A 72,089-nucleotide genomic window follows, 5' to 3' on the forward strand; every position below is an offset into this window, starting at 1 on the left:
AAAAGTTTCACCGTCGTTACATCTGCGTCGTCGGCTGCCATAAACAAGAAGGCCTGAATCCCAACATCAGATTCTACCGTTTTCCTTCTAGGCCTCACGAAGCGGAGCGTCAGGCGCGCTGGTTAGCTGCAGTTCGTCGCGCTGGGTAAGCGAAACTTCGTGCCATGCTGACTGCTTCGCCTGTCTTGAACCTTGCTTATTTGCGTTCTAAAATTCAGTCTTTTGCACCTACAGTCCCGACGGCAGACCGACATAGCAGCAGGCATGGCTGGTGATTCACGATTCGAGACCCGGCCACAGTGACAATTAACAATTCGACCCGTGCGAAGTGGTGCGTGCAAATGAGCACAGATGGTCGGGCTGATTCGGTGACAATTCACTACCCCACTACGAGCAGCACAGGTTAGAGAGTTAAATGTGCTTATCCTTGACTTCAAGCCAGCACGTTGAGGCAGCACAGCAAGGTAGTATTGATTGCAGCACATCGATGTTCGAGCGCTGTCATTAAAAGCTACATCATGCGAGCAGCGCACGAGCTCGCGCGATTCGCACGTACGTTACTGCGAGCTCATAGCATTGCATCAGTTATTTATCAATTGCTAAAGGGACAGATGGCCGCTACTACAATGCTGCAGGCATGACTACTTGCCTAGTGGCATGCAGTCAACAAATATTGCAGGAGGCCCGCCGTTTCGCGGGATGTCGAAAGACCGCTGCCGTCGCGGCGCGTATACGATCGTGCGCTCGAGCAGTTCGTACATCGCGGCATGCTGAAGACCGCTGCCGTCGCCGCGCGTACCGTCGTGCGCTCGAGCAGTTCCGTACACATGATGCCGGGTTATCGTCGCTGTGAATTCATTTATAGCAAGCATTTCCTTGCGTTTGTGCGCCTGAATCTAGCAGCATGCAAACCTTACCTGAAGTTCAACTTCGTACGTGACTCGCTTCACTTGCGATTGACACCGCGCTAAAACTTCGCCGCTTATTTCTTGAACGGCGTACACGTATTCGGCGTTGCATAAGTTACTGCCTTTACGCAGCGTGCCACCCCTGAAAAAGATCTTCGGCGCCCGATTTTTGCTGCAAGCCGCGGTACAAAAAACCGAAAGTGGCGGGTCCATATTGTAAACGTGCTTTCCGAAGCAGACGACCGAGCTTGGTACTAACCAGTTGAGGACAGAGGGCGCTTTTTAGCACCATTTACGGTGCTAAAAATATTACGGTGCTATTTAATAGGGAAACGACGGAGCATATTTTATTAGAATGTGAAGACGTCTACCCAGCGGTCGATTTAGACACCACTGGCCTCCTTGAAGCCCTTGGGTTCAGCGGGAGCAGTGGTAAAGCAAACAGGTCCGCAATAGACATTAGTAAGAGGCGATTGGAGGATTGGTGGAAGAAAAGTAGGGAAACGACAAAAGACGGAGACGTACAAAAGCACAATTCGCAATAGGGGATCAGAAAGCTTGGACGCGGTAGTTCATAGTGTTTTTTTTTCTTTTTTCATTGGTTAACCTAGGTAGGATATTAGGCAGCATAGTAGCAAGAGTTTGGTGGCGCAACCCACCGCCCCGTTTCAAAGGGGACGCTCATAACATCCATCCATCCATCCATACGCAGCGCTGCTTCCTGATAATAAAGGTTCTTTGGTTGTTGCTTGTCGAAGGCGAAAGACGCACACTTCTTTGCGTCCGTTCGCGACGCAAAGATGGTCTCAGAAGTGGCGCCCGCCGATCTGAGGTACCACGGCTCTCGGACGTCAGACTAGCCCTGAAACAAGGACGCCGCGGGCCCACTAAACAGTGCCAGACGCCGGACACGCCAATAAGTACCTTACAAGGAAAGACCGAGTAAGATGGTTTTGTTTCAAATTGCTCCACCCGAGCCCTTCAGCTTCGCAACACCCAACGACTGGCCCCCCTGGAAACAACGATTTCTTCGCTTCCGAACTGCGTCTGGACTAGACGGGAAGCCAGAAAAGAGTCAAGTAGATGTTGGTGTAGCAAAGCGCCGGCTTCAGGGACCTGATGGTAAATCCCCTGCCATATCTGGTATGGCTGCCATGAATATGACGTTTGCGGAAACGAGCAGCCGCGAGGACGTGTACGTACTTCAAGGCCTCCGAACCCCTCTTCTTGGGAAACCAGCGATAGAAAGGCTCTGCGTACCACAAATCAACGTAGTGAAGAAATTGGACCCCGAATCTGATTTTCCACAAGTGTTCCAGGGACTGGGGACCTTCAAAGAAGAGTATGACCTCAAGTTGAATCCAGAAGCAAAGCCTTTCGCGCTGTCGTCCCCACGTAGAGTCCCCCTGCCTTTGTTCGAAAAAACAAGACAAGAGCTCGAGCGGATGCAAGCACTAGGCGTCATTTCTCCTGTCACCGAGCCTACTACATGGTGCGCACCTATGGTTGTCGTTCTTAAACCCTCGGGTGCTGTTCGAATCTGTGTTGACTTCACGGAACTCAACAGATACGTTCAACGAGAATGGAATCCCATCCCGGCCGTCGAGTACACCATCGGAATGCTACGGCGAGCCAGCACGTTTTCGAAACTTGACGCGAACTCGGGTTTCTGGCAGATACCGCTGAGTGAAGGGAGCAAAGAATACACAACTTTTATCACGCCGTTCGGACGATTTTATTTCAACCGACTTCCGTTCGGAATTTCCTCGGCCCCCGAACATTTTCAAAGACGAATGCGACAGGTTCTTTCAGGACAGGAGGGAGTCGTCTGCCACATGGACGATGTGCTTATTTGGGGTGCCACGCAGGTGCAGTATGACGAACGGCTTCGGGTACTGATGGACCGCCTCCGCACAGCGCGCATTACCTAGAACAGAGATAAGTGCGAATTCATTGTCACGCAGATTTCATTTTTGGGACATACAATAGGGAACAACGCAGTGCGTCCCGACAAGCAAAAGCTTGACGCGGTGACAGAAATGCCACATCCGACGTCCAAAACAGAGTTACGGCTCGTGATGGGCATGGCTAATTATCTGGCCCGCTTTGTGCCCCGCATGGCGGAAGTCCTTCAGCCTCTTTCGTCCATGATGAGCTCAAGACAGGATTTTGTGTAGGTTCCCGCGCAGGAAGCCCCCTTCAAGAAGTGAGACTCTTCTTTCATCGGACACTGTACTGGGAATCTGATTCAAACAGGGAAACAGTGGTCACAGGAGACGCCGCATCATACGGTCTTGGAACTGTCCTGCGCCAAAGGCAAAAAGACGGTCAATTCAAAGCAATGTCTTATGCTTCCAGAACTCTTACAACCACCGAGCGGCGATGCGCCCAAATTGAAAAAGGACTTGCTCTTGTGTGGGCTAGTGAAAAGTTCCATGATTATCTCGTAGGAAAGCGCTTTAGCCTCGAGACAGATCACAAACCACTCGTATCTTTGTTTTGGTCAAAAGCAATTAACAAACTAACACCGAGGCTACAAAGAATGCGCATGCGTCTGATGCGCTATACGTATGACATTGTGTATGTTCCAGGCCGGGACTTGACGGTGGTGGACGCGCTTTCTCGGTCGCCTCTTCCACAAACGGAATCCTTGGAAGTGGAGGACGAGATCCAGGGCTATCTGCGATTGGCGACTTCGTCAGTCCCGGTAACAGTACCGAGTTTACAGCTTATCGCCCAGGAGCAAGAGCAAGACCCGGTATGTCAAGCTCTTATCAACCTTTGTACAAAAGGCTGGCCAAGCCATCGAGACGTTGGGTTTGACCTGAAGCCTTACTGGAATGTGAGGCAAGGCATTGCCCTTGTTGAAAACCTGCTCATGTGCGGCTCTCGTATAGTGATCCCATCGACACTACGGCAGCACGTCCTTAAAATAATTCACGAGGGACACTTCGGCATTGAGAAGTGCCGGGCACGTTCCAAGAGCTCAGTTTGGTGGCCAAGTATCCACGCGGACATTGAACGACTTGTTAAGAACTGCAACAGCTGCCTCAAGCACAGCACGAACCGAAAGATGCCTCTGCAACAGACTGTTTCCAGATAGGTCATGGCAGCGCATTGCGATGGATTTATTCTTTCTTGAGGGGAAATGGTGGCTGATCATAAGGGATTAGTTTTCACGATGCCCGGAGCTCGTACCGCTGAATAACCTGACTTCATCAGCAGTAATAAACTCAAATCCTTTTTCACCAGACACGGGATTCCGGAAGTAGTTGTTTCTGATAATGGGCCACAATTCTCAAGAGCCTTCGGCGCTGAATTTTCGAAGTTTGCATCAGAGTACAACTTTCAACACGTGATGTCTAGCCCTCATTATCATCAGAGCAACGGAATGGCAGAGTCCGCCGTGAAAATTATCAAGGGCTCCTTAAAGAAAACTGCTGACGCTTATAACACTCTTCTGGCCTACAGGACAAGCCCACTGAAAAACGGATACAGCCCCGCCGAGCTGCTCATGGGGAGACGACTGCGCACGGCCCTGCCCACGTCCAGCGAAAGCCTCCAGCCTCGGACACCAGACTTCCAAGAACTGGCAGCTTTCGAGAGGTCGCAACGTCAGCGCCAGAAGAGAGACTACGACCGACGCCACGGAGTGCGCGATCTGCCCGAACTGTCCGAAGGAACAGACGTATGGATCGTATGCCTTCAGAGAGGAGTCGTTCGAGGAAGCACCGACGAGCCCAGATCGTACTGGGTCGACTCCGGGGAAACTTCTCTACACATAAATCGCACTCATCTCGTCCCACTGTCTCCGACTTGTTTAGAAGACAGCCGAGGAACAACGCAGCTGACAGCGGAATCACCAGAAATAGGCAATGATGAAGGAAGTAGCACGCAACAGTGTAACGATCCCTGTCACAATCACACACGATGCGGAAGGTGTGTGGTTTCAAGCTTCGCAACAAAAGTGGCTTCATTCAAAATAAATAAATAAATAAGAGAGGATGATGTCTGATAAGATAGCTCGCCGGCCTAGGCAGCGTCAGCAGTTACAGCGCCGCTGTGGCACTCGCGATGCGGTCTATAAAAGCCGCTGGTTCCTGATAATGAAGGTTCTTTGGTCGTTGCTTGTCGAAGGTGAAAGACGCACACTTCTTTGCGTCTGTTCGCGACGCAAACAGTAAGATTCTTTGAGTGGAAGTGTTGTGCCACGGTGAGGTCGCGCTGCGTGTACGTAGATCATGAAACACTAGGTATATGCTTGAGCTTACTTGAAAATATGCCTGCCTTACTTTGTTGTTGCAGTATACGTTTCATTCACTGGTTACAGATAAGTTTCGTTCAGAGTGCAGATAAATCTTCAGCACCGCTATAAGTACGAACGACGATAGCAGCGTAGGAATGCGCCGTTAACGATACATTGCTCTAGGAGTTATGGATCAGCTCTGCTGTCGTGTCTTGAGCGGTGCGGCGACTTATTCGAAAAAGCAGTACGGACCTGTTCGCACTTATCGTCATATGTGCGAGTTTCACAGGCAATGTGGCCTTAACAGGCGTAATAGGGCATGTTACACCAAGTTCGTTTAAACGTATCAACCACAACGTCTTTCCTCTTTAAAATAAAATGGATGCGTTTATTACCACTGTACCTTGCGTGCAATTACATGGATACTGCACACCTAATCTGCGCTTGGAGGCTATATATTCAGTATTCACTAACTGTCATCTTTTGAACTGAGATAAGTCTTGAACCATAGAGAAAAACTGCCAGTGCATGTCTCACAGCGAAAGCACCTTTGTGTTTCCTTAGCGACACTGCTTTCAATGAGATGCTTTAGTCGAGCTTGAAGTGTTGTTTTTTGCAGGTCGTGTATCTTCCTTGCCAACCTCGCAGACCATTTCATTTTCGTTTTACCCATCTGGAGTAGCACGCTAGGCATGCCACGAAGCAAACTTTTCCAGTATTCGTTAAATCTTTCTTTCTCTCCGTTAATGAGCACTAAACATACGCTGCCTAGTGCTTACTAACTGCATGCGTTCAATTCACGGCACCAGGTTCATAAGTCATACTTCGTGCAAAAGTAATTTTCAGTCAATGAAATGTAAGCACCCCGTCACGTCAGCGGTCCCCCGTCGCAGTTATCGCATCGTTACAGTAGCAGTTTGTCACCGCGAGTTTTAAATGCGGGAGCCTTTTTATTTTTTGGCTACACAGTCCCATCGCTTCGCCCTCTCTATGTGAACTTGATAAGATGCCCAAGTAGAAAAAAATGCTGGCTCTCCCGTAATTGAGAATATATGGAAGCACGAAGTGGCCACCGGCAAAGTAGATTGGTTGGAGATGATACTAGCCACAATTGTAAAATGTGTGTAGTGCATGGTCGCAACGGCACACTCCACCGCACCGCGCCATACTATGAACTGGTACACATGGATGCAATTGTTTTCTGTCAAAGACAGTGAATGGAAACGATTGCGTCCATATAGGTTCTTTTGCTGCCTGCCGTGCCGCCGCCTTCAATCGCTTTTCTCTGTCACTACGAAGTGTTCGGCTGCGAGTGTGTGGCCTCAGGCCCGGGGCCTTCGTGAACGCCCGCATAATCCTGGCGTTGTCGGCACAGTCGAGCAGTATTATGCTCTGGCGTATAACTCGCTAAGCGGTCGGTTTACGGAAAACGCTTCCTACCTATGATTTCATTTTGCTGCATTGATCGGTTGAACATTTGTGACGGCGACCTCATTAAAATGAAGAACGATTAAGAGACATATGCGGCCATGGCGCGACACAGGCCTGAAAGCTAACTGAGCCGAAATGAACCTTTTTAACTGAACCTCATCGCAAATCTCCTCTAGGCCAAACAGTCATCAGCGGCGTGCCGGACGCTGGTGCTGGTAGCAACCTTATTGTAGCAGGAAGGAAAAGAGGGGGCCGGGCCGCAGGTAGGGCAAGGTCGGGCCCATGGGGCCGCAACTTTCGCCACTCTGCCAGCCTGGCTTGGAGTAGATGGTTTGAAGTTCTGAGCACGCCCTCCCGGGCCTCCCCAGAGGGGGCCGATCACATGAAATCACCCGTGGGTGAGTTACGGGTGCACCCCACGTTTTGTGCTCTTTCCCTGCCGCCATCAAGCCGCAATGCGTGCATCCGGACGCGCTGTCATCTTTGAAAATGGCCGCCATCCTGCGGGGGTTCAGAACACTGTGTGTCTGAACGCTCCGAATAGAGACCGCTTGGTATCGTTCCAGAGTTACGTGGAGATGGATACGCGAATCGCTTCTGGCGCTGTTGCCTACGCCTAGTCTCATAGCTCATTGAGGCCTCTTCTCGAGCGTCCGGGCGAGCTGCCCCTACCCCCCGGTTCGTATGTCCGCGGGAGGCTAGGTGAGTGGCTTCATTGCCCGAGTTGCCTTCGTGGCCTGGAACCCAGAGAAGTCTGATGATCTCTTGCTCTCGTAGTTTTCTAGGCTATTTTTAATGGCCGTCATTGAATCCGATACTATATAGCATGTGCCAGCGATTTTGGTGCCTTGAGCGATGGCAACCTCTTCCGCTTCGCGTATGGTTTGCGCTCTGATGGTCTCTGTGTGGAGGATTGCGCCCTGACCATCAGCCCTTGCTATGCATGCATACCACAGTCTGTGGGTGCTCCATCCACGAATGCGACTGGCTTGCCTGTCAGGGTGGGTCAAAGAGATTCTGCGCGTGCTTGACGCCTGTCCTTGTTTTATTCACCCATATTCGTGGGGAGTGGTTGTATAACAATATTGTCTCTGATTTCGAGTGCTATTCTGGCCCGGGGAGGGATACCACTGCTTGGTGGAAAGTTTAGCACCTTAAGGACGTCGTGTCCATGCTATGTTCCTGAATGCCTCCACCACTGTGTTGAACGCTGAGCATGAATGATTTCGACAACAGTATTTTGTGTAGCCCCACGATGAGTAACTTGTTATTACTGGCCCACGTGTGGAATCCGGCTGCTATTCTATAAACGGAGCGAATCATCCTGTTGATTTTGTTAAGGTGCGCTCTGCGCAGTTGCAGAAAAGGGCAGGCGTAGGCTATTCGACCGATGAAAAATGCATGGATGAGCCTGCGTGTCTCCCTTTGCTTTATTCTGTACTTCTTATCCGTGATTCGCCTGAGTAGGTCCTGGATTTGTCGGGCTGTGTGCTCGAGGCGGCCTTCTCTGTCTAAACATACGACAAGGATAATTTCAGGGACCTTTGAAATCAAAAGGAAAACATCATCTTCATGCAGAGCGTGTCCAAATTAAATACAACACAATAGACAAACGTACTTCAGCAAGTCATGTACATAATTATGACGGCTTCATGAATAAAACCAGGTAAGGAAAGAATTTCTTTAAAAACCCATATAGTCAAGTAAACAACGGTGAAACATAGTAAATAAAACACGCGGCTCCGACCAAAGTGAAGTATATTCAAGCAAAAGACGTTACGGCTCTTGTACGTGAGCCTCGTTAGCAATGAGTGCAAACTGTGCAGTGCACTCATTCAAGTATTGAAGTACGTGTAAATATGTACTGCAGGCATCGTGCATATACGGGTGGGTATGTGCTGCCAGTATCAGTAGCTTTGATGCCTGCAGCACGTGATAACACGGGCTCAAATGAGTGTACTTTGAAGTTACCTATCATTGTGAACAAGGCTCCCGTACTGGAGCCCAAGCGACGTTTGCTTTATTTTATCTTTGTCGCCGTCATGTGTTTCCTTGACAATGATCTTCGCTGACCAGACGGGATTCCGCCAGATCTTGGATTCTAAACAGTGGACCAGGTGCACAATGCATTGAAGAACCCTAAGCCGGAAATGAAATAGTACTTTCAATAAAGGCTGGGTTTAATTTAATCAGAAAGAGTCATGGAAGCATGCAGCTGCGGTTTAGATTGCATAAAAGAATTGGTTCGAATACCTAACAGCTAATTTATTCCTATATAATATCCGACAGTCATTCGCGCAGCAGTGACAGTTGAATCATTGGGATCACACGTAGTTCTGCCGAGCAAGCTTAACATTTCTTGGGGATATTAACCCTGTATGCTAAACAGTGCCTTCCGTTGAAGGCCCGTGTGCAGACGTGTCAGCTCGGCTGCCTGACGCATTTGCTGACGCAATCCTCTTCGGTGGGGAACAGTGCAGCCGGGTCGACACAACGATGACCAGTGAGCGTGGACATGTCGGCACGGTAGCAGTCGCCGGTTGAGCCAAGTAGCTCGCTGTAGAAGTACGCATGCTTCATGAGGTCGGCCGAGCACGCCATCAACTCCGAGGGCCGCTCGCACTGAGGTTTATGGCCTACGCTCGCGGTTGTGCACTCTCTTTCGCAGTCCGTCTGCAAGTTAAAAAATTAAGTGTCTGTAACGCTGTTTCCTCATACCCGTATGCACTATCAGCAATGCTAGCAACAGTGCCACGATTGTACAGATTTTATTTAAGCATAATTATCGAATGTGTCTAATTTTCTGCTTAAAGCGCTTTACGTTTCAAATATGGGAGCTAAATGCCGTGTGAATTTGTTTGCATGAACATATACCGAAAGAATGCCAGTGAAAAATAGTCTCGTTAGAACATGGAACGCCCACCTTCCTCATTGCTAGCAAGATATACGTGAAATGTTAAAGAAGAAGACAGTTTTAATGGCCTTCAAATTGTGCGGAGCTACCGAAGTTGAAAACATTTCAGAGAGGTAAGATGGTGCGTCACCTGAGAGTAGTTTTTGTTATCTTTCGGTCGATTACTAATTTTAGAGCGTAGCTCTGAGACGCCCATTCCCGCGGCGAACGTCAGCGTCAGCGTAACTGAGCGAACTAACAGAACAGCAAAGCACGAAAGAGCGAATGCGGAGCGGGATATGAAAGAAGTGAGCCGCGAACGGCGGATACCAATGAGAGCGGCCCCTTCAGTGACTTGCGCGCTGGAAACTGATATCATGCGGTCCCACCCGACCCCTCGACACGTGCTCGTATCTTCGCTGAGCCGGACCACTCGTTTCGTAACCGCTCGCGTCAGCTCTCGCTCAAGCTTGTCTGTGTCGCTCGGTTTGGTCTCGTTCACGCTTGTTTCTATTATCATGGTTTGACAATGATTAGTCTAAACCGAGACGTCTTGATGGAAAGGTTTTTGGATACAGTGCGATATATCCGATTCTGTACGACAAGACGGACTCTGAATACAAGGACGCGGAGGCGACACCCTGTACCCCATTCTCTTTGACATTAGAACGCGGCGACGCCGCTACAGATGGGAGCATACCAACATGATTTGGTGCTGTTTCAAGTGCGTAAACAACTTTATATATCATTGTGTTGCTACGCTTCATTGCCCTGCAATCGATGTTGCTATTTGCTAATATTTTTACGGTTCGTGCCTTTTTTCTTGTCATTTTTCTGCCTTTACAAATATTACTCTTCTTTGTTGCTAGGTGTATGATATTGTTATATATAGTAACATTTGTACGCGTTGCTTGGATATATTTTTATGTACTTTTGCCCTTCCTGCTTGGGCCCTCTATCGGGCCTGCAGTATTCTGTAAATAAATAAATCAGTGGCGACAACGTCGTCACCTTCATAAGACAAGACTTACATAAAGAAGGAAGGACAAAGATCTTAAACGGCGGCGCCGACCTTTCAGTAGACAGTAGAAAAAGCAAGCGTCATCTCGCACCCACAGAGAGGTGGCGACATTTTCATGCTGTCACACAACTGCAGCAGCGGCTCGCCGCCAGTTGGCATGGCGGCTCTGCCGCAGCTGCATTTTATCGCCGGTGGCGTACCGTGCGCGTTTTGCCGCTAGTGTGAATGGGGATTTTTGTGGCGACTAGAGTGTACTACACAACAGTCCAGTGGATCCGACGGCGCTATCCCGCTGAGGCACCGCGTATGGAAAAATTTTGCGAGGGCGCTGCGAGTGGACTGGACTGGGGCGGAGGTGCGCTTCACGGCATAGTCACGTAATTTTGCTGCGGACGCTGACAGCGATTGCGCGCGTGCTCTCTTATAATGGCACTTTATTTTTACTGCAAATTTATATTGACACCTTTTTACTACGTATACATAGTTGAGCCATGGGTTATGCAGCATGACGTCTTCAAGTTTGCTGTGCGTCGTCTGATAGCGAGCGCGTGTTCGTTCAGCGGACGCCCAATTTTTCTCGCAGAAGGTCTCTGCAGTACAATTTTTTATGGCGTTACTTGCTGTGCCCGCGACCCTTGTAGGTGGGTACCAAGTGTACTTATAGTCAGGTGAACTGCTTTTTTTTAACACCGTTTTCTGAATGTAACACGTAACTTTTGCCAATGAAGCCGTCTATCCGCAACGTTAGGCTACGTAAGAACATTTGAGTGATGTCGTGTCATTTTCCACGCGTTTCTTGCTGATAAAATATCAATCAGGGACAATGATCAAAGAAAAAAAATTAAATTATGGGGCTTTACGTGCCAAAACCACATTCTGATTACGAGGCACGCCGTAGTAGGGGACTCCTGATATTTAGACCACTTGGAGTTCTTTAACGTGCACCTAAATCTAAGTGCATGGGTGTTTTCGCATTTCGCCCCCATCGAAATGCGGCCGCCGTAGCCGGGATTTGATCCCGCGACCTCGTGCTCAGCAGCCGAACACCATAGCCACTGAGCAACTACGGCGGGTGCGATGAAAGAAAACAAAAAGAATAAATTAGGGGGTTTCGCGCCCCAGCACCACGATCTCATTATGATAGACGCCGTAGTGGGGGGCTCCCGAAATTTCGATCACCTGGTGTTCTTAACGTGCACCTAAATCGGAACGTTGGCTCCCACGTTTACCATGTTCTCGTCTTGCTCATCGTCTTGAATTTCCATCTCCCACCTTCCCCTTCTTGTCTCTGGATTTCTGGATTGCTTCATTATCGTCAGTATTATAGTGTACAGCATAACTGAAAGCAGTCGTTTATAATGTTGGCGGCTAGGACTTACGGAGTCGCCATCTGTCGGAAACGCCGCGCTTACGAACTACGAGTGATAACGCGGCCCGCTCCTCATAGGTTTGGCTGTCGGAGCGCAATAATAACACCACGCGAGAGCCCTCCTGGACATTTCTGTAAGTACTTTCGAAACGAAGGAAGTTCTTTGCTGTCAAAATAATAACCTTGGGCCAAGAGAAAGCACGGAATGGTTTACAGATGCTCTCTTTAGTCCCCCGAACCGGTTTGGCGCGTGAAAGGTAGGCAGGAAATGGCAGAAAGAAAAATATATTTTTATTGTGCCCTGCCTGTATAGCCAAATGTAGCATAACAGAATGAAGCCTCAATGTAGCGATGGTAGGGTTTCGCAGTGACCAAGTTCGCGTCCGCATGCACGTCCACGCACAATGGTTCGCTTTCGCTGCGAGCGCGTTTTCACACCGTGCCGTGAGCTTCAGGCGGGAGAATATGAGCATTTTACAGCCATTACCGCATGGACGCTATCAGAAGTGGTCAAAAATAATTTCGTTACAACTAGGCACTTCGATGCCACCGGCGACTTCTGATGTGCCGTCGCGACGATTCAATCTTCCTTTTTGTTGTAAATTTTTGGACGTTTCAGTATCAGTATTTCTCAAGTTGCATACCAATGTATGCTTATCGGCTTATTCAGCGAGCAATTTCCTGCTGCTTCTTTTTCTTCATCCAGTACATTCTTTGTTTGGGGCTAACACAAACAAAAGCCATGCCTTTTTTTTAATGTGCTTCTTACCGTTCCCTTTCCATTACAGTTTTCGTAAATATTGAGCGCGAGCAAAATAAATCGTTTATTTGCTGTTCTTTCGTCAGGATATTTTGGAAATTTTCAGAAAAAGTGCCGCGCCAGTAACAATAGCCTATATTTATTTTTACAGCAATAAATAACATTTGCTCTTAAATACAGGTGATCATTACGCAGAGAACGCAAAGGCAGTGGAATGAACACCTTTTCTCTTCCATGCGAGATTTCTCATCTGATAAATGAGGAAGAGGTCGCTCAGTTTCGAGTCACTCTCACTGGAAATCCTCGTCCTCGAACACGTTTACTTGTGAGCCTGTTAAGAAGCTCGCCTCGACCATTTCCAAACAAAAACCAGCTTCGTTCACAAGTGGCGGATGGCGCAGGTAAGTGCAGCAAACTAGGCGCCACGGGCGTTCGTGGCTGAGCTAGTTCAAAGGTTTTACCGCCAGGCTGACGGTTACACGTGCTTCGCGGAGCCCCAAACGCCAGTGCCTGACCAAAACCCGGAAGGCGTCCCATATTGCGCGGCGTTTGAAAGCCAGGCGACGTTTCCACAATGACAGTGAAGGCATAAATGAGTTCAAATGAAGAACTTTCGTCATCGTTCTTGTCTTCGCTTCGAGAATTGTATGCTGCGCAGGCAGAGGATCGCAAGTGTAACTGTATGTAGAAATTTTAATGGGTGTTTTATTTCAAAGCGATAGCGTCAGAGAGCCCGTACCACAGAAAATCCAGTATCGGCTTCGGCGTTCCGCGTACGGCGTGGCACGTCGTTACGGCAAAAATATTTTCGAACCACGCATCCCCAGGCCTTCCAAGTGAGGCAGGGAATTTACTAAACTAATTGAACTTCTCAATCTAAAATACGTGGAAAAATTGTACACTCCGACTTACACACAATCTACAGACATGATAGCTCTCGGATTGTAATTTGAATATACGAGAAAACATAATTCTATTACGCGAAAAAAAAACGCTTTTCCTGCGTTTCTAGAATGCATAGACTGTGGACGGCGTCCGCCATTTGCGCACGCCGGTGCGTAAATAGCTCAGAGACCATGGAGCGGCGCGCCCGCTTCCTTGAAACACTTCCAGATGGCGCTCGCCTGCGCCACGTCGGTTGGTCTGTGCTAGATATTGTGGCGAATGGACGTGTTTTTCCAGAGCTCCGTGGCGGCGACAAATCAAGTTTTTTGTGCACGCTTTGAGCTTGGTTCTGTTTTTGATTTGCAGATTTTTCAGGCTTAAAATAATAACTGGGCAGCTTTCTTTATTTCTCTCTTTTTTGTGTGCGCGGGTGTGTTTCGTGTATATTTGGTTTTGCAAGATAGTCAGAGCGTCCTTTCGCGCCTCATGCTTCAACACGTGCAACCATGTGGGATGTCAAGTCTTTATAGCCTTTAAATAGTAGCTTGGAAGTGGCGAAACCGATAGCTATTAGTGGTTTCACTGTGTGTGCTTTGGTAGGAAAGTGAGAGCATGGCCGCAAGGTTGAGCACGTGCGAACACGTGTCATACCATAAGTCTGTGCTGCATGGATTGCTTTTAAAACATTGGTAAAAATTACATTGCGGCATATAAAAATTTAGATTCTGTGCGCATCGGTTTTTGCAGAAGGCACGTGCTCTGAAACCTTCGCTATTTGCATTAGAATAAGCCGTGCAATACTTGGCAAGAAAGCCGGGAAAGCGTGCAGTGTGCGGAGGGTCCCTCAAGGCAGACGAGGGGACGGATGAAAACGGAGAGGGAATCGAGTCAACCGACCCACACTGTGATGTCGATGCTAGGCTGAAAAAATAGAGGCTTTGCACGATGAGCTTATCAAATAAGTCGCAGAGTTCAAAAATGAGCTTAATATAGAGCGCCATGCACAGAAGGTATGGGGAAAACGAGTTCAAGCAGCCCAAAAAACTTTGAAGAGCGCCGCCATCGGGATCGAGAATGGTTGTGACAATGATGGTCGACAATGGGAGAATGGTCGTAACAATGGGAATGGTCCCGACGTGAGAGGAGATGGAGTGTCAGCAAAGCACATGGAATGCGTGAATCGTGGGTAGGGGGTGGCGGAGTGCAGGAGTGAATGCGCTTTGTCAAGCCCGAATCACGCGGGAAAGGACAAAGGGAAGCAGAGAGACGTAGGAGAGAGTGAAATGGTGATTATCGCTGGTGACTGAAGCATGAAAACGTGCTCAGAAGCAATTGTGGAGAGGCGGAAAGGCGATAAAAGAGTGCGGTAGGAATATTTCCAAGGCGGACACTGGGTTCTGTCATGGAGCGAGCAAAAGCAAAGCTCGCGCAAAATGCCCACGTGTGCAACCTTAGCAGGTGCGCTAAATGACGTCCTAAGCAGGAAAGTGGCAGGACTAGCCCAGCACTTGGCGAAGGGGTTAGACCACTTGCGCGAGCTGTCCCTTCAGGTGCAGATCGTGGTATTCACGGTGCTGGGGGTGCCTGTACGTGACACTCACTCACAAAGGGCCGTAGTGGCTGCTAATGAGGCGATATGGAAAATAAGCCGAGAAAAAGATTTCGAGGTTGTCGAAGTAAACAGGGAAGTGAGAAGGTGTGGTGGTGTTGAACGAGACTGCATCCACTTCAATTATAGGCTTGGAAGACAAGTGGGCTTGCGACATGCTGGTTCCACTGTTGCTTCTTTATGGGGGCCCACGGGCGCTCAGGAGGCCAAATTGGGCGAATTAGGTCCCCTAGGGAAACCTCAGAATAGCAACGCCGTCAATAACAGAAAAAGGAGGAAAAGAAGAAAGAGAGCTTGCCATGCAATACATGCAATGCAATATGCACTAGCAATGCAATATGCAATAGGCTACATAAACGTGCAGGGCGGCAGAAGAAGGGAAAAGTGAGCATAGATCAAGGAGCAGTTAAATAGAGAACAAATAGGGGTGTATGCGGTTACAGAAACGCACCTTAGACACTCAGAAGAGCTGCCAGTAACTGAGAAATTGTGGTTGGGAAGAGTGCAACAGAACTAAGTCGGAAAGAATGGGAGGGGGAGTCGGAATGCTCATCCATCAGGGAGCCAAATAGAAAAGAGTAAATTCAATATGTCAAGAGCATCTTTCGTTATCATGCACAATGAGTGGAAACAAAACTTCGCTGCGCATAACATATTTCTGGACCAGAAATAATTGCACAGAGAAGAATCAAGAGTTAGGGGAATGGCTAAGTGCTGATATTAAGGGTTTCTGGAATGATGCCAAAATTATCCTATTAGGTGACATGACTGCCCACATACAGTATCTAGACGGCTATACCGACAGCAAGGGGACGTCAATGATAGATCTTTGTGAGCAACGTAATCTCGTTTTCGTGAATACAGGGCCTATGTGTGAAGGGCAGATCACGTGGGTAGTGGGAAACCGGCAATCGACAATTGATTACTGTCTGATGACAGAAGGAATTCATGATAAGTTGAGAGAAATGGTCAGGAAGGGTATCACAGCCTAGGGATTGACCATAAACGCATGATTTTGAAGATGGGATATCTAGTTGGGAAACAGAGCAAGGAGGGCAAAATGGCCAGTCAAAATTTGACCACTGAACAAAGAACATAGTCACAAGAGTCGAAGAACTTTGCAAATGGCCAAGTAGAGAGTGGGAATATAGTGAGCTTTTAAGTGTAATAACGACATAAATACGGGAAAAGAACTAAGATGTTCGTTGGAAAGGAGAAAAAAAAAACTGAAAAGCTGGTGGAACAGGTAGCTACGAGAAGCGATCGCCGAACGACAGAAAGAATCCCGAGAGCACAGGCAGGGAAAGAATGCACAGTTGCCGCAGGATGAATAGCCAGTAAATGGGAAATCTACCAGGAGAAAAAATGCATGGTTCAAATACTAGTGCAAGCAAAGATAAAAGGTGAAAGTGAACGTTCGTTGTCAGTAATACGGGAGAAAAAGAAGGCTACATCTAGAATATTTTGGAACCACATAAGATTATTAGGCAGGACGTCAACTACAACACATCCTAGACGAAGATAACATATCCTAGACAAACCGGAATGGCAAGCGGCATGAAATTACATCCGAAAAATAACAGCCGAATCTTTCCAAGGCAATGACGAGGTTGTTTTCGAAGAAAAAAGAGCATGAAAGAGAACAAGATGAAAACTGGTTTTGGCACGTAAAACCCCATATATTATTAATTAACAAGATGAAAACAGCTGGTGCTGAAAAATTTCAACTGGAAGAAAGCGGAAGCGCATAACCACATGGCTAGACAAGGTTTCCGTTAGGCTGATTAATGAACTAGGACAAAAACATAAGGGAGCTCTGGTGAAAGAAGTGCAAAAACTTTAAAATATACATGAATGCCAGACCGTTGGCGACAAAGTAGAGTGAATTAAATTTATAAAGGTAAGGGGCAGAAAGATAGAATTCACTGGTATACACCGTTGACCATTACATCGATAATATACAGGTTAGGAGGGCAGACAATCAAATTATTGTTGCAAGCATGGGCAGAGAATATTGGCATTTTGGGAAAACTGCAGAATGGCTTCAGAATAGGTAGGTATTTGGATGATAACTTATTTATTCTTACACAGTGTATTCAAATATCAAGAGTGGGAAGCAGGCTGTTATATGTGGCCTTTTTAGACATTACAGGAGCGTATGACAAAGTCGACCGCTACACTTTGTGGGATATTCTTGAAAGGGAAGCCTTAGGCGACGATTGTATACAGCGTTTGAGAGAGATTTACTTAGAAAATACCGTTTGCGGTGGATGGGAAGTGTCACGATCCACCCGGGTTCGTGAACAACGGAGGGCTCGAGGCACCCTCCCATAGACGGACGCTCCGCAGCGTGGTGGTGCTGAACGATGACTGGCCGCCGAGCAGCCGTGTTCGTCGGTGTTTCAAGCGGTGCGGTGACCAAGGTTGCCTGCCGAGCTTGGCAGGCCACCGAGCCTGGCGGCGAACAAAAATTATGCCTGAGGGGGCATCACATGCTTGCTACACCCCCTTACCTTCAGTTTGTTAAATAAAGAACAAACGTTCATGTTCAAAATACGAGGCCGTGCCTCCACCCTAGCTGGGTCGACGGTGCCTGCTATCCAGGCGAGTAACGGTCTGGTGGCCTCCGCCGTCGAGTACTCCGCCTGGGCACCGGTGTTGATGGGTGTGGTGTGGCAACGCCGGGTGCTGCCTGAGCCAGCCTCGCTCCATCCGGAGGGTCTGTAGTGGTCGGCCTTGCGAGTGGTGCCGGGCTCGATATTGGTCCAATGGGTGCCGCACCACTGGCAACGGTTGCCGCCTCCGAGGTGGGTGGTGCTCCGCTGGAAGCAACTGGGGCTGCCGCTAGTCCTCCTGCGCGCTGGAACTCCGAAGTGGCAGTCGAGTGTGCTGACCAGGTCCCGAGGCGAGGCCTGACACGGTTGGCGTGTCTGTGCCACATGGCCCTGTCTGGCATGCGGACGAGCAGCGATGAGGCGCTGGCAGGAGAGACCACCTGTCCGGCAGACCAGGGTGGGCCAGGACGGAAGTTCCTGGCGAGAACTGGAGCTCCCGACTCTGGCAAAGGCCCGGGACGGCACCCTTGGCCAGCAGCCAGCTTCTGTTTCAGCTGCTTCAAGAGCACTGTGGATCGGAGGTCCGGATGCAAGACGTCCAAGGGTGTCTTGACCATCCGACCCAGCAGGAGTTCACAGGGGACACGGCAAGTGACATCGTGGGGCGTGGTCCGGTACTGAAATAGTATCCGGGCAATCTGAGTCCGGAAATCCCCAGTCTGGCTCTTCTTGAGCTTGTCTTTGATGGTTTGCACTACCCGCTCGGCTGCACCATTCGAAGCAGGGTGATACGGCGGAACCATCATCCGGTGGATTCCCTTCTTCGAGAGCCAGGCCAGGTACTTTGTGCTGGCGAAAACAGGACCATCGTCGGGCACGATGACATCCGGCAACCCCTGGGAGGCGAAGACCTATCGTAGCACTGCAGTGATCACGCCTGCTGATGGAGTGGAGACAGGTAGAACCTCCACCCACCTTTAAAAGGCGTCCACAACCACCAGGAAGTAATGGCCCTTGAAGTGTACCCCAACATCCACATGTAGGCGGGACCAGGGTCTCTGGGGGAACGGCCAGGGTGTTCTTTCCACATGACGCGAGGCTCGCTGATGCTCCTGACAGATTTGGCAGCTCTGCACCACATGCAGGCTGGCTTCCGGGTACTCTGGCAGACGAATGCCCAGTGCATGAATCCAGTTTCGGCCCAGCAGCGTCGGCGACGACCCCTTCGTTAAGTAAAGGGGAAGGGTTGCCTCCCTGTCGCCAAAACGAAAGATGACCTGTGCCTGACCCTGGACCTGGGAGATTTGCCCGGAGGAGCTGCGCAGCATCACGCCCGAAGCCTCGACGGACACGTCGGGGAAAGTACGCTTCAAGAGTTTCCCGGCCATTGCTGACACGCTGGCCCCTGTGTCCAGCTCCATGGAAATGGGGTGCTCGCAGATTTCAACGATCAGCATGTACAGCGGCACAGACGACGGTACAAAGCCTGTGTGCCACATGTCGAAAATCGGCGGGTTCTCGGCCACGACGTGGAGCCTGGCCGCGGACGAACTTGAGCCTGCTGCCGCACGTCCCCGCTGCATACCCTTGCGACGGCTACCGACGGCTTGATTCAAGCTGCTGCTGTTTGCTGTTTGGTCCTCCCCCTTCGGCATACAAGTGCGAGGTGCCCAGTTCTTTCGCACGTAAAGCACTGTGCTTGAGAGAACTGGCACTGTGTGAGGGGGAGTGGGCACCACCACAGCGATCACAGGTACTGCCCTCTGTCGCCAACTTGACCGCAGCTTCCGCCGACGGTGAGCCAGTCGCACGGGAAATCTCGCCGGCGTCCTTGGCGGCAGCTTCCATTGCCAGCGCTGCCTTCACGGTGTCATCCAGCGAGGGGTCGGGAAGCTCCAGGAGTCGCGTCTGCATGGTGGGGTTGTTGATTCCGCAGACGAAACGGTCCCGGAGCAGCGAGTCCAGTTGGTCCCCGAAGGCGCAGGCACTCGCTAACTCTCGTAGCGCAGGCACGAACTGCCCGAGGGTCTCTCCTTCCCGGCAGCTCCGGTTGTTGAAGAGGAAACGCTCCATTAGTGTGCACGGTGCTGGGTTAAAATGCGAGCGCAGTATGGCGAGCAGCTCACCCAGCGTCTTAACATGCTGCTTGGCTGGCTTGAGAAGGTCGAGCAAGAGGCTGAAGACGCGGGTCCCGCAGCTGGCCAGGTAAATGTCCCGCTGTTTGGCCTCGGGTGTGTCGTTTGCCCGGAAGAACACGTGGACTTGCTCCTCGTAAATTTGCCAGGCGGACCCATCTCCCTCGAACGGCTCGAGCCTTCCGTACAGCGGCATGGCGGCAGCAACGGGGGGCGGTGTTTCGCCGCTCGCAGCGGAGTGGGACGATCCGCGGGTACTCGTCGCCATCCTCGTTGCCAGTGTCACGAGGATCCCATCCTCGTCGCCAGTGTCACGATCCACCCGGGTTCGTGAATAAGGGAGGGCTCGAGGCACCCTCCCATAGACGGACGCTCCGCAGCGTGGTGGTGCTGAACGATGACTGACCGCCGAGCAGCCGCGCTAGTCGGTGTTTATTGTGGTGCGGTGACCAATGTTGCCTGCCGAGCTTGGCAGGCCACCGAGCCTGGCGGCGAACGAACATTATGCCTGAGGGGGCATCACATGCTTGCTACAGGAAGGGATGAGGAGCGAGATGAAAGTTGATACCAACAAGGGGCTGAGGTAGGGATGTGCTTTATCCCTACTGCTGTTTATGATGTACATGTTGAGGATAGAGAGGGCGCTAAAAGGAAGTAATATCGGGTTTATTGTCTCATACAAACAGGCGGGTACAGTAGTAGAGCAGCAGCTTCCAGGTTTATTTTATGCGCACGACATTGTGTTACTAGCTAACAATCAAAGTCATTTGCAACACCTGGCTAATATCTGTGGACAGGAAGGCGAGAATTTAGGTTTGAAATGTAGCGTTAGAAAATCAGGTGTTATGGTATTCAAGGAAAACAGTAAATAGACAGCGGCAATACAGGGCCGGGAAATACCTGGGTTAAGAGAATATAGATACCTTGGTATACGGATAAACGAAGGGTAATAGATACATGAAAACGCAGAAAAAAACAAAAACAGTAAAGGGAAAGAGAAATGCAGCCATAATGAAACAGAGCGCTATAGGGATATAATAGATATGAGGTGCTACTGGGGATGTGGAAAGGTTTTGTGGTTCCAGGATCTATATTTCGAAATTCGGTTGTTTGCTTGAAATAATTGGTAAAATCAGGACTTCATGGCAACCAAAGGTCAGACAGACGCCTCGCATTGCGCGCTCACGGGAAGACTACAAATGAAGCTGTGCAGGGTGATATGGGCTAGAGAAGTTTTGAAGTGAGGGAAGCTCACAGTGAAATTCATTATGTAGAACGACTGAGGTATATGGAAGAAAGTAAATAGGCCGGGGAGCTTTGAGGTATTTGTAGAGGGAAAACATTTCTTCACATGGAGGAAAAGAACTAGGAAACTAACCAGCAAGTATGCCGCCTGTAGGATGAGCAACACAGCGGAAAAGAAAGTCAAGTGGAAAGTCAGAGAGGCCGAAATAATCTCATGGGTGGCGGCAATGGAAACGAAACCTGCCATCAGTAACTATTTAGGAGGAAAAAACGAAATCAGGAAAGAAACAATTTATGATAACTCAAAGGGATTACTTTTTGAAGCAAGATCAAGATGCCTTAGAACACGCGCCTATAAAGCGAGATATAAGAAGAAGCATGTGCTTGCTGCGGTAAAGCTAGAGAAATGACTGAGCACGTCTTATTAGAACGTGATGATATCTGCCCACCTGTCGATTGAGGCACCACTGCCATTCTTGAGGCCCTTGGATTCAGCAAGAGCAGCGGGAAAGTAAACATGTCCGCAGTAGGGGACATTAGTATACGGCGATTGGATGATTGGTGGAAGAAAAGTAGAGAAACAAATAAAACTTAAACGTACAAAAACCAAGTTCACATTAGGGGGTCAGAATATTTGCTTATGAAAATTCATCGTGGGGATTTTTTTTTCGTTTCTTCTTTCACCTGGATAGCACATTAGGCAGTATATTAGCAAGAGCTTGGTAGCGTAACCCACCACCCCGTTTCAAAGGAGACGCTCATAACATCCATCCATCCATTCATCGCGGCCCATGCAAGAGATACGAGAGAGTCCACCAGCGCGCATGGCGTTCACCTTGAGCGCTTGCCGTTAACATTACGGTTACATACGCTGCAGTTGCCGGGATGCGTGAGAAGCAGTCAGGTATTTTTGAAAGCTATCGCGTTCCACTGCTTAAGGCGAAGCTTAAGCGTCTTCCATACTGTTGCCCTTCTCTGCTGAGAAGCGTGAAAGAGAAGCGTTTGTCTTTTTTTGCCAAATGTCTGCACGTTTCTTTGCCGGCCCTTGCATCTCTAGACACTTACTGCGTTAGCATAGCGATGGCGACAGTCGAACGCCGACGGACGAGCTTCGAGGTACAACGGTAGCAGCGGACAGAGGATACACAGCAGGAATCATCACGTGGGCAGTACTTCAGGCGCTGTATGCTCGTAATATTTCGAATGAAAGCGGCAGGTAAGTTTTCATCTACGATTATCGTAACAACAAATAGCGTTTATAAAATCACGAAAATTGCTGTCACCTCCGGCAGCGCCAGCTGGCAATACTGTCCGATACATTATTCGCGTGAAATACAGCAATAAGAATTTGCTCAACCAATTTTAGATAAATAACCAACACACTGCGGCGGCTAGTCGTAAATCTAGTGTCCCCGCGCTCAATGTACGGATAGCGAAGAAAGCACCCTCGTGATCGCTCCAATAGTTTTTTTTTCTTCTTCTATTTCTCCTTGCATGAAAATAGGTAGGCCAATATACATTTTTTTTTGTTCTGCGCAAGCCTAACCACATCCCACAATGCTGCGCATTGGATGTTGCAACCGACAGGCTGTTACTTACTGATGCTACTCACCTTGGTATTGTAGCCCGATCCTGCAGTCACATTGGGGCAGGCACCTTCGGGGTAGTCCCACTCGACGCAGCATCCGGAGGTCGCGTTCAAGAAGTACCAAGTGCGGGACAGGTCTTTGCTCGAACAGGGACGTAGCGTCGTCTGAAATCCAGCGCAGTTCTTCTTCTGGAAGAGGAAGCACCGGGATCGACACTCGCTTTCGGTGGCGAGCTGGCCGACGAACTTGGGGCATACTGCGTAGTCATCGTGCGCCGTTGAGCGGCACGTCTGGTCCCTGTAGTACCACCCGTGCACCGCCCTACGGCAAAAGAAAACATCAGTGTTCAGCTGGCACGCAGGTTCCTCTGTCGTGGTCATCTCAGTCGTCATCGCAGTGGTTAGGATCGCTGGTTGTGTCTCGCCGAAGACCGGATTCCTGCGCGATCGGCGACTTAGCTGAGCCGGCGTCAACGTCGTCTCGACGCTAACGAAGACGTTGTGCGAGAGCTCGTCGTGACGGAAGACGGCCTCGATGTTGTCCAGACGCGGAGATGATTTCTTCGTGGCCTCGCGCGTGGACCACACCATGGTCGCGCCCAGAAGAAGGAGCGTCAGGCCGAGCATGGACAGCGTGCCGACACAGCGATATGCCAGGGTCAGCCACGGTGATCCGACGCGTGGCGGCGCCCTTTCGCGTTGTGCGGGAACAACGCTGACCGTCACGTCGGCGCCATCTGAGTGCCGGCTGTCTTGAATATCTGCACGAGTGACCTCGTCCGACCTTGTTTGCGAAGCCACTGTTGGCGTTCTCGGGATCGCTCTTGTGAGCGTTCGCGTCTCGTCATCCATTCCCGGCATTTTTGTTCTTGTCTCCCGAACAATGACACTTGCCCACTACGGCGGATCAGCCAGAATGCCAGTGGTTTAAAATGTGTTTCAGTGAGTAATATGGCAACCAAAATAAACTTTATAATCATAAACCATGGGTTTGCATAGTTGTTAGACAGACATGAAAAATATTCAGCAGGCAGCATCAAGACTGTGCGTCTGTACTTCTTTCCTCCAGATAATCTAGCAACTATGTAGACCAAAGCGGTCATATCACGTGCTGTTTTGTTTATTTCGCTGGGGTCCGCAGTAAGCTGAAAAACACTTATACGTAATAGATAGAGAGAAACAGTTTATTCGGGCGTTTTACAAACCGCTCTGCAACTTTCTAGTTGGATTTTTTTTTCCTAGCTTCGTTGCTTCAGAAGTTGCTTAATTATTCTTGAGTAATTATCTAATTAGGCCAAATACAAAAAATACCATGACACACTACATAGAAAAGTGAGCAACATGCATTTGGTAGCGTCGTCTTAGAGTGCATCGGCATATTTTTAAGCTTTGGCTAAAATTAGCTTTGGCTAAACACCCGGCATATACGCCAGCGTATGCTCAACATTGCAAACAGCTTCAAACGCGCAGCACCCCAATCGCAGCCGGTTCTCAAATAATCTAGCAATGTTGATTTACAGGTAGCGCTTACCCTCTACTATGGATTAGCCAATACTCAGGCAATTTCAAAATTTATTCCAAGATTAATACTAGGGACTCGTAAATTAATCATCACAGAACTAGGAACATTAAAATATGTGGGGCCCGGATATGGCAAATAAATTATCTTAGCAAAAGAAAGTAGGAGGAACCTTTGAAAACTTCACATGGTATTCATTTGACGTCTCAGATAAAGATATAAATGTCAATACAAGCATTCATACAGCACTGTGTCCCATCGAAAATGCCTCGAGGAAGAGAATGACTAGCAGAGATAGGGTAAGCGCAAGCTTGTGAAACGGAATTTCGAAACAACTCGTTTCTTTAGTTTGAAGATCGGCAATTGAAATTACAAATTGCTAATCAGAATCAGAATCATCGGAATAGCAGGATAGACGGAGAATATGGTTCCAGAACAGACTATACCTGCAGTTAGCTGCCGTTCTGTTGTATTTAGGTGCTACTCCAATCCAATAAAAATGCAGTGGCTCGCTTGACGATGTAAACCACACTCCAAGTGTGCGGCTGCCAGTGACTCAGTTTAAATTGATAGAGATGACAATTCATAGGGTCTTTCCTATATATCGATATTTTTATATTATATACTTCTGTGATGTTTAGAAAAGGGGCTGAATTCTTGCTTACAAGTAAAAATATCTATGCAACAAATATCGACAGTCTCAGACAGAAATGAACGACATCTTGCTTCAAAAGAATTATCACCGGAATATCGTAGGCTGGAACACCGTACGATGAAACTTTGCAATTTAAGAAAAAATTACTATCTCCGCAATCCTGATCGATTGTTGTTTTGGAGGAATGGCGTGCTCGGGCCCAGAAAAGCGAAGTCGCACTCGATCAGCACCTATACAATCTACCACTAACTTCTAGGCTTTACATCTACATCTACAGCAACAATGATGGAGACCGCCCTTTTCCCAGAGAAGGATTTGTGCCCTCTGGGCTTCGTCTCTACAGTGGTGACATCAAATGGCCGAATACAACAATTGCCACCAAAGCCCGCGTTCCCCGCATCACCCCCGCGGCCGTTAAGCAACCATCGATCATCTTGCCCCTTTCTAGGACGCAACACCATGGTTCGTACCGGCTGAATAATTGTTCCATGTGCAGTACATCACCTCTGTACATGCTCGCTTTGCTGACATCCAGCCTTTACTTTCTCCAGACGTCAGGCTATAAGTATGCGATGCACAGTCCAATTGTCATGTATGAAGACTAATGTGTGCATGTCTCGGGCGGTAGCCGGCCAGTGACTCTAAAGGAAGAGAAACAATAGTGGGATTCGGCGCGAGCTCGCAGGACGCGGCACCTCGGCCAACAGCCAATCAGGAAGACACACGAGTTCGGTAAGAGGGAGGAGAAGAAGAGAAGAAAGAAAAGGGCAGGTTTTTTTTCTGTCTGGAAGAAGCCCGGTGTGGGGCGTAGAAGAAGCGAGGCTGTCGGGCTGTGGGTCCGAACCTCAAGACTTCAAGAGCGCGGAGCTGAGGAAGCGAGACTGTCGGGTTGGAGGTCCGAACCCGAAGACGTCAGGAGCGCCGGGCCGAGAAGCGAAGCTGGCGGGCTGCTGGCCCGAGCTTCAAGACATCAGCGATGGTCCGACCTCGGTCGTACTTCCAACCTGTAGTGTTCGCGGGTCCTGGTGAGATGGTGCAGAAGGCAAGAATTTCCTACCACTCCCCTCCTGTGATTCCTTGTCCGAACTGCGGCTGATCCTAATGAAGCAAGCAGCGACTGATGCTCAGGCGACCGACGCCCTGCAGCTGCATCACAACGCATACGACAAGTAATTGTGACTGGTAACGGACCCTAATGTTTTAAATAATTGTTTAGTTGTGTGAGAACATGTAGAGCTCCATGAACGTTTTCGTTAGCCTTGGCATCTTGTTTAGTTGGTTCGTGTGTGTGACGGCTTGTTTTATTTGTATACATATTTCGTTATACACTCGGCATCCTTGTTTCTCTTCCCCACTGTAGATTCGCCTCAGTGGTGGCCAGAACAATTTGAGTCATGCAAGTGTGAATACACTACCGAGAAAACAACGCCACATTAAGCTACGACGAACGAGTAATCTAACTTAGCATGCTGTCTTTGCATAAGCGTTTGCAACAGCTCATCAATAGATCTTCACAATACCAAGCAATATACCATGTGGACGTGAATGCCGATGACCATTTCGCTAGCATCTTCGTTCTGGATCCTGACCACTAACTCGCAGGTGCTCTTACAGAAAACATATCCGCCCACCGGAACACAGCAGAAATAAAACTACAAGGAATTGCTCAAGCGCTGCGGTATCACAACCAACATACCCAGCAAAATTACCCGTATCCTTCTCACCGAGCCCATATTCACCGGCCCTTAGGAGGCATGCCGATAGATCAAGTTCAACAAGTTAGACAAGGACACAGGGAAAATACCAAATTCAAACTGCAATCAGAAGAACAATATCAATGAACCCAGGGTACGCTGCAACAGCTGAGCTAGTGAACGAGCTACCGTGCTCGTCCAAGCAGAATTTGCAGGGCGCGTGACCGATAGGAAGACGAAGGGGAAGACGACGCTGTTCTATCTGTTGTCACCTCAGCTCTGTAATTTTTGCATAGGTTTTCCTATCCACTAAGTAAGTTATTTATATCCTTGGAAGACGGCCGCATCGTTAAGGCGGTACTGTCCCTATGGGAAGGGTACGGCTGCTCCGGCGCCGGCGTCTTTGAAGGGACAGCGGCATCCGAAGGAAGCCAGCGTGGTGGAGGCGGCCATGGCCTCGCAAGGCGTGGAGCTGCCAGTCATCAGGGACGATCAGCAGTCCAGTGCGTCATCATCGCTCAGTGTGGACGACTCAACTATCTTCGGCCCTGACGAGAAAGTTGCTGATATGGCGGAAGTGGACAGCGACGACTTCAAGGTGGCGAGTCATCGGAAGCAAAGAACGATCGGAATCCCAGTGGTAGTTTTACCAACGGAGAAAGGTTCTGATTTGAGAAAGCGGAACCCTATCAGGCTCTTCGAAGCCATTAAAGTACTGCTGGGATCTGCTCCGATTCGCAGTCGCTTCACAACGCAAGGTGCTCTTCATCTAGATATCGCAACGGAAGAGCAAGTTGACATTCTTCTCCGATGCTCTCAGATTGGTGACATAAGAGTTAAAGCTCGGTTGCCCCACTCCTACATGACTAACGCATCTGTTATTAGGGGAGTACCAGTGTGGCAATCGGAAAGCGACCTTCTTGACTACTTGAAACTGCAAGGTGAAACGCATGATGCGCCGGGTGGAGACTCAAGAAAAAGAATGGGCAGCGAAACCTACTAACTATTGTGCTAACGTTTGCTCCCAACACTGAGCGCCCAGAAAAAATTGACCTCGGTTTTACCAAGCATGCAGTCAAAGAATTCGTTCATCAACGTTGCAAACGATGTGGTGGCGCCCACGATTGCAATGCCTGCAAGGCAGATTTTGCTTGCGCTAATTGTGGCGGTGACCATCCAGAGACTTTTTGTGGCTGCCCCTTCCGTTTAAGCGCCTTACACCGTCAAGTGTCCTTCATTAGTGATCCCAAAGCACAACCTACTGAGAAGCCGATACCTGGAAGAAACAAGTTCCCTGCGTTAGAGTCGGATGTTCGTGGCGTGGTAACAAGCAACGTCAGTGAGCGACCTGACCCTAGCAAGACGGCAAAGTCCTCTGTCGGTGAGTCGGTTGCTCGATCTGCTTCAGCCAAAAGTGTCCAAGTTCCTCAGCGACCGGATGAAAGCCAGACTCGAAGACAAGGAGGACATTCCCCTGCGTCAACAGAGACGAAGAAACCAACTGCAGTGGCCAAGAGTGGGTTCCAGTCCGCATCTTTCGTTGAAGTTGTGAGGCAGTGCGCGCAGCAAAATAAGGAGCTCAAAAATCGGGATCTCTCCGACCTTCGGCGAGTTTTGTTTGAAGTCCTTCTTTCATATGTTCAAGCGATGCCGACTAGCACCCTGAAGAACTTTCTACAGCTCATTCTTTTCTTTGAGTCTATGATTACCGCCTTCGCAGCGAACTTTACCTTATAATATGGCTAGTTTTCTTCAACCTCGTGCAACTAAAAATTACCGAAAAGTGCCGTTTATTATGCAATGGAACTGTGCTGGGATTATAAGTCGATTAGCGGAACTTAAATTATTTTTGAAAGAAACTTGTGTTCCAGTATTGGCCCTCTCGGAGGCTGGCCTACCAAGGGGGAGATCTTTGACTGGATATGTCGCACACAAGAATTGCAGTATCAGTCATTTCCAGTAGGAAGTGCCGCCCTTTACATACGAAGAGAGATTCCTCATGTGGCTTTGAACGTCACCGATCTTTGCACCGACATTATTGAGGTAGCGGCTGTGAGGTTACGGCTCGGCTTCCGAACTCTTTCTGTTGCATCCGTATACGTGCCTCTGCGGAAGAAGGTAGCAATGGATTTGTTTCTCCAGCAGCTTTGTAACCGTTGCCCAGCGCCCCGAATTATCTGCGGCGATTTCAACGCCGATCACTCTGTCTGGGGTGACAGGAACACGGACTCCCGCGGACGCAAACTTGTAGAAGTTGTCGACAGTTTGGACCTGTGCGTGGCCAATGATGGAAGTCCCACTGTCTTCCGGCCTCCAGCCTCAGCCACATATATAGAACTAACCTTGCATTCACCTGACGTCCGTGTGAAGTGGTCAACTGCACCTGACAGCATGGGAAGTGATCACTATCCAATTTTAGTGTTTACTGGCGACTTCCATATGCGCGCTAAAAGTTGCAAGTGAGCAATGGGGAAATCACCCTTCTTCAATGATCAGGCTGCACGATGCACTAGTCACGAACCGAATAATGTACCAGCTCCCTTTAGTTTCCCTCTCGCTATCACAGCTGGAACCACTTGAGGTTCTGCACAGAAAGGGCCTAAGGAGGGCTCTTGGCGTTCTGCAGACTGCTCCTAAAAATGCAGCACTTTATGAGTCTCTATCGAGACCTCTTAGCGTAGTCGCTTCACAAAAGTTATTGATGCAAATTGGCCGCCTCAAACAGACGATAGCCGGGCGAGCCCCTGTACAGATACTTCGAAAGAGATTTGAGTCCCTAGAATACTTGGCCCTTAATACTCTTGGTAACCTGGGTCTTGACGCTAGAGGTCGAACTAAGAGGTTGAAACCACCTTGGTCTTTCGCGAGCCTCGATTGTTCGTTGACAATTCCTCAAGTTCGCGCTAAGCGAAGTTCTCCTTTGGCGGCAACGCGTTCGCTCGTACTGGAACATCTTGAGACTGAATATGCACGTCATCTTCAAATTTTTACTGATGGTTCTGTGGACAAGGTCAAAGGATCTAGTGCAGCTGCTTTTCAGATTCCCTCTTTGAAGTATGATTGGTCGGTACGCTTCACTGCAGTCGTGTCCTCCACAACGGCCGGAAGCGTTGCCATTGAGGCAGCTCTAAAGAAGCTACGGTTGTGTACGCCTCAACATGTTGTCATTCTTACAGATTCAAAATCCGCCCTTCAAAGGTTAGAGCACGGGTTCCCTAGTGATGCCTTATGTCTAAGCTCCCTACGCTCAGTGCACAATCTCCATATCAAAGGCTTCTCCATACGTTTCCAATGGGTGCCCTCGCACATAGGTATCATAGGCAACGAGATGGCGGACAGCCTCGCCCATAGAGCGCTGTCTGGAAATCCTTTGAAAAAAGTGCCTCAAGAGGACAAGAGACTCTTCAGAGAAGCGGTGTCGTGCCACTTCAGCTCTTTGTGGAGCTCACCTCACAAGCCATGTGTGACTAAGGGTCTCAAAAGAAACCAAGCCACTTTACTGCTCCGCATTCGCACGGGCTCTGCTCGTACCCCTTCATGGATGTATAAGACTCGCCTGACGTTGTCTCCATTATGTTCAACGTGTGGTGTGTGCGGCGACATAGAACATTACCTTATGTGCTCTACTCTGTATAACGCGGAAAGGAGTGTGTTATTCGGATCCCTCAAGAAGGCAGGAATTCCTCACAGTTCTCTTCGGGACATTGTTTTCCCGCGCGGGAACCAGTTAGATAGGAAGGAGGTTTCTCGCCTTCTTTTAAATTACCTGCAGGACACGGATTTGGACTCCACATGGTCACCTTAGGAGTGACTATGTGTAGTTGTGAGGTCCGTGTCAGATTTATATGATTTATGTATATTAAGTGTCGCGACAGTGGAGCAATTGCCGGCAGCAACTGCAAGGCTAATACCACCAGTAGCCTACACCCACTCAAATCAACTCAACTCAACTCAACTCAACTCAACTCAAGCTGAATTTATCCTGGTGTCAGATATGCCACATGGGCATAGTACTTCAAAGCATCCCGAGAACATACTTGAACAGCTAAGCCTTGCCTGCTCTGGGTTCCCTCCAACACAACCCTGGCTTCCACGCGGGCATGCCGTCCTGATGAGGGAAGCTTAGATGGGCATTCTTTTAGCCCCTGCAGGCACCCAGCCCATCTACCGCTCTGCTAACCCGCCCTTACCTGCATTCACTGTGCGGGGTGTCCAATGAACCGCACGCCCGTTAGAAATGTCCCGCCATCCGGCCCCACCTCAGCCAACTACCCCAATCACGGACAGGCCCTCCCAAGCGACATCTGCAGAAGCAGATGTCTCGTAGCACACATTCAACGAATTCTTAGTCTGAGCCAGGAAAACGCCCTGGAGTAACAGCGTTCTGTCCCGAGCAATAAAGTTTTTGTCATTGTCATCGAGGAGCGATTCTTGATAATTTTTTGAATTAACACGGCAAGCTGGGCGAGTTAAGCTGATACCATTTCATTCTTGTAAGCGTCAATTTCGACGTTTTACATTTTCTGTATATTTTAGTCCATTGTTTGAAAAAATAAAGCAGTTGTTAGTCTGCGCTCGCTTTGCGTACTTCCTCTCGTCTTTCGTCCGGGTTGCGCTGCCCACCCATAGAAACACGTTGATAATTTTCACAGATCACGCACTTCTTACTACCGCTTTCACATCGACTCGTGCTACTGACAGCCCACGTGCAATACGTTATCTGGCCCTCCCACCTGAGTTCACAACAAATATTCAGCAAGTGAAAGGCCCAGACAAAGTCTCTGCTGGCACCCTCAGCTGCATCTGCAAGCTCGGCCACTCTAGCTTCACGCTCCATTAGCCTGCAGATTCACAAAAACAAGACACAAACTTTCGTCATCGATTCTTCATCTCTCCATCTTGAGAAAGTGTACTTTCCAGACGCCATCATTCGCATTGTCTGCGTGGTAAATGTGGCTTCCGGCCATTAATGTCCTCCAGTATATCCACCCTTGAACCGACTTGTTTTATAGCAATTTTGCTCTCTTTCCCATCCCAGCATCGGTGTAATGCGACGCTTTCTCGCGGACCATTTGGTTTGCCAGATACGAGCAGTGACGTTTACACTTGGGCGCGCTAAAGTCTGGCTTACCAACAATGCAAAGTATCACGACACACTCCAAACCTGTCGTTGAAGTTCATTGTTCCCGATACGCGTCTTGCCACCATCCCAAGGTGGCCATTATATTATGACCTTCATACATATATTCACCCGATGACCTTAGGCGACCCTGTTACAAGACATAGCTGCAGAATCAATCAATTAGACCATCGGTTTCACACGGATTCCTCGTTTTGGCATTCTCACCTGTATAGTTGCCGACAGTGGCCGTGAATTTGAGTGTTAGCTCTTCTGCCACCTCACGAGTCGTCGCGAAGCCTGCCATGTGAAGACCAAGGCCTAGAATTCTCAAAGCAACTGCTTGTTAGAGCGTTTAAGAAACAGCGCGACGGTGGACAACGTGACGGACCATCGCCCCTACGTTTACTGAAGGCGAAGGCGAAGCGGAAGAGTGGTGGCTGCTGAGGCGAGCCTGAGCGAAACGACAGCGCGTCTCAGATCCAACTTTTCTGAGCATTGACGTTTAGTTCCCGTGGGTAGCGCGATGTGCCGCAGGACCTTCATGTTTTCGAATTTTGCGCGATGTTTGAGGTTACATCACCAACCAAAAAATTAATAATTATAAAAGCGATAAATGCTGCTTCTGAGCGAAGTGTTTCGCGACGAATCGGAGTTCGCTGGGAATCATCGCCATTTTTGATAGAAGACTGGTGCCCCGGCGCTTGAAAATGACCCTTCGTTTCCGATTCTTTTGCACGGATACGACTAACACACTGAGAAACGATGAGCTTTATACGAAAATTCCGGAAACCAGTCCAACGTACTTTACCTATTTCTCTTTTATTTTTCTACAGCGAAGCTGTTAAGGGCTACTTTCTCCACTATCGTGTCCGCGTGTAGAAAAAAATCCTGAAGACAGTGCAATGCCGGGCCGACCCGCGGCGGATGTGACGCAGACGTTAGGCACTCCCCATACGTGGGCCGCTCCCGAAGATAATGCAATACCAGGCCGACCCGGGGCGGAAGTGAAGCAGGCGTTCACGTGAGGCGAACCCGACGATTGCGCAATGCCGGGCCGACCCATGGCGGCTGTGAACAAGGCGTTAAGCAATCCCCATACGTGGACCGGTACCGAAGATAGCGCAATGCCAGACCAAGCCGCGGTGGGGGTGCAGTTTGCCATTGACGGACCCACATACACAGCTTCGCAGAGTGGATGGGCACTGAGTTTTTTGTTTTTGTTCTATGTCACAACGTCGAAAGGGTCTGCCTTACATTCGGCAGCCTTATTGTAGTATTTCCTAGCTTCGGTCTAAGCTTCCGCGGCTGGAGTGAACGAATGGTCTTCAGTGCAACTTTGTATTGTTTATTTTATGCGTCGAGAATTGCGCACAAGAAGCCTTCTCATTTGGTGCACCGTAAAAAAAGCTCAAAAAGAGCATCGTGAACAAAATACATATAACTTAGCAGAATAATTCAATAAGATTCTTTAACAAAAAGCCGAGGTATAATTTATGAATTTATGACACTATTATTACTATTATTGTTACTCGTGTGGTTAATGAAGTATTGCGAATAAATTATGGGACACAGATTAGGGATTTCGATAACCCTCTATACACATGATTTCGCCGACAATGGCTTCGCAATGTGAGCTCCGCTTACTCGTGCATACTAAGCATCTTATCCTACATGCGTACTATAGGACACGTTTTTGAAAGAACAACTGCTTTCATAGGCACTGCGCGAGCAATCGCACAATTAGGGGTTACTATTTTCGGGCAAATATTGGTTTCGTGAAAGAAAGGGACAATGCGGCGAATTTATTTTAAAGGCGCTTAGGGGGATACTGAGGGGGTGATGTGCTGGAAAATTATGAAGCGTGCGGGCTGATTGGCAGCAAAGGAAAATTACTAAACCATCAGTTTTTACTTGATTGGAAGCGTTATTGAAGAGCTTGCAATGTTTCCCGTTTCAGTGACAGAACTAAAAGGGAAGCGAAATATATTTGCAGAGACGTGGAGACAAATTATTGGTGACAAGTGCCAAAAGTTTATAAAAGTGTGTAGGGTAGTGATGTACTTGGAAAATATTTACTCAATACTCGCTTTCTTTCTAATTTTGAAGCAGAACACGAGGCCCGTTAGTGGTTTTCTCGTATGCTCGGTAGGCCATAGATAAACATATTTCAATCTATCGCTTAATGTATGAAACATTCAAAAAGCACAGAAAGTCAAATGCAAGGAATCCCGTAATAACGTTTAAATGGATACCAGGCGACTGCAATGTTCGCAAATTTCCCAGAGTGCTACGAGAACTATATGTGACACCGAGTTAAAATTCGGTGTAAAATGTGTCATGAAAAGCCAACAAACAAAGACACCAAGGAAAACATAAGGTAAATTACATAATTGGTTGAATAAATGATTAAATAATTGTTAAATAATTATTCAGTAATTTCCCCTAAGGTTTGCTTGGTGTCTTTGTTTGTTGGCTTCTCATGACATGAATAATAAAAATCCAGCCCCTCGGTTAACCCCCTTTCTTCTCAGTGGAAAATGTGGTCACTTTAGTGTAATTCGCGCAGAAAGTTTAGCGATCCTGGCTTATTCATGATCGTCGCAAATATAAATCGAATTCAGCGAACTCCTTTTCTCAAGCCCTTTATCTACGTGCATTTCGTAATTGGAGTATGGCGCAATGCTTACGCGACAGTGAAAGTATCAAGGAATAAACATAGACATCAAGCTACAAATTAATGTTTTGTTTTGTCAATTAGTTGTGCTAGCCAAACCCCTAAAACGCAAAACATTCGACATAGGTGGTTGTGCAAGCTTTTCCCATGCAGAAATTGTACGCGACATCAAGTTTCCATTCGGTGTAAATGCGGGCGATGTTGTGAGATGTGTGTGTCGGGAAATTTCAAAAGTCTGTGAATTAATTATGATCTTTGCAGATATTTCTTCGATTTATTCTGCTTACTTTCATGCTTCCTGAGATGCTGGTAACAGGTTTTCACTATGCCCTCGATGAATTATAGTAGGACAGTGGTGTGCAGGTAAGGCTTAAATTGTGTGGCACCTTTATGATTTCGATAGCGAATAACGTATTCGCGCCCTGAGTAGCGGTTATGTGCGTTTTACAAAGGTCACTGAAGTTAGGTCAATGTACAAGCAGAACTAAAACAGCCACGGAGGTTAACTTAGTGAAAACGCATAAGGGTATTAATATGGTAAATGTGCCTCTGAAAGTAAATGTATGGGCATGAATGAAAACGTCACTCGACTGGCGCTATGATGATTTATACGGCTATTATTCGCCATGTTTGGCATATAAAGTATTAAATTAAATTACGGGGTTTTACGTGCCCAAATCACTTTCTGATTATGAGGCACGCCGTAGTGAAGGACTCCAGAAATTTCGACCACCTGGGGTTCTTTAACGTGCACCTAAATCTAAGTACACGGGTGTTTTCGCATTTCGCCCCCATCGAAATGCGGCCGCCGTGGCCGGGATTCGATCCCGCGACCTTGTGCTCAGTAGCCTAACACCACAGTGACTGAGCAACCACGGCGGGCGGCATATAAACTATAATGTGTGGCGAAAGGTCAGCGTTTCTGGCTTAATTATGTACCTTTCGGATAATTTCTCAACCCTTGTTTCTTTCGTGTTCTTAAGCATAATTAGAGGTTCGTAGCATGTTTCCTCTGTGTCCTCTGTTCAAAGTTCAATGTATGTGAATTAAGTAGGTCCTTTTTTATTAAATCATGTATTGAAGAGTTGTGGAGCGTTATAACTGTGCTTTACCAGGGTCGCAGCCTTCAGCCGCTGTCCGGAGATAAATATAGTTACCACTGAGATGAAATTTTATTGAAATGTGAGGAAGAATATGGCTGACGCGCATACAAAGCCATAGGTGAGTAGGGGAAGTAAAATAATAGTGAAAAGTTCATTAACTGCGCCAATCCAAAGCACCATTCCTCATCAATAAACAATGCGCCTTGTTGGCTCTTATTTCTGGCCACGAAGAGTATATTCGTAAGAAAGAGAAAAATAAAGCATGGAGAGGAAGTACACCGAGTTAAACCATACCAGCGTCCGATTTGTTACCCTTCACTCACAGTAAAAGAAAAGGGGAATATACCGAGGAAAACAGAAAAGAGCGAGCACTGAATGTATAAGCGGTGATGCAAAAAAGTAATATAAGTGACCTCTTAAAACGGTGAACTTCGAGTACTGCACAAATACACGAGTGGCTTTTTCTTCTACTGACAGATGTGGCCATGGTCAGAGTATCTTTGACTCATTGAACGGTCTCGAGTTTAGTCGGTTTAAGGCTGTCCAGAAAGAGAGAGGCTTTGGAAGTCGCAGCGATGACAGTTGCACAATAGGGGCTGGATGGCTTCCTCGCACCCACAGGTGTCGTACGTCGGTCTATACGCCATTCTCATATGGTAGGAGTAAGCGTTTGTAAATGCCACTCCAAGCCACAATCTGCAATGCGACCTTGTTTCAGCCGCGGGAAAGGTCAGACCTGTAGCGAGGGGCTCAACTTACGCAGCTGGCAATTCGACACACTTGGATAACTCCTGAAACCTTTTGTGGCCAATAAGACAAAGTTACCTGGCAGCGTTTGTCCTCGCCAAATGTGTTGGAACCGCCTAGGTGTCTTCGTGGGTAAGCCGGGTGGCCCTGTCAGCAAAGCTGTTGCCAGTGATGCTACAGTAAGTCGGAAGCCACTGAAATATTATGCTGCGTCCTGTTTCCAGAGCATGATGGTTAATTTTCGTAATGCTGAGTGCCATCTCTTCGTGCGTGCTGTGACGTAAAGCAGACTTGAGACCATGACTAGCTGCAGAAAAATATCAGCAATTTCTGAGCCACTTGATCGGTGACGTAGTTCACAGCGGCAGGCGCGGACAATTGTAAGTTCGGCTGCCGTAGACGTAGTAACGTTTACACTTTTAATTTAACTGTGAACTGCTTCGCTGGAACGACGAAAGCAGCTGCTGTGCTGCTAGGCGAGGTCGAAATATCGGTACGTATATGTATGCGGTCTTCGTATGTCTGGTGCAGTAATAGCCGTGTCAGTTGCTTAAGAGCCAGGGCCTGAAGATGGTGATCATGATCATGTGCTGTTTACTGGCGCAAGGGCACCACATTGCAAAAGACCCCCAAGGGACGGCTCACTGGTTTTTGAAATTCCGGGATACCTAGGTACCACACGAATACCTAGGTACCACACGTACGAGAGGGCACGGAGGCACCGACAGAATGACAGGCTCACACTTGTCTTTTTTCACTCTGCAGTTACTCGCTGCCTTCATCCCGGGTTTCCGGTGCGCTGTTCCACTGGATTCGTGTGGCGAGCCTATCGTCCATGCTTCAGTGGCCGGCAAATTCGGTGAACCTGTTCCCACCACACATTGCCCGGAACAAAGCCGTCATCAAATCTACATCTGAAACAACACCCCATCGGTATCTTCGACTCACCACTGCGCAAGCACGACAGCTTCGACAGTGCCAGCAGCGGGACCCTTAAAGCCAAGCAATACGCTCTGGGCAGTCAGAGGGCATGGAGGCACCGGCAGGATGACAGGCTCACACTTGTCTTTTTTCACCCTGCAGTTACTCGCTGCCTTGATCCCTGGTTTCCGGTGCGCTGTTCCACTGGATTCGCGTGGCGAGCCTATCGTCCATGCTTCAGTGGCCGGCAAATTCGGTGAACCTGTGCCCGTCACACGTTGGCCGGATCAAAGCCATCACCAAATCTACATCTGGAACGACACCCCATCGGTATCTTCGACTCACCACTGCGCAACCGCGACAGCTTCGACAGTGCCAGCAGCGGGACGCTTAAAGCCAAGCAACACGCTTTGGGCAGTCAGAGAGCACGGAGGCACCGACAGGATGACAGGCTCACACTTGTCTTTTTTCACCCTGCAGGTCAATTACATTTCCAAACTGCCACTTCTTTGCTTTAAGTCCAGTAATCGCTTCATTGTCGCGCTTCCGTGCTCAGAAGCCTAGAGTGACCCGTTCTGTGCCTTGTTTCTTTCACTGTGTGGTGACGTGGAAAGAAATCCTGGCCCATCCAAGGACGATGTCCTTGCTGAAGTACTTAAAACCGTGAGGGACCTTAATGAAAAATCTATTAGAATGGAATCTGTACAAAATTCTACGTCGGAGACAATTCATGAGCTGAAACAACAGCAAAAGACCGTTTCAGATGCAATATCTGACATCGATCAGAGACTGCAGCACGTGGAAAGCCAGACGGCCATCCTTGATGGATGGAAACAGGATGTCAGCTTATTGCGCGACAAGATTGAGGGTGTAGTAACCGATACGAACACGCTTTGTGCGCGATTTGATGATGCGGAAGATCGCTCACGTCGCGACAATCTGGTTTTTTTTAGTATACCGGGTTCTCCTACAGAAAATTCAATACAATCAGAGGACAAGGCCCTAGATTTGATAAATACCACATTAAAAATCAGTTTAACTTGCGAAGACATAGTGCGCGCACATAGGATTGGTCGCTACACTCAACAAAAATCGCGGCCGATAATAGTTAAGTTTTCCTCTTATAAAACCAAAGAACAAGTTTTGTCTAAGCGTTCTGTTCTAAAAGGAAACAGCCTGACTGTGAGCGAAGACTTCTGTGAGGCAACGCGAAATATAAGAAAGAAATTAACTGAATATGGTAAGGGACTAAATACACCCTACAGGCTTCGGTACAAAAGACTATTCGTGGGAGAAAACTGTTACGGCTACGCCCTAGATAACGATGTTGTTTACGAAATAACGCCACGAAACAGAAATTCCAATCCTCGAATTCTGCGCTCAGGTCGTGTCTTACATAACTCGCGATAGCAAAACGCGAGGGGAGATGCTTGCACTTCATCGAAACATGTTATCTCTGTTGTATTCACTAATATTCGCAGTATATTTAATAAAACGGACGAATTGTGTTCTCTGGTTGATGACACTGATGCCGACATAATAGCGATAACTGAAACTTGGTTGACTAGCAAAATAACAAACGAAGAATTGTTTCATTGCCGTAAAAGATACGTTGTGTATCGGAATGACCGTACTGACAGAATAGGGGGCGGTGTATTGCTTGCTGTTAGTAAAGACGTTGAGTGCTTTAATGTACCGATAATCACTGAAATTGAATCTATCTGGTGTTGCTTAACCATTCATTTTCAAAAAATTATCTTAGGCGTCTGCTACCGGCCACCCTGGAACAGTTCGTTTTGTGATCACCTGCATGACTGTCTAAATCAATTAACAGTAAGGTTCCCCGGAGCAAAGATAATTCTTATGGGTCACTTTAACTTTCCTAACATAAATTGGTCGAGCACATGTTCTGACTTTACCTTAGTACAAATGGTCGTTTCCAACACGTGTAACAGGCACTACGTCATCATTACTTGATCTCGTGCTGACATCATCAGCTGATATTATATCCCCGATAGCGCACTTACCTGGCCTTAGCGACCACGATACATTACATTTTACAATCACGATATCGCTACCACTGAAACGTAAACGATTTAAGGAAATAAAAGATTATAAAAAGGCAAACTTCTCGGCAATAAACAATGAACTTGCTTCGTTTCTGGGCACGTTTCTACTCCGCCATCTTGATCGTTCTGTCGAGACAGATTGGCGCCTTTTTAAAGAAAAAGTATCTGATCTAATAAATCATTATATTCCAGTCCACCGTATATATTCAAATAGTAACGCACCGTGGTATAACAGACACCTTAGCAGACTAAGTAACAAAAAGAAACGCCTATTTCGTATCGCTAAACGGTCACTAAATACTGAACACTGGTTCTCATACAAATCCGCTGCCGCCGCGTACTTTTCAAATTTACGGTCTGCGAAGTTTTCCTGCTACAACGTTACCCTTCCCAAGCTACTGAAAACTAACAGTAAAGCATTCTGGAGCTATTGAAAGGAGATAGCACTAGAAAGGTTACTTTAACTTCACTTACTGGGAAAGCAATCGCCGACCACACATGCGCTGACGTGCTAAATGACATGTTCGTACAAGCCTTTTCGCCGTCTTTCGCATGCTACTCCTCCCGAAATGCGACCTAAAGAATACCCCCTCATGGATCCTATAGCAATTAATAGTAACGGTATTAAATCCATTATAAATAAATTAGAATTAAAATCGTCGTGTGGTGTTGATGGAATTAACATTAAATTTTACACAGTACTAGTCAGTATTGTTCAATCATATTACAATTACTTTTTTCTCAGTCGCTTCACAACGGCACATTGCCTTTAGATTGGAAAACGGCTAAGATTATTCCGATTGATAAATCTGGTGATAAGCATAACCCTTCTTATTATAGGCCCATTAGTTTGACTTCAGTGCCCTGTAAGATAATGGAGCACGTAATTTATTCTCAGGTAATCAATCATCTTGAATCTAACAACTTCTTTACATCTAGCCAACATGGTTTTCGTAAAACGTTCTCCTGTGATACCCAGCTTCTTTGCTTTACTAACGACTTGCATTCCAACTTGGACGCAGGCTTTCTTACGGACTGCATATTTCTTGATTTTGCTAAAGCTTTTGACAAAGTACACTACATAGTACTGCTATGTAAATTGAGAGCACTAAACATTCATACTAATGTAAATAATTGGATACAAGCATTTCTAACACACCGCATGCAATTTCTAAGCGCCAGTGAAGTTAATTCAACACTAAAACCCGTCAAATCTGGCGTTCCACAAGGGTCTGTGCTTGGACCGCTGTTGTTTTTGATCTACATTAACGATTTACCTGATGACATTTCGTCCAAAATTTGTCTTTTCGCAGATGACTGCGTAATATATCGTAAAATTACTAATGACGCTAATATTTCATCTCTTCAGGACGATTTAAACAAATTGCATAATTGGACTATAAAATGGTGCATGCAGCTTAACGTGAAGAAATGTAAATCGATGCGAAGATCCCGTACTAATGAAGCTTGTCCGGCCTATTTACTTGATAATATTCCTTTAGAGAGCGTAAAAAACTAGAAATATCTGGGCGTCCATATAACCTATACCTTATCCTGGAAGAACCATATCGATTTTATAACAAGCAAAGCTAATCGCACACATGGATATCTTCGCGGAAACTCCTCGCTCGCACCATTATTACTCAAACATTTGTTATACACGATATATCTCCGTCCACAGTTGGAATATGCATCATCAGTATGGGACCCACATCATGCCATATCAATTAACTGCCTTGAAAGTGTCCAGAATCGCTCCGCTCGGTTTATACTAGCTAATTACCATCGTACGGCAAGCGTAACGCAAATGAAGTCTACACTTAACCTACCTTCGCTGTTAACCCGCACGAAACAATCACGCTTATGCTTATTTGATAAGATTTACTACCAGAACGCAGCGCTTCGGTCAGCATGGATTAATCCAGCACCATTCATCTCCTCACGTAGAGATCATGCGCATAAGGTACATGTGCTTCGCTCTAACACACTAACACATTCGCAATCATTTTTACCCAAAACATGCAACGAATGGAACGGTCTGCCAGCATCCTTTGTTAGTATAAGTAATCATGTTCAATTTAGAAACGCTTTAGTTACCTCGATTTAAAGCACGAAACTTGTGTTCAATATATCATGTCTTTTCCTTGTATAAATACCATATTTGCAACTTAACTATTTATGTATTGACATATCATTGCCAATTTGTTTTATTGAAAAGTGTATCAAGAGATTTCTATGGTGAACTGCCGCTATGATTTTTTGTCTATAATGTGTATATCAGTGAGCGAGCATAATTTATCATTGTTACTTATACTGCGCCTTTTCTGTACATCATTTTTACCTTCTTTATGTTGCCTCTCCCCTCTATAACGTATACTTACTCTGAGGGTACTGTAAATAAATAAATAAACTCTTGAGGCTCTCGCAAGCACCACAGAGGAGATGAAGCCTTCAGCGCAGATGCAGTGTGTGCGCCAGCTAACAATAGCAAAGCTGTTCACAAAAAAATATTAAAAATATATCGTGCAAAATGCGATCGTAGGATCTACGGTATTCGGTCGTCACAGCTGTCGAGCGAACACCGTAGGTTGTATGATCGTACCTTGCGCCATGTTTTCTAAACTTTTTTTTTTCATTCAACCACTTGCCTTACGTTAACCTGAACACCCTATATAATGTGACGGTATACGCTCTTGATGAGCGCTAATCACTCGCGAAAATGTCGCTTGACATATCTCTTCAGCAGGGAAGTAATTCGTATAAAGAACGGCTATACTACCTAGGTGAAAAAAAATGTGTAATAAGGTATTTAGTCGTTTTATGCGTACAGTATGCCCGTGGAGGTGAAAGATTACGGTATTCTTGCTCCAATTCTACGTTTCATTGGTGTTCAAAAATATTCGAAAAATATTAGCCGTTATGAATAGTGACTATTCCATTCGAAGACCGAATCGAATTTGACATTATTAAATTTGTTATTCGGAAGTTTCGAGCACTAGCACACTCCTAAATTATATATAACCCCTAAATTGGAGAGACATACTTCCTAAAAAACTGATCCTCAAGGGGTCAAACAAGAGCAATTGGAAAGTCCATTCATAATTAAGATAAATTAAGACGCATAGGCTACCTAGCGATGGTCTATGATAACCTTGTAAACTGCGAAGTGTTCATTTGAAGTAAGGGATCAGGAGAAACTTCCAATAAATTCAGAATGGGAGCTGTGGACATGTCCCGTGGTCTATAAGAAGCTTTAGACAGTGGGGAAATATAATATTTATAATATATGATAGTATAAATATTTGTACATGTGGGGAAAACCCGCATAAATATTTTTTTTTGCCATATCTTACAACAAAAACTGATAACGTGCAGGCGAATAAATAGGTTACGTGCTTAGAATGAATAAGCGTTTCCTAAACATATTGTTGACAGTGATATTGACAACTCTGTCCCTACTATTGCTTTGATTAAAATACCAAACAAAAATGTCACACAACTGAAAAGCTACTGTCTCGCATCACGTGAACCTCCTTTAAGACAGTAGCCACTTCAATTTAATGTCGCCTGTTAAAATTGGATAAACTACTTTGTTTTGCGTTACAGAACCTGGAGGACCATTTTAATTGCTCAAATTCGGTGCAAGTGCCGTCCCTCGAGTTAAACAGTAACTGCACTTGAGCATAGTTTCTCCCCAATTCCTGTATTATAATAACAATTTCAGGCAACTTAAGCATGTCCTTCATGCGACTAGATTGGTAGCGTGATTTACAGACAACTATTCATTACAATGACAGCCAAGTAGCACTTGTAATGCACCTCATTTTGTCTTGTGGAGCCTCGAATGAACTTCTGGCAGCGAAGGCAACTTTTAAAGCTTAGATGCATCTGAGTGCGAAGGTGTTACGCACTTAATATGAACAGTCTTTCCAAACGGTAGGCTATTGTAGCACACAGTTGCAGACACAGGCTACTTTAAAGTAGTTTGTTATGTTAATGGCAAGTTGCTAATTTAAGATATAAAATGTGAATTCAAAAATTCTACAGGTAAGCATGTACAGTACTTGCCTATAACAGCATTCACCTCGATGGTGTCAACAACCTCTTTTTGCCCCTTGGTGTGGTTATTTCCAAAGGGTAAATGGCTCATGAGCTCCTCCTCTGAGAACATAGGGTGAAGCAAGGCCCTTGTAAGCTTTCCTGATCTACCATGGCAGGCCATAACAAGTTGTGCCAGGATAACCTCCTGAGTGCGCACTCCTCCAACCTGCGTGAACCTGCAAGTTTAATTAAATGTTACCAAGGCAGTTTTAAGCCTTTTAAGCACATCTACAGAACAGCCGTAACGCAAATAAATCACAACACTAGAGCCTGCGGCAAATCTAGAATGGTGATCTTACTTGACTAGTTTCATAGCTTCTTGTGCTGATTGGATCCCACGTGCTTCATAAAAACAAGAATTTATCCAGCAGGAACAGGAAAAATAATAAATAAACTAACATATCAAAAACATCCAGGAATATTTATTGCGGTTAGCATTCACATACTTTCTGGTGTCTAACCATTTTCCCGCCTATTTGCGTCACTGCATAGTGCATGCTATAATGGATAGTGTATCGGGTTGCTATATTAAGGGAAGCGGGTTTATAATGCACCGTCCGACCAGCTTGGGTCACTGAGCACGTGACCATGAGTATGTGCCACTCAATGAACCTCGTTCACGCCATCTTGCGCAAGTGCTGCTGCTTGTGTTGGCAAGCAGCGGTAGGAGCTCGAAGAGGAAGACGACTGTCGATGTTAATAAGATTACCACTGCACATCAGATTCGCTTGCTGTGTTCTAGAAGTAATTTTCGAGATTACACTCTGCTGTATGAAGTGTACATAAGCCACAAAGACAGCGTACGCCGCCCACCACCTCATCGATTAAATTAATTGACTCGCAAAGCCCAGGCTGCAAAAGATCATAGAGCAGACTCAGAAGTATGTGGACAAGCACAAGTTTGTGCAGCACATAACCCTTGCCGCCATCAACCTGCAGTCAGTCGATGTCCACGCCAGGGACCTCGAAGGAGACTCAGCCATCTCCTCGACGCGCGTCATTCTGCCCTGTATCACAATTCTCTCTGTCTCGTCAGTTCCACCATAATAACAATGCTCATAACGTATCACCACTAATAACAAGTAGACACTTATATCTAGCATATTTATTAAATATCTATGGAGAATGCTTTGAGCATAAATCTTTTCAGAGAAAATGAATGCCACAGCTTAAAAAAGCACTAAAGATAAATTAAACTAGATAACTTCTGGGGTTTTATGTGCCAAAACGACGATCGGATTCTGAGGCACGCCGTAGTGGGGAACTCCGGATTAATTTTGACCACCTAGGGTTGCGCGGTACACGGTACCTTTGCATTCCACCTCCATAAATATGCGGTTCTTTGATGCCATGACCTCCTGCTTAGCGGCACCATATCAACACCGCTCAGGAACCGCGGCAAGTCAGCTCTAAAGCGAAAAATAATTTTAGACGTATCTGTAAATAATCTTCCAACAATACAAAAAGTATTCACCCATACCGTGACAAGAGGCAGAGTAAACTGTAAAAGACTCAAGAGGAAAGATATGCAGCACTGCTGCCTTGACGTTCCCGGACAAGCTTGCTGTGACGTCATGGATTTTGATGGTGTCTGCTCTTGTGTAGGTAATTTTTTATAAATAAGATTGTTCTTCATTGTACTCCAAGAAAGCCAGAGACGGAAAATAAAGCACCAGGTGCCGTGTCGCGTCATCGGAAGCCTATTCATCGCACGAAGTGCGCATGCTCGACCAAATGCGCACTGCATAAAAGCAGCCACGCTATCTTCTATAAACCATTCTTTGGCTTGCGCCTACTGCGTGTGTTGCTGTCACTCGCGTTACTACACCGGGGAACTTTAACTGAACCAAACCACCCAAGTTTGAAGAAACAGTTGAAATACATGATGTCAGAGTGAGGTATCAGCTCGGAAGTTTCGAGATGTTAGTCAGAAAATTCAACTTTGAGCTGCATTTATTTTAATAATCAGCCTACTACCAGAAAATTAACAGAATTATATATTCAAAACGATGCTTTAGAAATATTTAGGATGTCGTTACTGTACCCTTAATACAAAACAAGGACTGCACTTGGCTGAATCATACGATGACATGCATCACTGGTTCTCGTTAAGGTAGGGTTACCAGTATAGCGGACAGCATGCACTTGCTGATGCAGAGGGGAGCCCTGCCACTTCCCCACAACTTCCAAATTTCCAATTGTTTTTTTAGCATTGATCTCGTTTCTGCATCTTAAAGAGAAATAGTGCTAAAGAGGTTCATGCCGCGCTGGCCAGAGTATGACCGGCAATGCACACCGTTCAGCTTGGCAGAAATCTTTTCCGGATTTGGTCCTTGAAATGCAGAAAGCCAGGATCAATTCGCACACGCTTTAAGGCGCGTGGCGGAGATAGTGTATCCCCACCCTGAAAGCGTCGCATTGGTATCGAGCAAGGAAGTGTATCGTTGTCGAAGCGCTCTATACTGACGCTAGCTTAGGGGTGCTCGCGAGCTCTGCGCGTTCCCGCAGCAGCGCGAGCGCACGTGCTAAACGACTCGTCAGTGCAGCGGCGGTCGTAGGACGCCGCGGAAGAGGCCGGCGACCAAAGCGGCGTGATCGCGGCATGCAGAGCGTTCACCAGATCATCACCAACGCGCTGAAGAAACTGACGTATGCAAAGTATATTACTGAAAAGGTACGCCATTTCGCCCTACATTTCTCGACTCTTGGGTTGTGCGCGACTCTATCTAAAAAGCAAGCGTTTTAACATTGAGGCACTTGCATGGAGCGCTCTGTCGGTTCAAAGTACTGCATCTACCGTTAGTGTCTGTGCGTGCGCCTTGGTAGGTCTTTGCTTTCTACTTGGGACAGCGCTGTCGCATCGGTAATATACCTCTTCCCAGCAACCCGTCCATGCTTGAGAGAGCCACGCAGGCACGCTGAAAAAAACAAAGTGGGCGTCAGTGATGCCAATGTTATTTGCAAAGAAAGCGGATGTGATGTGCTCAGATGCAGTGCTTTTTAGCTTTATGAGCCGCGCGTAGCGACTGCCTTCCTGAAGAGCCCAATGGCTTGACTTGCCGTGCAACTGTACCGTCACGGCATATTTGGTTCAGCGCGGCCACCGAACACTTATCGTATGAGCCATGCACTGCATGTACTCCACAGACCCTGAGATCATCAACTTTTGCTATGTAGTGCGCACCACGGCAGCATCCACACGGCACTGTCTCCTGCTTTCCTTCCTTGTCGAGCTCAACACCGCAAAGATTTTTCTTGTTTCTTGTTTACGTAAATTGTCAGTGCAAATATATGGCCACTAGACCTGGAATATATTGACGGAAATTTAAAGGCATCTCACGCAGCAAGCGACGAAACTTACATTGTGTGTTTCGTGTCGCTCATGCAAGCAATGCGACCGAGTCAAATGTCAGCTGGCGAGAACTTGCCCCGTGGTTTATTTGCTGCTGAATTTATTCAGTGCAGGTAGGAGAGGGAACAAGCTTGAGGAGCGTTCGGAAAGCACGTGTTGTGAAGGCGCTGTCGGCGGGCATGCGCACTGACAGCAACCACTTGGTCATGCGATTTAGGTGCGAGAAATTAGTGTACGCAGTTTCTTTTTTGCGTGCTTCTTGTTAAAAAGCTTAGTGCTGATTATAAATTACATTCGCTGCAATTGTAAGAGATCCCGAAAACGCAAACGCTTTTGCACTCCGTACTAGTGGTAAAATGACTCTCCGATTGTTGTTGTTGTTGTTCTTCTTCTTCTACTACTACTACTTCTTCTTCTTCTTGTTTAAATTGGCATATGTACTTGGGGACACACAGAGTGGCATTTCTGAAACCTTTCCACCACAGGCAATAATGGAACGGCACACATTGCCCCCCAAGCGAAATAGCAGCCATAGACAAATCTAGTCGTCACAGACATGCAATGATGGGGTATATTGAAAAAAAAAACATAACGCAGCGTATAACAGCGATGACAAGCGTAAACGTCTCTCGCAAAAAGCCGCACTTCGAGAATGGCGTAAGGTTGATGTGCATATGTTTTCCACTTAAAGGGTGAATTCAGTAAAAATTTATTTGCATCTGTGGCTGCCCCATGCGTGTTCTCTTGTCTTGCTCTAGCAGCCACGATGAAGTGATACTTAAAAAGCAAGCAGAAAGGGCAATCAGGAAAACAATTACAGCCTCACAATGCTTCGTTTGCGCGCATGGAGAAGAGCAGCAGATGCTCCCGGGACAAGCGGTGGAATTTCCGGTGGCTTCACATGCTCGCGCCTCGGGGTGGTGGCGATGCGCCATCCAGCAATTTTAGTGGAGGTCAGTGGCTACAACAGCATACGTATCCACAATTTGCTATATCAAGCGCGTTTCCCACAAGCGGGAGCATGCCAACGGTGTGTCATAGTTTCATAGACAACGGTGGTCAGAGTGTCATAACGTAAGACAAACAAAAGACCCGCGGCGGTAGCCAAGTGGCTATGCTGTTGCACTGCTGACCTCGAGGACGCGGGTTCATCTCCGGCCATGGCGACCGCATTCCGATTGCGGCGGAATGCAAAGTGCTAGTGCGTACGATGCTTCGGGTGCCCGTTGATGAACCAACCACACGTGGAAAAAAAAACACCGCCCACGCGTGTGTGATAATCGAGTCGTGGCTTCAGCTCGTAAAATCAGAAATGTTAACTACCCTCTAAAGCACTACCAGGAGTGCTCTATCCAAGAAGATCCGCTGATATTCTTGAATTTGGTGAAGCAGCGCACTTGGAAAAAAAGACGTCCGCACAAACATGAATGATGAGGACATACACAGGCGGTGAGCACTCACTATTACTCACCATTTTGGCTGTTGTCCTTTGTTCTGCAAGGTAAAGCTGCCAGGCCACTACCGATGTTGTTCAAGGTCTCAGCAAGGTCGATCCAAATGGGTCGCGAAGCTTCGGATGAAAAGCGGCCCAGAAGCATCTGTCACCGTCATTAGCGTGGGCGGCTATAGAAGCAATTCAAACGCGACTGCGAAACCACTTTTGATTAAGGAAAACCACTTTTTTGATTAATAATAGCCACGGTTTGGTTTCATTCAATGCAAATAAAATTCTAATCAATGTTACATAGGTGCGGCGAGGAAAGAAAAGACAAAACTCTTTTACTTTATTGTTAACGTATTGCTCTTTTCCAGCATCCGCTATTAAAGGGGGCGTTCACGCCGATATCATATGCGATGCAATGCAGCTCTTGAAGCTGCGCACGTAAAGTTCACCTGCTACCACACACGCCCCCCTCACATGCTACTGCTTTGCTTTTCCATGTTTATCGGAATTCTGGTGTCGCGGCATTTGCGAGGTGTGTGTGATCGTTGTCTAACGTGTTCAGTCAAAAGTAGTGACTGGCGACCGTCACACAATTTACTGTATCTGCATCCGTGTGGCTGTGCTGACCAAATGGCCTGGCGTCCGACTGTGCGCACAACAATCAACACCGAAAGCTTTGTATGGCCTGCAAACAAATTAGGTGCTGTTGTTGTGTTGCCCAGTTTATGCGAGTACAGCAGAGTGCAGGACGATTTCACAAGCTGCTGTATCGGCCAATGACCGGAAACGACTGACGCGGGTCGGTTCGGCGAAGAGGGGATGCGGGAGACACCCGTAGAAGAGCAGCCAAGTCTGCGCCCTCGCTCAGAACAAAAGGGCAGACGGTCCGAGCTGAATGGGAGCGTTCGGGAGGACGGGCGTAAAGATAAGAGGAAGGGGTGTGCTTGAGGCCACCGCTAACGCCCACGCGCTTCCCACCTGTCCCGTTGACCTTCTCGGTCACTCCTACGCTTTGTTCGTGGGCCTCGCCGCCAGACGGGGAAGCATAGTCACGGAAAGTAGGCGACGCGAATCATGCCCATCCGGCTTCAGTGTCATTGTTTGGTATCCTCGCGCGCCTTTGGAGAATGCCTTGTGAAAACGGCGGTAATTTTACTACCACTAATCCGGCTACGACCGATGGATGCTTTTGTGTGCCATCGCCATCGGGTCCCAATTACGGTGTTTGGAGCATTCAATCGAATCGGCCCAAAGCTGCACGGTGGACCAAGATTTCTTAGTACGGGTAGGGCAGCCCACTGTCCGGCAGACGTGCAGGTAATAAACGGTGGTTTCTTGGGAACATTCTCGGGGGGGGGGGGGGGGGGGTGCAGCTTGCGTGGCGGCTTCTTGCAGGAGAAAAGGGGAGGACATCAAGGCCTACACTCGGAGCCTAACGCCTAACGTAGAGGAGAGGCAGAGGACACGTGTCTTCGTGCAAACCTACCCTCTTGCGTGTTGTAAAGTGTGCCACTGCTTCCATCAATGCCGTATCTGTCACGAACGTTTTTGTGCTATTGGTTTCAATGGTGTGAACCCGCATGTGTCATTGGCTGGTTTGTGATTATTTTGTGCAACTGAGGGTTTAAAAGGTCATGTTTTCGTTGTGTGGGAGAGCGCACGTTCGGACTTGGACCCATTCAGACGCCTTGGCGTTTGAATAAAGCGTATCTTTACCAGACAATGGCTCTTCCTTCGCGCTGCCACCGTGCACTCGAGTCATCGAGGTGCGCCGACTTCGGACCTTAAACACCTTCCTTTTTAACGAAGCTAGGAGAGGATAAAAGGGAAAGGAAATTAACTGACCCAGTCCCACCAAAATTTTGGAAATCCACTTTGGTGTCAAGGTGTTTCACTGCACACACAGTCATAACGTCATTCCTCTTTTCTTCTTTATATTCCCCTTTCCCTAATCCCCAGCGTAGAATAGCAAACTGGACGCTCGTCTGGTTCGCCTCCCTGCCTTTCCTCTCTTCGCTATCTCTCGACACAAACGAAAGCACCGCCTCACTCGCAGGTCGAGATCATGGCGGCTACTCAAAAGGGAGTCGCTCAATTCGAACTTCTGCTGGGAAAGGAGCACTGTGACCTGCACGGCACCCTGCACAACGGCACGACAATCGCTCTCGTGGACCTGTACACGTGGGCGACGGCTTGCACGTTGTACGATGAAAGGACGCCTTTCACGAGCCTGAACATCAAGGCCAGGTATGAAGCATCAAGTATTTTTATTTTCCGTTTATTGATCGATTGGATTCAACCATAGAGTTTCTCAATACATTACCTAGAGGGAAATCTGGCGCTGCTGCGCTGTGGTATGCATGGGAATGCCGGTATATTATGGATTCGGATTGGCATCGTTCTCGTAGAGACAGGAGATCTTGAAGACGCGCTTGGCAAGTACCGTTCCGTCTGTCACAATCATTCATTTTCTACTAGAACAGCACGTGAAAAGCTGTTTTAGCTTTATTATTACGCGAAAACATGTTTTGTTTAACTATGAGAACTTGTTATTGTGTGTACGACTACATGTTACGTAAAACGTATCAGCGGGCCGCTAAAGTCGGAGGACAGACGACAAGGTTCGCGCTCGCTTTGGAACAGTTGGTCGTCTGTTCTTGATTTTCTTCGCTTGGTCATGCATCGTGGGTGAGTAAAGATGTAATATGCGTGAATGAAAACATTTTATGAAGATTTTACTTTGAAAACGCGTTATTTGCGTAGCCATATCCACGTTTTAGACGAAGCCTCTTACAACACCAGCCAACACGAGCCTCGCAGACACATATACCGTCACTGCCATGACGGCACGGTGCCCCCTTAAGAAACTCCCATAGACGGTGGCGCCCGATTACCCTCTAGGTGTTATAGTGAGAAACTCTATGGATTCAACGTCCCAAAGCCACACACACTATAGGGCTATGAGAGACGTCGTAGAGGAGGGCTGCGGGTTAATTTGGGCCACCTGCACTCGTTAACTTTGCACCAATTGACGGTACAAGGGCTTTTTTTGCATAACGCCTCTATCCAAATGCGGCCTCCGAGGCCGGGAAGCGAGCGCGCGACCTCGTCCTCAGCAGCATAACGCCACTGAAGCAAACGCCATAGCCAGTGCGTACCGGGGCAGCGGCTATATTATTCCATATATGCTGTTACTACTCATAGTTGCATACAGAAGGAGGTCCCAGGGAGAGTTATCAGAAGCCCGACCCCCGGTCAAAGAGTAACAATCTGAATTCTCACCTCCTGTATCCGTAGAAGAATATAGCTAGCACGGTCAACCCGCGACGGCTTTCAGCTGCACTAGCTCTTCAAGCGTGAACATCAGATTCACGGAGATCAGCACACAGAGTTTCGCAATATGTAGACTTGAAGTAATCAACAGCTGTCGAACAAGAAACGTTTCTGCCTGAGGCCGACATTCCTTCTCCAAAGGTTCCTCAGACAAGTGCCCTTAAGTCCCCTGGATTTTCAAAATGTTCCAGCATCAGACATCCTTGTTCGACCAGTGCTGGTTAAATTTACGCAGACGAAGATGAACCAACCGCTGTTTGCAAACAAAAAACTTGGAATGCTACTGCGATTTTGTCCCACCGTAGTAGCCCACTGAAGTTTGGCAGGCAAGGAATGCTATAACAAACTGCATCGCGGCACCAGCAGAGAGAAGCCTGCAGATATCCGACACCTTTTTTTTTTTTTTCTGCAGCTGATCACACTTCCGGTGATCATTTTTGCCGCGTAATACACGACAAATTATACATACATGCGCTTGAGGCATGAGGGTAAATGGTATAACAGTAATGCTAAAATACTCCAATTATCATGCACGAAAAATACAGCAGGTTAGAAATGACTCACGATGACCTGAGGAGGACGCCATGATACGTTGTTGATAACATATGATAACGACTGACACTGTTTCACATCCACGAGATACGTTTCGGCTTCGAAGGGCACTTTAGTGAAGGTCTCCAGATTCATTCATGGTGTAAAAGTATACAGAAATCACGCTCGTTTTTGCATTCTGGTCTTATCGGAATGCCGCACCTGGGTTTCGACAGGCGGCCAGAGCACGCCACAAAACATACTCTGTTTTATACCTAGTGCGCAGCGCTGTTGAAGCTAGGCAAGAAGTTTGGTAATCAAAATGTATAACTCCGCGCGTTTCGTAGTCACATACGTACGCGCGAGGCAAGCACGAGCCTGCGCGCGAGGCTGCAATATGCAAGCGGGAAATCTGAAAAAAAAAACGCAAAGCAACGTGATCGGAAACAACGTATAAACAACCGTATAACACGGTTTGTCTTTTTTTATGGTTTAAAATCTGATTTATTTATTACTGTGCGAAAATAGAGAACGATCTCAGGAAACTAGTGGTGAAAACACTGAACTAGTTCTTGGTGCGAACACAGCTATACTGCAAGAAGTCTTCTTTGCCTGCACAGTGTTGCACGCGAGGTGTGAAAAGGAATACAGACACCACCTATGCTTGAGCATGTGCCTATATGGAGGCTCCCTAACCACAGACGAGTCAGTGTAGCAAACGAGAGATGCTAAGGAAACAACTTAGCTATATATCTATGTTCACCACTCTGAGGTAGATCTCCGAATAATACTAGCACATTCTAAGTGGTGTTATTAATCCCACTAATGCGAGTCCCTCTTTAGAAAAATAAGTGTATTGAGTACGCAAGAATTCTACACATTTCTTTGTAAATGGTCTTTAATACTTCCTTTATTTTAAACACAAAAAAGAAGCAACGTGGTCAATCGGCATTTTAAAGCCTCTTCTTTTCCATACTTTTGACGCTCGACCATGGTAATCTACATATTGGATATGTTTTCTTGGACACACGTGAGAAAAGAAGGTTAGTGTAACAGAACATACAACTAGGCTAGTTGGTTTACTCTCATCTTGAAACTGCGAATGCGCACAAAGACGAGGACGAAATCAAGTGGACAGGACGAGGCGCCTCATCCGGTTTTCTCTCTCTGTTCTCATCTTTGTGCGCTTTCGCAGTTTCAAGATGCAAGGACGAAGGCGGAACGCAACATGGCGACAACAACACCAGTTTTAATTAGCTCCTTCGTTTCTGAACCAAGCGCACACATATTGGCCGTCACAGCACTTAAATAGTAGTCGTCCCAGTTACAATACGAACGCTACACCAACATGATTATGTAGCATGTATTGTTCTTCAAAAGGTAAGCGTTACAGCACGAGAATAAAGACACATGCGTGACGTGTGCCCATTCGTGCCTTTGTTGTATTACACATGATCTACTGCCCGATCTATTCTTGCTGGCATACTAACCGCTATTAGAGTTGTCGGACGATCTCGCCGCTGCCACCATTTGTAAGGGTTGAAGGTCGTAGAGAGGAACTTGGGAGGAACTAGGCGTACAGGTTTCATTTACAGTATTTACATTTTAAACAAGGGATACATTTGACTGTCTAGAGTGTCTCCCAAATGGAGCTCGCAAAACGAAGCATACAGCATACGAGCACGAAGCTCCAAACACACTGACCAGCACGCAGCTCACGAGCACGACGACGAGCACACACTAGCAGCCGACAACATCCGCTTATAAACACTCAATTGGTCCCTAGTTTCCTAGGTGAGAGAACCGTTCGACCAGTCATCGAAATTGACCCGCCGGTTGTCCATTATCTTGAGTCTTGAAAGGCGCGTCGGTACCCCGAGCGGACCCCCGCAGCGCGGCTGCCGGTTGCTCATTGTCTTGCGCCTCTAAATTTCAGAGCTGCCTTTCTCCTGTAGTCGCCCCGAGTGTCAGCAGACTGTGACGAATCCTGGGGCCCACGTAACGCAAAGCGCCCTTTTGTTAGGGAAGCTCGTCTTGCTGCCGAGAGAGACCATGAAGACGCGGCAAATCAACCAACAATACGTTGGGTGCCAAACGTGGCCCGCCCTGCTGCCGTCAGCGATTCTCCGAACGAGGCGCATGGTCGGTTAGCGCTGTCGTCCTCGCTTGTTCTCCGAAGGGCACCAGCACCGCGGGTCGATCGAATCAGGTGCAACGGGCTGAAATAGCTTTACAGACCAGTACTCCTGCCGGCCGATCCTAACACCGCCTCTGAACAATGCTCAAGCTACCCGGTAACGACTTTTTCTTAGCCGCAGTAACCCACAGTATAGCTTCAAGAAAAAATGAAACACAGTGAAATTTGTTCAAGTTTGAAACATTCTTAGACATCACAGTTGGTTTCATAGTCGACATTGTCGCTTCATCATTTTATGCTCGTACCATTACTGCGTGCTCTATGAATACCCTTAAGTATGCACAAACAATATGAGGTACCCTGACAGTTTCTACTTTTGTACCTCCTGATACTCCATAAAACTTCTGTGCCCGTTTAGGTGAGTACGTGCGATGAACAACAGTAAACTTGGACTCGTCACGGATTGAGTTGTTTCTCGTAGGTTTCTGGCCCCAGCGATGTTGGGAAACATCATCGTAATGAACTCTCGAGTGGCCCAGCCCGGTGGAAGGATTGCTTTCGCAGAAATGGACATTCTCGACAAGACCACGAAGCGGATCCTTATCCAAGGAACTCACACTTTCTTAAACCTTTCCAGATGAACTCGCCGAACTTTTCGACGTAATGTTCAATGAACGCACAAGTTAAAACTGCAATAAATAAATATTTGTTCCAAAATTTGATCGCTGGGTCTTGTCCGAGTCGTACCGATCAAGCTATATGGAACCGCGGATGTGGTCGCAAGAAAAAGAATTAATAATTATTCGTACACAATATTTGCATGCAACTTTCCTGACCTGTACATATAATCATTACCACGAGCCGCTACTTCTTTGTCGTCATGGCTCGTAATCTTTGCGAATAAAGTAGTTTCTCGGAAGTTGTTTCTCCATGGAGTTCCGCTCGGGTCTTCGCATAAGCCCCCTCCCCCTCCCCCCGTTTGCTGCATTATCTAGCCAAGAAGAACCCTGCACAACTGACGCCGCCCTCTTTGCGCGACCTTCTTCAGTTTCGACCATCTGCAGCCATCAGCTAAACCCCCAAATGTTCGCTGGCTTACGCGGTGAAGACGTCAAAGACTGGCTCGAGAACTACGATCTAATAAGCGACTACAATAGAGTGGAAAATTCTCGTGAACTCCGCAACAGCCCTTTCTACTTCTCGAACGCCGCTAAAGCTTGCTTCTTGAATCACGAGTCTGACAAGGAGAAAACGACATTTGCCACCCCGGACAGGCTCTACGAATTCAACGTTATGCCTTTCGGACTGTGCAACCCGTCTGCCACATTCGAGCACATGATAGACAGTGCATTACGTGGGCTCACATGGAAGGCGTGCCCGTGCTATCTTGACTGTATAGTTGTTTCTTCTGTAACATTCTCACAACATCTAAACGGCCTTTCTGTAGTTCTAACCTGTCGTGCCAAGGCTAGACTGCAACGGAACAGAAAAAATGCCACTTCGTGAGCAAAACCGTCAAGGTTCTGGGACACGTAGTCACGTAGTTAGTAAGAGGTAATTCGACCACCCAAGGAGAAGATTGCTGCAGTCCACAACTTTCCCCTCCCATAACGTTTTATGAACGTTGCCCAATGCCGCCATTTCGCCCCAGTAACACCCACATCCCCCAGGACGCTCGCAAGCGTTGCTACGACTCGACTGACAGTAGTGTGACTTTCTGCACTGGCGATGAAATATTCCTCTGGACGCCTCTACGTGTCCACGGTTTATGCTAAAAATTCTTGCATCTTCCCGGATTTTTGAGCGAACTTCACCAGATAGTAATCGCATCTCGCCTCTTTATACTCCCCTGCGATCCTCGTTGCCACGCGACAAAGATTGTGCACGTGTCTCGTTTGAAACCTTATGTGGAACGCGTTTCATAGTACTCTTCTGCAGCCAGGCTGGCAGCTTCCGCCCAGAGGGGGGGCAATTAGCTTGCGAGAGACGTCTATATCCTCAAAGATTCCAAGCTACCATGACAAAGTCGCGGCTTTTAGTGATTATGATATGTACCGATGAGGAAGCTGAGATGCAAATATTGGGCTCACAGTTATAATAATTATCAATCAATCAAAGGTGTCGGATATTATAACAATAATACTATTGTTTGAAACTTAACAATATGCGAGAAGTGTACGTCTTTCTTCTAAGCACTAAGAATATATATATATATATATATATATATATATATATATATATATATATATATATATATATATATATATATATATATATATATATATATATATATATATATATATATATATATATATATGTTCAGCCTGAATATTCATCTTGGTTGTAATATTACCGGCCACTGCGGACAAGGAGCAGCAATGATCTCAACAGATCTCAAAACATATCAGTTTTCCGCGGTGCACAGAGTCATGGTTAAGACAATTATTCCCTAAAAATAGGTAATAAATAGTTCACACGAATGCCGCAAGAACGTGGGCACTTGGTTTTATTTTTGAATGCATCGATCAGCGCGTTCATCTCAAGCGCAAACTATAACCTAATTAGATCATACGCAAAAGGGCACGCTTTGGCTGAACGAAATGTTATTTATACGTTTCTTGCTTGCATAAGCGCTTGTGCTTTAGTAAAAAAAAAAATGTGAGGCGCTTGCATTCAGCAAAAAAAAATTTTAATATGAGGATGAGGAGGAAAATGACGGAAGAAAGTGTTGATGCAAGGCTTGCAATTGGCATTTATAACTTATCTGGGACATGAAGCAACTACCAAGTTAAATTTTCAAGAGTATCCCTCATTTCTTTTATTAATTATTATTCTTTATGATCTTCTAAAGGAACACTGACGCGCCACTGAATGAAGGTTCTAGAACTCTAAAGCTTATAAAAAGAAATTGCGGCACAACCGATCTCACGATGACTGTCGCTGGTCGCATTGAATCAATATGGCGACTCAACGTTTTGGCACTGTCGAAACCAGTTCTCTGTGACGCGTGTACTGGAGCAGCATTCCTCTATCGCGTTTTTCTGGGAACACGCGAGGCCATCTAGCACCGCAGCCACCATGAAGCCTGCGCGTGGCACCCGAAATGCATGCATGTCGCCCCAGTGCGTGCGAACGCTGAGAAACGCGACATGCGGCAACCGGACTCCTCTCTCGCGCTTCTTTCTGGACACGCTGCGTCATCTAGCGGCACTGCAGAGCAATCTGCGCGTGGCCTGCGAGGCCATGGTGGCCCGTCAGTGCCTACGAACGCTGAGAATTGTTCCTTCATTTGCCGCTCTCAGTGGCACAAACTCAGGGATCCATGTTGGTGGGAGGTTCATTGAAGAGCGGCACGTACCTAGAGTCAATTGATGGCGCAGCTCGCTAAAGCGTTGCCGGGAAAGGCGTTCACTGAAGTGCTGCAAATACCTAGTGCGTTTGGTGCGCAGCCTGCTAATACGCCGAGTTTCTGTCCTTGAGGAGTACTTACGACGAGGGTTTGATTCTGCTCAGCTCCGGAGAAGCTTAAGAGAAACTGGGTTTTCGTCACTGGAGAACGGAATATTCGCAGTGGCACATACCTAGTTAACCTATTCGGCGTCAAACGCGTTCGTTGAAGAGCGGCACACACCTACTGACACATGCGGAGTGAGCCAAGCTGGTATCAAAAAGCTACATTGGAAACCAGCACCAACCAAGTGACGTATACCTAGTGCTACAAGCCGGCGTCTAAGGGTTTCTTCGAACAGTGGTACCTACCCCGTCCCGCGCCTATACATTGAACCATGTCGGCGGGAAAGAGTTTCATTGAAGAGCGGCACGCACGTACACATTTCCACATACGAACTGACCCAAATTGGTGCAGTGGTTGGTTCCGAGCCCTGTTGCTTCCGCACAGTAGCATTTGTAGTGCAGCCTGTTAATGCGTAGGGTTGTTCTCCTTGATAAACGGTGAACCTTTGTGACGAGGGTCCGATGCCACTCATCATCGAAGAAATTTAAGGGATATTTTTCGTCATTGATATATCTAAGCGCAAGCACCTACTGGCATATATCCAGTGATCCAAGTCGGCAACAAAGAGGTTCATCGAAAACCAGCACATACCGAATAACACACCCAGTGCTCCAAGTCGGTGTCAAAGAGTTTATTCTAACAGCGGTGCCAACCACTCCCGCATCTACAGTGATCCTTGTCGGCATGAAAAGCAACCGAAGTTGGTCCGATGGTGGGTTTAGAAACTTGGTACCTGATCACAGCAGCCCGATGCGCTAACCATTTGACTACGGACTACCCAGCAACCCAGGTAGGCGGGAAAATGGTCAGACACAAACATACGTAGAGAGATAAATACAGACATTGATAGATAACCCCTGAAAAGAGCGTGACGTACTCTAAGAATGCGAACGCATTAAGATATTGCAACTAATCTCACGATGACTGTCGATGGTAACGCGATTAGCATTTGAGCAATCTAGCAGCACACTGTATTTGTGTAGTCAAGTTCCCTTATCTGTAGTTTGTGGATATGGGTCTGCGCGAGGTTCAACCTACAAGCGACAGTCCGGAAAGGGCACGGTGCCCGTCCAGTCCGTAATGAACAAAGGCTCTACGTATGGAAGGATTTGTCTACTCGGGCACGGCGCAAAGAAGGTTCCGGAATCATATCGCCAACAAGCGCGGGTTTATTCAGCCAAGATACAACACAGTGTGACATTCACGGCGCTAACAGACAAAGTCTCACCGCAGAACGATCGAGTACGCGCGACCGATGCGCTAGGTCTAACCGGATAGTGTTCCACCAAGCGCGAGAACGAGAAACCGCGGGAGCAGGGGTCTCACGTAACCAACTCCTTGAGGACTTGTGAGCATCTAGCATCTGCCACGGCAATGACGCGCTCGGCGGAAGACAGCACGGGTAGAGAGGCCGCCATTCGGACGAGACGCTCATTTGAGGGATCGCCAGCCGTGTGTACGCAGGCGCGAGTAAGAGCGGGCGTGAGAGAGAAAATCTAAGAGCTTTTGCTCCTTGAATATATGACTATCCCTATGCACGCAGGAGGTTTCTGAGCGCGTGTTGTATGCGCTTGTCCCCTAGACATGCCGGCATCGCGGAGTGCGGTCGTGTTTGTTTACGCTCCGCCGCTGCCTGCCCGCGCGTTGAGCCAGTGGGCAGCCTTGGTGATCGCTTTGTCTCAAGGGGCGAGGTTCTGACTGGTCTTGTATAAGTCGCGGGTCGTTTCTTTCGTCGCGACGATAGATTGGATTTTTTACAAGCACTGCTCCAGGAGGGCAGATGTAACCGGCAAACGGAGGCCTCAGGAGAGCACCTGAGGTTCTAATAAAGCAGGCTGCACCGGATCTCCAGAGCACCCAAGGGTTAGCGGGGGGATCAAAGCTGGAAGCAGGACGGCCCGTGGGTTGGGGCCGCGGAGGCCGATACCGTTTGCGTGAGAAATTAGTGGCCAGATGGATTACACAAACAACAGATGTTGCCTTGAATCATTCCCGAAATCGCGCGCCACTATGAGCGACGTCACAGCACAGCCATGCACGTAGGCGCACTTTGCGATATGTGTCGATTCTCCGGCTGGAAGCGCGGTGCCCCCGAGAAGGGCAAACGGCGTTCGGTTTGAAATTCCAGCTTTTTCAACAGCGCGTAGCGACGTAATACTTATCACACGCGATTGCAGGCGCGCAATGTATGCACGGCGCTTGTAAGCACAAAATGGGCAGACCTGGTGAGGGGCCTTTTAAAATTAAAATTAAAGTATGTTGTATTACTTCCCAAAACACGACCTGATTAATAGGCACACCGTACTCAAGGATTGCAGAATAATTTCGACCACCTGGGGTTCCTTACCGTGCACCTAAATCTAAGTACCCGGGTGCTTTCTCATTTCGCCCCTATCGAATAGTTGCCGACTTTGTTGCCTTTCTTCTTCCTTATGTGTTATTGTTTTACCCCAACAAAGGTTATACCAAGCACATCTCGCGGGGTCCTTCTGCATCCAGCTGTTGCTCAAGGTGCGTTAAGAGCTGGTGTGCAGTGAATTGCTCACATTCTTTTCTGTGTTCTTGTATATGTGCTACTGCTCTGCCCGAACAAAGTCTACACCAAACATGTCCTGGTTCTCATCACAGGAACCCCCATCTGCACCAATTGGAAGGGGCTGGAGCTGCAATCACAAGGTTCTTACACCACGAACAAAGCGAATGTGGAAATATTTAGATGATATATCTATTAGCATGTACTTAGGTTGCCCAAACTTCGCGAAAAGGAAGAGCGAAAAAGCGAGACACACATAAATCGTTAAAGGTGGTGTAGCGCTTTTGCGTGTCTTCCTTCTTCATTATTTTTTTCTTTTGCAGCGAAGCTGTTAAAGGCAAGTTCTTCCAGGATCGTGTCCGTGTGAACACACAAAATTCCGAAGCTAATGCGATCCCGGGCCGACCCACGGCGGAGGTGAAGCAAGCGTTAAGCACTCCGCATACGTGGGCCGATCCCGCTGATAGTGAAATGCCCGGCTCACCTGCGGCGGAGGTGCAGTTCGCCATTAAAGGGCCGACACGCACGTCTTCGTTGGTCATCCTTCTTCACAGAGTGGAAGGTACTGAGTTTTTTGAGTTCTTGAAGTTAGCGCTACGTAAGAACATGCTGAGTTGAAGCTAACTAGCCTAATCTTCCATTCTGTTATGAGATGTCAAGTACACGCACAACTTTGTCATGACTGAAAAGAGCCACAACCGTCATTCCACTAGCACGGATATTGGCCGAGTCATGCAAGTACCTCAAGAAAATGTTTCTAGAAATTTTTCGTGTTCCGATGCGCCTCTGAACAAGCATGGTCGAAGTTGGCCAGAAGTGTTCCGACAGTTTGCCCTGAACTTCTATCTCACTAACCCAAAAGCGTACAGGTGCCTTGGAAAAACGCTGAGCCTTTCAACAGTAAAAACGTTAAGAACCTGGTTATCCACAACATCATTCCAACCTGCTATAATGTCAGAGATATTGAATTTTGTAAAAGAAATGAAAAACAATAAATTAGTACGTTATAGACAAGACTTGTGTCCTCATATTTGACGAAATTTCTCTACAGCTAAAGCTGCAATATGACTATAAACATTATATTATTGGGTATGTTGACTGCAGCACTGAAAGGTCAGGCCGTGCAGCAAATACAGCACTCTTCTGTCACGCGTAGCGAAGCGTTGGCTCGAGCCTGCAACTTTCAATACTGGTGAAGGTGCATTTCATCCTGGAACCATTTTAAGCTTACTGAGAGAACTAGGAGCAATCAGAATGACCGCGGTTTCTATTTAGAGGACCTGCGATCAAGCTAGCAACATATATGCATTTGGAACAGCGCTTGGAATTATCCCACTAGATCGTTGATTTTAAATGGATGCAGGAAAATACACTTCATTTTTGAGCCACTGTGGTGGAAGTGAAACAAGCGATGCGCACTCTCCATACATGGGCCCATCCCGAAGATAGTGAAATGCCCGGCCGACCCACTGCGGCGGTGCAGTTCACCATTAGGCGGCCAACACGCACAGCTTCGCTATTCATCCTTATTCACAGAGTGGAAGGACGCTGAGCTTTCACCCATATCCCCTCAGGGGCGTCTGCGTCAGCAGGCGTTTGGTGCGTTGCGACACCACGTACCCGAGCACATGAGGGTTGGACCCTCCCGCGCTTAGCCGTGCGCGGCTTAGCCGTGTCCGGAGAAAGGGGGATCCTGGGGGTTGAGCCGATGCCAGGTGTTCGGACCTTTAAGGCCCCCCGGTGGAGGCAACACACCTCTTTGGCCTCTGCTTCACGTAGACGACACGCCCGGACTGACCCACCCGGGGGAAATCGGTAGTTGCCTTTTCGTGTCCTCCTCTCTAATCTTCGTCTTTCTCTTGCCTTCGGTCTTTCCTGTCTCCTCCTAGCTTCCTTTCTATTTCCGCTTTTCCCGGGCAGCAAGGGTTAACCTTGTGTGGTATAGCCAACCTTGGTTATAACAGATTTGGTTATAGTAGTGTCGCACAGCTTGCGCATGCAGGCCATGTCTTTTCACGGTACTGCAGCGTCCCCTTGTTGGGCTCCATGGTGGTTGGCTGGCGGTGCTGCCGAATTTCCACATATATCTATGGCAAGTTCTTTTCCACCCTTTCCTGATCGCCCTCATAAACGAGGGCGCACCGAAGAAGTATTTAAGTTCTATGGTCGTCATAATGAAAACTTTCCCAAACTTCATGTCATCCACTCGCAGAAAACCGCAAAGTCTGCGAGAATGATCTCTCCTTTTCTAGTGTCTAAATCAATAACCGATATTCTTGGCCAAGGCTTTAAGGCAACCAAACTTGCAAGTGGAGATCTCCTTTTGGAGCTCCGAGATAAAAATCAGTTTGAGAAGCTGCCGAATCTTGTCTCTTTTGGGGACGTTCCAGTGAATGTGACACCGCATCGCACCATGAACACCAGCCGTGGTGTTGTATCAGATAGTGACCTGATTGACCTGACAGAGGCTGAACTACTTGAAGGCTGAAGTGACCAAAATGTTATCAGTGTAAAACGAATCAAAATGAGGCGCGATGGTAAAGAAATTCAGACTAAGCATCTTATTCTAACATTTGGTTCAAGTGTCCTGCCCGAAACAATCGAGGCAGGCTATGTGAAGATCAGGGTGAGGCCACATATCCCAAATCCCCTCCGATGTTTTAAGTGTCAAAGGTTTGGCCACAGTTCCCAGAACTGCCGTGGCCGACTAACCTGTGCCAAATGTAGCGACCATGAACATCCGTCCGAGTCATGCCAGAACACTCCACACTGTGTAAATTGTGAAGGGAAGCACCCCGCGTACTCGCGGTCCTGCCCACATTGGAAAAAAGAAAAGGAAATAGTGGCACTCAAAACCAAAGAGAACATTTCGTTTAAGGAGGCACGCAGGCGTGTATCCTTCTTACCGAAGAATGGCTTTGCCGAAGTGGCGCGTCAGGGGGCAGCGCCACAACGGCCTCCGGCGGCTGTCCGGCCCACACCTAGTGAGCCGGCAGTGACGTCACCTGGCCCCTCGGCGGTTGCGGCTAGCGGTGCTCCGTCATCCGAGAAGGGGCCGTCGACCTCCGGGCTGGTGGCCTCAAGGGCCTCATCCTTTGAGAAGAGGCTTTCTCAACAAACAAATCGCTCACAAGAGCGGGTGTCCAGCGCTTCGCAGGAGGCGATGGACACGACACCAAGTCAAAGGGTGCCACTAGCGCCTAAGGAGCGGCGAGAATCGCTCGACCGCTCAAAAAAAGAGAAACATCGCATTACAGGACCGGGAAAGAGTCCTGTAACCTAAATTCTCTTTCTAGACACACAGCACCAACCTCGTTCCCGTTATGGATACCCAAATAATGCAATGGAACGTGAGAGGACTTCTTCACAATCTTGATGATGTTAAAGAACTCCTTCGCAAATTCACTCCAAAGGTGCTGTGTGTCCAAGAAACACACCTAAAAGTAACACAGACCAACTTTCTAAGGCAATATGCCACTTTCCGCAAAGACCACGAAGATGCACTCACCGGGGATGATCAAACTCCGCACTCTCCTTGAGGCAGTTGCAGTCCGAGCTGTGCTGTTTGGTAAGTTAATCACAGTTTGTTCGATATACGTCTCCCCCTCCTGTCAATTTTCTAAAGCAGAGTTTCAAAGCCTTATCGATGAACTTCCTCCACCATACATAGTCGTTGGTGATTTAAACGCGCATAGCCCCCTGTGGGGCGACTCGCGTTCCGGCCAGGCAAACTGTCTGGGACAACACTTTGAGTATATCTCCAGTGCTTCGCATTACTCACAGTCATTCCTGAAGTTCAAAGAACGCGCAGAGCGACAGCGCCTTGATCGGAAATGTGCCCAAAATGAAGATTACAACCGCCCGTTCAGTTTAGCTGAGCTCAAAACTTCTCTTGCAAGTTGCAACAGCTCAGCACCAGGTGGTGACCGTATCATGTATGAAATGATGAAATACCTGCATCCTGAAACACAGAAAACACTCCTCTCACTTTTTAATGTAATGTGGGGCCGCTGGGTATATTCCATCTTCTTGGAAAGAAGCTCTAATAATACCCATACTCAAACATGGTAAGGACCCGTCCTTACCTAGTAGTTACAGGCCTATCGCTTTCACAAGCTGTTTCTGCAAGCTTCTTGAAAAGATGATAAACCGGCGCCTAATATATATCCTTGAGAGCAATAGACTACTAGATCCTTACCAGTGTGGTTACAGAGAAGGCAGGTCGACCGCAGACCACCTTCTTCGCATTGAGGCAAATATAAGGGATACCTTCGTACACTAACAGTTTTCATGCAAAGCATACTAGCCGCACAACCACGCTCTTCCTTGCTGCGCCGCGCGCGGCCGCATAGCTACCATATGACGTCATAACAGCTGCAAAAGCGGAGGCTCAACTCGTGCGCTCGCTTGCGGCCGCGTAGCTACATAGCCGGGTCTCAGCTCGTGCGCTCGCCTGCGGTCGCACAGATGGTACTGCGGCCTAACTCCCGCTCCTCCCGCTAGGGTACTGACGTCACAACAGCTGCAAGCCGGGCTCAACTCTTGCAAGATGGGCTGGGTGGGAATCGAACCAGGGTCTCCGGAGTGTGAGACGGAGACGCTACCACTGAGCCACGAGTACTTTTTTTTTCTTTATTTCTGAGCCACGAGTACGATGCTTCAAAGCGGTACAAAAGCGCCTCTAGTGAATGCGGTGTTGCCTTAGAAACGAGCTGTTAAGGCTCAGGCGTGCGTCGCTTGCTCAGGCGCACATTTCGTTGCCGCGCCGAACGCTGCGTTGCTCGACGCTCACCGCGTCGAATGCGGGGCGCGTAGTCGCTGCGCCGTAGCCCATTGTCTTACACCCCTTGGCGGGTCGACGGGAACGCTGTCGCGTTCCACTCTTGAAGGCGAAGCAGAGTAACGCATGAGTTGTTTCTTCGTCTAGCCGAAACAAATATAGCCAAGCAACAGCAGTTCACCAGGCTAAACAGTGGTTCAACAACTAAAATAAAGGCTAGTATGCTTCGCATCCTGGGCTTAATCTTAGCTAAGCCACAGCCATTTTTTCTCTCCGTATTTCTTGATTTGGAAAAAGCATACGACACCACATGGCGCTTCGGTATTATTCGAGACCTTTCCGCTATGGGTATCCGCGGGAGTATGTTAAGCATCATTGAAAGTTACCTTTCTAACCGCACATTTCGTGTTAGGGTGGGCCATGCCTTGTCAAGGTCTTTCACCCAGGAAACTGGTGTTCCAGAAGGTTGTGTGCTAAGCTGCACACTCTTTATTGTGAAAATGAATTCTTTGGGCATGGCTGTCCCACGAATGATCTCATACTCTGTATATGTAGATGACGTTCAGCTTGCTTTAAATCATGCAACTTAACTATCTGCGAACGACATGTCCAACATGCCTTAAATAAAGTGGCAAAATGGGCTGACGAAAATGGTTTCAGGTTGAGCCCACAGAAAAGTACCTCCGTTCTTTTCACGAATAAGAGAGGAATAGTACCACGTCCTGCTATTGAGCTCTCTGGTAGCAGATTACCTGTAAGCGCCGAGCACAAGTTTCTCGGCATCATACTGGATTCGAAACTGACATTCATCCCGCATATTAAATACTTGAAGGCTAAATGCCTCAAAACAATAAACTTATTGAAGCTTCTATCAAGTACAACATGGGGCAGTGACAGGAAATGTCTTTTGAACTCGTATAGGTGTCTTATCGGCTCACGTCTTGACTATGGCGCTATAATATATCAGTCCGCTACACCAAGTGCTTTAAAGATGTTGGATCCTGTCCATCATTCAGGAATCCGCCTCGCGACGAGCCTTCAGGACAAGCCCCGTACAAAGCCTTTATGCAGAAGCAAATGTATGGTCACTCCATTTTCAGAGATCATATAGCGCTTTTACATATTTCCTCAAAGTAAATTCTAACCGCGAACACCCCTCTTATTCATGCATAAACGATATGACCGATGCCATACTCTTCAATAACCGTCCTGCAGCGAGAAGACCGTTCTCTTTGCGCGCAAGGAACCTCAGTGAGGAAATGGGTGTTCCGGTGCTTGAACGTTGTCTTATGGCTCCAGCAAAACTGTTAGCGCCATGGCAGTGGCAGCTGATAGAATGTGACACATCCTTTGTAGAGGTCACTAAACATGCGCCAGAGACACATATCAAAATGCATTTCTTGTAGCTCCAGTACAAGTACTCGTGTACAGAGTTCTACACAGACGCTTCTAAGTCGCATGCCGGGGTGTCCTACGCAGCCATTAGTGCATCCTTCTCGGAATCCGGTGTGTTGCATCCTGAAACAAGTATATTTACGGATCAGGCCCATGCACTGTTGTCGGCTGTGAAACATATCAGAAAATCAGATCTTCAAAAATCAATTATATTTACAGACTCCTTAAGCGTCGTAAAAGCCTTGAAGTCACTCTGTAAACACAAAAACCCTGTACTTACTGAGCTCTATTCCCTTCTCTGTAGAACGTATATGTCTAACCAGCATGTCATTATATGCTGGGTACCTGGCCATAGAGGCATCGAGGGAAATATACTAGCTGACGAAATGGCTACATCAATCACCTCGCAAGATATTACTCCTACGGCTGCTGTCCCTGTCACAGATCTGAAGCCTCTCTTACGGAAGAATCTGCGAAGCCACTGGCAACGCTTGTGGGACATGGAAGCTACGAATAAGCTTCACTTGATTAAGCCAAAGTTAGGTTTCTGGCCCCCGAAAACGAAAACACGACGAACTCGTGTCCTGTTCTGTCGACTCAGGATAGGACACACCTATGACACCCACAATTTTTTACTGACTGGAAATGAACCTCCAAAGTGTGGTAGATGTGGTGAGAGGCTGACCGTTCTCCACGTCCTCGTGGAGTGTCGGGAAGCCGAAGCTGAGAGAAAGAGACATTTTCCCCTTGTATATCGCCAGCACACCCCTCTACATCGCGCATTGTTTCTTGGTGAAGAACCGTTCTTTGACACCAAATCAGTTCTAAATTTCTTGAACGATCTCAACTTGCAAGTTTTTAGCCCCAGATATTCATAGCACATCCTCTTTCTAGAGGATGCCGCTGTGATGGTAGTCTAGCATAGCACATGCCTACAGGCCCTTGCATCCCAAGGACTCTGTAAGGCAGTAGTGCTTATTGGAAAAAGTATATTTGTGAGATATATCACTAAATCATTCTTACTTCACAATGTGTATTTCGTGTCCATTGTACAGCCCATACCATCGGCATAATTTTATCTTGTATAGGTTTTATGCATTTTAGACCGACTGTTTTCAGGCCCCTTTACAGCCACCGTAACATCTGCCCTTCGTTATTCATACCTCCATTGCGAACGCACTACCACCGGCCTGGTGCTCTTTGGCCACATTTGGCCCTTGCGCCACAAAACTCCACATTTATCATCTTTCACCCATATAACCAATCGAAACCGAATATTCTCATGATATTCACATTTCAGGCTTAAGGCCTCTTTATCAATTACTAAACTAATTCTGGTTAAAAAAGTGTAAATCCGTAAGTACTAGTAATTTCCCCTATGGTGTCCGTGGTGTCTTTGTCTGTTGGCTTTTATGATATGATTAATAACAATCGGGCCCCTCGGTTCCTTTTGTTCTATTTCACTCTAAAGCAGCTCAGATGTCCAAAGCATATATAATCTTGCTTATTTTCGAAGCAGCGGAATTATCTTGCAAGCTGTCACGGAAATGGCATCCACGCCTCCTTAGCAGAACAGGTTACTAACTTAGTAGTTGCTAAGAAGGACTTGCACTTTATGTATAATGCAGTCATGCCCTAGAGCTGCAGCAGGCAGCCGCAATACCTGACCTAGCTCGCACGTGGTTGTCTATTTGTAGTAATTAGAAAATCCTGTTGTACAAGGAACAGTCTGAAACCATCTTCTCAAACAGTTTAGCATTCTTGTAGTGATTATGTACAAATTTTACTCCATTTCAGTTGCCTCAAAATGAGTGCCTCTACGAATAAATTTCATCAGAAAACCTTCCTGAAGGAAAAGTACGTAAATATCACATGCTGGCTCTTGCTCTTGCAGAAATGGTTTAAATTTTCTCGGCCATACTCTCCTTTCATGTGCGCGAGGATACAAATAAGTGCAGCAGCACATATTTCAGAGTCCTTAAAAATTTCAGCCTCCAGTAATACGCAGAGGTACTCTCTATGTAGCTTCCTTCCGGGTATATTGTGTGAGCAGAGCTCGAATAAGGGCAGGAAGAGTTACGTTCTTTTAGGCGAAATATAAAATCCAGTTTCGTTTCGCTGTCTCTACAGCTGAACAAACATTAGCGGCTAGAACAATTTGCAAAGTTACAGTAGTAAAATGCGGACATTCTCTAAACTCAGGGTTGAAAGTAATAGTTTTCATTAGTCTTCCAAATAAAGCGGACAATCTAGCTACCTCAAAGCGAAAAGTAGAATTGTCACCCTTTCAGGCAGATTAACTATAGAGGAAGACAAGGTAAATATTGTGCTCAAGGACACGAACACAAAAATTGATGCCTTGCAAGATTCTGGCTCAAAGTGCTCAGAATCATACACGTATTTGCTCTCCGATTAATTTTTCACGTGGTTTCCAAATTCCTATTCACGCACCCAAACAACACCATATGAACGTGTGCATAAAAAAACCTCCTTTCTTTCGCGACCACCTGATCTCAATTTTTCTCCAATAATAAAGGAAGAGTGCGAAAGAAGGTAACTCGCTCTTGAGTTAGCGACGCTTCAAAGTAGTGTGCCAGCGTGATTAACAATAACGCCAAACTCAGACCTGCAGCATGACGACCTTCCCTCCTTTTTATGTTTAGAAAAACATCATATAGGCCGCTCAAAAATGATCGAATTCAAGCTTAACGATGGCTGGAAGTGCTGCGCCATCTTACGAACGCAGAGTAATACGCCTAGATTGACTGGCTACACCACGCAGCCTCTGAGATTACCGGCGTAGCGCGGTGTCGTCAAGCTTGGAGACAGCGCTTGTGACTTTATACACTCTAGTACGGTGTAGCTTGGGGTGATGGCGCGGCTGCGCTTTGTGTGGTGCATTTAAAGCGGGCGCTTGAAGCGACACGAAGCTAGTCTCAAGTTATGTGCGAATTATAAAGCAAATCTGTTAACATTTCCATCCATTTTATGCGGTTCTCACGAACAGGAGCAACTTTCTTTGTTGACTACATTGTGCAAATGAGGCCGTAAGCCTTTTCTCAGCAACTATTTTTGTTGTTGGGCTAGTTTACCGCACCTGGACGATTGAACGGACCATCAAAAGCATTCAACTATTAACTAAATGCCTCAACAATAGTTTTTCGCCAGATTTAGGATGCTTCAGGCATAAAAATCTCTTCTGGTCCTCCGGTGATTTTTCTCCAACATAGCTGTAATTGGGATCAGAAACCACACAATGCGATCAAGGTGGTACGGCTATAGGAAGCAAGTAAGCAAGTGTCCTGAGATCATGACTAAGTGACTTGATGAGCAGGTAAGGTTGCAGCATTAAGCTTTACTATCTCGTGACGGGTTGACTTCACTAAATTATGAGCTTGATTTTAGATGAGTATTTCAAACAATTATTGCGCTTATCCTAGACCAATGAAAAGGTAAAGAAAATTCATTTAAACTAAGTGTATGCACGTGTTGAAAGAGACGCACTCAACAACGATCATGAAGAAGAAGCTTTCATATTTTACTCTGCATCCTAACGCAAAAATGCAAGGTAGATGCGAAAGGGATTAAGCGACAGCCAAACCAAGGGAGTAGGTGTGAAGAATAATAGAAGAAAGGTGAAGAAAGGCACAGTTCTTGTGATCCAGCTCAAGAAGTTTACAGGTCATATGTTTGTGCAAAAATCAACTCAACCATTATTCGCAATTTCGTTATCTTTTGGTACTACGGAAACTTTACGCACAAGCTCATCGGAGGTGTACTTGAGCCGTGACCTAAACTGGCATGGACGCGGGACCTACGTTAAAATGAAGGTAGTTCGCTCCATTGATATGATCAATCATAGAAAGGAGCTGCTTCGATCGTCTCTCAAGAGGCAAAAATATTTCATTGCCTATTTTCATCGCACTACCCTCGATAATTTCTCCCAGCAACAAAGTAGAGTACGGATGATTACTGCAATATTAGCTGTGTTTGCCTGGTTGTGCGCCGTACCGCCAGGTGGCACCACCGCTCTTACAGCTGTCGTGTACGCCACTAATTACCCGGTAATCCGTTGCGTATACCGGAATACCTGACAAGCTAAACTTCTTCATTCTTTATTTACTTAAACTACTCCCAATGTTATTGAGGCGTCGTTACACAGAGGAGCGGGAGTTTAAAACTTGTTCGGAAGAGCAGCCTTCAATTAAATAGGTTGCTTGTATGCAGGAGCGGAAGTACGCTCAGAAGAAAGACAATACGAACCACTCTGATGGCGCGCTTTGACATTCTATACATCAGCGTAAAGTCAGTTTGTTTTGTAGCTAAGTAGCGGCAATGTCATAACCTCACTCATGGAAGACATATTACTCAGGCGAAGGTGTTACTTTCTTTTGTTCGTTTCTTTTTAGAGCGCAGCTCTTAGGCGCCCGTTCCTGCGTTGAGCGTGGGCGTACCTCATACCGAGCGAACGGGCACAGCGAAGGATGAAAGAGCGAATGAGTAGCGCAGTGGGGGATGAAAGACATCGATAGTAAAGAGAGGGCGACGAGGAAAACGGAGGAGGAGGTAATGTTAAATGATTATATTTCTTCAGCTAACCTCGATGCATTTGATTGGAACAACGAGTCACTGGGTCTCCTTTCTGCTGCGTTGTCCGAACAACCAGTTGTTAATAATCCGTAGAATTAACAAAACATGCGAAGGAAATAACTTTAACATACTCGGTCAGTAACCATATTTTACTTCTCTGTCACACGCATTGGCTTGCGAACAAGCTATGAACAGAAACGCACATGATTTATAGTAATGTCAAGGTTGACCATTGGAACTCCGACGTGCAACTTCCAAATATATGAGTAAAACGCCGCCATACCGAACGTCGGCCGAATAATACTCCCACGAATTTACAGTATCCGCAACGTCTCAAGCTGCCGAACTTTGCGTGTGGGACTCTACCAAAGACAACTCTTACTCTACGCTAGAAATTGAGCGATAAGTTTGGTGGGCCTTTTCGGCTATGAAACAACCACTGGGAAGTTAACTTTACGGGAAGTGTTCGATTCAAAACCAACATGACGTGCTGGAGGAAACATATTTAAGTACGGCATAGGCATTTGACTGCTTGATGGCATTCGTAAAGCAAAATGTTGTGCACGAGACCTTGCGTTCGTGACGAATGACGACTGCGGACAGACAGACATAAAGGAACGCTACTTCCTATGCTAACAACTTTATGCGCAAACTCCACTGCTACAGTTTCGAAAACGTACAATCAAAAATTATCAGGAGAGCAGACGCTCTTTTATACTTCGTGTCTTCCCTCTCAATCTCGTGAAGCACCTGTCACCTTTCGACCACCAGGTGGCGAGGCTTCTCTTAGCTGGCTATCAATGTAAACTGACGATCGCTGCTGCAGAAACCATGCTTCAGAAACTCAAGGCATGAAGTGATACCAACATTTGAACAGTGTAACGAAAGATAAAAAACGCGATCGCTCCTCTGCTCCCTCCGCCCATTTTCTTGGACCGGTATGTTATACACCCCTAACATTCTGGCATCGTAGACATTGGCTCGACTGGGTCCCCGTATCACAAGCTCTCGGGAAATTACAAAGGGTTTTGAGGTGAAGCCTATCATGCCATGCGTAATGTGCTGCGTCCTAGCAGCATTCAATGTGAAATTACTGTCTTATTTCTCATTTCTTAGACCAAAGTTAAAGTATGCATGCATATCATGGCATCCTTACACTAAGTCAAATATCGCGCGTCTTCAAAAAAATACAAAGAAAGGCACTTAGGTTCATATTTAATAAATTCTCAA

General features: G+C 47.2%; 2 protein-coding genes and 1 pseudogene across 2 annotated transcripts; 2 read left to right on the forward strand and 1 right to left on the reverse strand.

Moving 5' to 3' along the window:
- Nucleotides 1-2,947: 2,947 nt before the first annotated feature.
- LOC126529800 (uncharacterized) lies at nucleotides 2,948-4,877 on the forward strand (annotated as a pseudogene).
- Nucleotides 4,878-8,610: 3,733 nt separating this feature from the next.
- On the reverse strand, nucleotides 8,611-23,632 carry LOC126529801 (uncharacterized). Its single transcript, XM_050177297.3, has 2 exons — nucleotides 22,670-23,632; nucleotides 8,611-9,258 (listed from the first exon to the last, which is right to left on the reverse strand). Exons 1-2 carry the CDS (start codon nucleotides 23,504-23,506, stop codon nucleotides 9,007-9,009), a joined length of 1,089 nt encoding a protein of 362 aa, XP_050033254.1. The 5' UTR covers nucleotides 23,507-23,632; the 3' UTR covers nucleotides 8,611-9,006.
- A 22,136-nt stretch (nucleotides 23,633-45,768) lies between these two features.
- Nucleotides 45,769-54,769, forward strand: LOC126529611 (acyl-coenzyme A thioesterase 13-like). The gene is made up of 3 exons (XM_050177129.2): nucleotides 45,769-45,924; nucleotides 50,103-50,293; nucleotides 54,529-54,769. Exons 1-3 carry the CDS (start codon nucleotides 45,853-45,855, stop codon nucleotides 54,686-54,688), a joined length of 423 nt encoding a protein of 140 aa, XP_050033086.1. The 5' UTR covers nucleotides 45,769-45,852; the 3' UTR covers nucleotides 54,689-54,769.
- Nucleotides 54,770-72,089: the final 17,320 nt, after the last annotated feature.

This window comes from Dermacentor andersoni, chromosome 9 (genome assembly GCF_023375885.2).
Source record: "Dermacentor andersoni chromosome 9, qqDerAnde1_hic_scaffold, whole genome shotgun sequence".
NCBI lineage: Eukaryota > Metazoa > Arthropoda > Arachnida > Ixodida > Ixodidae > Dermacentor > Dermacentor andersoni.

Coding starts and splice junctions, on each gene's coding strand:
- LOC126529801 (XM_050177297.3), bottom strand. CDS start 23,506: ATGCCGGGAATGGATGACGAGACGCGAACGCTCACAAGAGCGATCCCG. Junction 9,259..22,669: donor GATCGGGCTACAATACCAAG/GTGAGTAGCATC, acceptor TTTAACTTGCAG/ACGGACTGCGAAAGAGAGTG.
- LOC126529611 (XM_050177129.2), top strand. CDS start 45,853: ATGCAGAGCGTTCACCAGATCATCACCAACGCGCTGAAGAAACTGACG. Junction 45,925..50,102: donor CAAAGTATATTACTGAAAAG/GTACGCCATTTC, acceptor CCTCACTCGCAG/GTCGAGATCATGGCGGCTAC. Junction 50,294..54,528: donor AGCCTGAACATCAAGGCCAG/GTATGAAGCATC, acceptor TGTTTCTCGTAG/GTTTCTGGCCCCAGCGATGT.